At 38.3% G+C, this 52,078-nt stretch overlaps 1 protein-coding gene and 1 long non-coding RNA gene across 3 annotated transcripts; one reads left to right on the forward strand and one right to left on the reverse strand.

Annotated features, from left to right (window-relative positions):
* Positions 1-1,330: 1,330 nt before the first annotated feature.
* On the forward strand, positions 1,331-41,756 carry NUDT9 (nudix hydrolase 9). 2 transcript variants are annotated; one of them, XM_069594685.1, is made up of 8 exons: positions 1,331-1,716; positions 13,272-13,511; positions 21,644-21,739; positions 26,255-26,341; positions 30,130-30,241; positions 31,979-32,125; positions 33,806-33,890; positions 38,844-41,756. In XM_069594685.1, exons 1-8 carry the CDS (start codon positions 1,610-1,612, stop codon positions 39,017-39,019), a joined length of 1,050 nt encoding a protein of 349 aa, XP_069450786.1. In that variant the 5' UTR covers positions 1,331-1,609; the 3' UTR covers positions 39,020-41,756. The 2 variants fall into 2 exon arrangements, with proteins under 2 accessions (XP_069450786.1, XP_069450787.1); XM_069594686.1 differs by lacking the exon at positions 21,644-21,739 and having other exon boundaries at positions 1,332-1,716.
* On the reverse strand, positions 3,826-48,921 carry LOC138442724 (uncharacterized). The gene is made up of 6 exons (XR_011257861.1): positions 48,841-48,921; positions 46,314-46,358; positions 45,468-45,494; positions 43,579-43,608; positions 42,132-42,167; positions 3,826-3,891 (listed from the first exon to the last, which is right to left on the reverse strand). It is a non-coding gene; the product is annotated as an uncharacterized lncRNA (long non-coding RNA).
* Positions 48,922-52,078: the final 3,157 nt, after the last annotated feature.

Below are 52,078 nucleotides of genomic sequence, written 5' to 3' on the forward strand. Positions count from 1 at the left end.
GTGGAATCTAAAAGAATGACACATAGGAATCTATGAAACAGAAGCAGAGCCATAGACAACAGATCTGTGGTGACCGAGGGGTAGGGGAGGAAAAAGAGACTTGCTCCTGGAAGCTTGCGGTTGGTAGATAGAAATTATCACATTTAGAATAAAGAAAAAAACAAGGCCTTAATGTACAGCATACGGAACTACAGTCAACATCCTGTGATAAACTATACTGAAAAAGAATATTAAAAATATATTAAAAAATATATTTAACTACTGTGTCTTAGTATGGTTTTTCCAGTTGTCATGTATGGATGTGAGGGTTGGACTGTGAAGAAAGCTGAGCGCGGAAGAATTGATGCTTTTGAACTGTGGTGTTGGAGGAGACTCTTGAGAGTCCCTTGGACTGCAAGGAGATGCAACCAGTCCATTCTGAAGGAGGTCAGCCCTGGGTGTTCTTTGGAAGGAATGATGCTAAAGCTGAAACTCCAGTACTTTGGCCACCTCATGCGAAGAGCTGACTCATTGGAAAAGACTCTGATGCTGGGAGGGATTGGGGGCAGGAGGAGAAGGGGACGACCGAGGATGAGATGGCTGGATGGCATCACCAACTCGATGGACGTTGAGTTTGAGTGGACTCCAGGAGTTGGTGATGGACAGGGAGGCCTAGCGTGCTGCAATTCATGGGGTTGCAAAGAGTCGGACACGACTGAGCGACTGAACTGAACTGAACTGCGTCTTATCATTTCAGACCTAAAAAAAGATAATGACAAACCAAGTGTCAAACAAAAATCGCATTACACACTGTTCTGAACAATGTTGACTTACAATTTCCGGTTCGGCTAATCGCTGCCTCTGGAGTTATAAATCAGATGTTGCCCTTGTCCCTCCTCCACGCTGTGTGCTTATCACAGCTGGTTTTACTCCTCCGCAGGTTTGCTAAGGCCACACACGTCAAAGCCTCGTGAAATTTACCCATGATGTGAACATCTTGGTAAAAAAGGAATTGAAAAGCCTCAGATATGGGAATTCCAAGTCTGTCACCTACCTCCTTTCCCTGTAACCACTTGTAATCAGATATGACTTGGATTGTAACCCCTTCCTCCCCGGGGAAAAAAATAAAAAAAAAGGAGGGCACACTTTTCTTAATCCCCTTCCTTTTTCTTCTCCTTTCCAACTTCTCGGTTTCTTTCATCCTCCCTTTTCCCTACCGCTTTCTCGATGGTACCCCGAGACCCCTGTCCAACCGCCCTCATCATCACCGGATCCACATGAATGAGAAGCCGAAGAAAGTCGGCGCTACGAAGCCCGCACCTCCTCGCTTTGCGGCGCTGTCGTAAAGTGCCGTCACGCAGCCGGGCATTACGGCCGCGGCGGCTGTTTTCCAGGCAACTGGAGCTGGTACCTTGCGCGTCACTTGGGGGTTTGAAGTGGGCTGTTACTTTGGGAGGGTGTCTAGTCGCTGTGTGTTAATGAGATTGACGTAGCTACTTCTTCTCCGGAACCGGAAGGCTGCCCGGTCCCAGTACCCGCTGGACACTCGGGGCTCGGGGCTGTGGGGCAGGTGGAGGCTGCGGCTCAAGCTAAGAGCTACCTCGCTCCGCGAATCTTCCGCGGGCCGCTGATGGCCGGAGGCTTCCTGGGGAAGACTTTAGCCGCCGTGTCCCTCTCTGTCGCCCTGGCCTCTGTGACTGTCAAGTCCTTGGGCGGTTGCAGCGTCGCGGCGTGCAGGTATTCCCGCTTCTAGTGCTGACTCCTTCTCCCGAGTCTTTCCGATGCGGCTGGGATCCAGCTTCTGGTCGGGTGGTTTGAGGAGGCTCCGCTTGGGCCCCAGCTTTTTACAGACATACGCACGTTTTTTAAAAAAGACTCTAAAATTTTTTACCTGCCTTTTGAGAAAAGCAAGTGGTGGCACGCTTTCTTACGATACTTGAAATTTGTCGTCTTCCGTGAGTCACTAACATTGTTTGTCCCCAGAGAGTTTAAATAGCGAACCGTTTAAATGGTGTAAAATGGAAAGTGCAAGTCGTCATTTCTCTACTTCTCCATTTCAGTATATATTTATTCTTTACCTCTTTAAAAAAAATTGCCTTGGATAAATTTAGGGATTTGTGGTATCTCATACTGTCTCCTCTTATTCTTTTCTCCTGGTTTCTGAACACATGTCCTAGGTACCATGCCCATGCTAGGCACTGAGTAATAAACAAGTGTTGTGAGGCTGCCTCTAGGAGTGTGTGTGTTTTTAATTACTTTTGTCACCTCATTAGACACAAGGAAATTTTCTTCTATTTCTTCCATTTTTTTCTTCTATCTCCCCCCCCCCCCCCCCGCCCCCACCCCCTGCAACTCCAGTGATAGCCCTCTGGACTGGAAGGTTTCGGTTGAGGGTGTGTGAGCAAGTTGCAGCAGGTGGACAGGCTGGAAACGTCCCCTTCCTCTTCTGGTCCAGACTTTACACTTGTGGAACAATTTCCCTGCTGACTGTAGCTGCCTCAACTTTATTTCCTCAGTGTGAACTGTACAGATATTAAGCCGAAGTTTCTGCTGTGTTCTTTAATACCTAATTGACCACAGAGGTTCTAGCCCTTTTCTTTACATTTTGGTTTTGTCCTGGGGATCAGCAAGTACTGCAGACTTTGTTTGTAGGATGGGGAGAGAGAGAGGGCTGATTTCTGTGGTTACTGTCCCACTGCTCATGTAGGATGTTTCGGCCCCCTTATTTCAAAGGTATTAACTTCCCTCGTGGCTCAGACAGTAAAGCGTTTGCTTGCAATGTGGGAGACCTGGGTTTGATCCCTGGGTTGGGAACATCCCTGGAGAAGGAAATGGCAACCCATTCCAGTACTCTTGTCTGGAAAATCCCATGGATGGAGGAGCCTGGTAGACTACAGTCCATGGGGTCCAAAGTCGGATACGACTGAGCGACTTCACTTTATTTCAGATGTAACTCTCGTGGGGCATGTTGGTGGTGGTGTTGGGGCTCTTTGTGTTTGTGGTGAGGAAGCTGGGGTTATATGGGAGCTCTGTTATTTTCTGCACAATTTTGCTGTGACGCTGAAACTTTTGTTTTTTTGTTAAAAAAAAAAAAGTATTAAAAAAGCAGATAGAATCCTTTGTTACTTTCCTCAAAGCACAGAGGGACTGGTATGTGGAAAATAAAAGACATAATGCTCTTGTGTTTTTTTTTTTTTTTTTAAAGTTGACAAAACCAATGAAAGCATAATGTTTCAAGCAAGAATGGTTTGAGTATCAAAGGAGTAAAGGAGATCTTGGGGAAATTTTGATAAAGGCTTCTAATACTTTTACTAGAATTGATTTGACTCTGATTTGACTTCAGTTCAGTCGCACAGTTGTGTCTGACTCTTTGCAACCCTATGAACCACAGCATGCCAGGCCTCCCTGTCCATCACCAACTCCTGGAGTCTACCCAAACCCATGTCCATTGAGTCGGTGATCCCATCCAACCATCTCATCCTCTGTCGGCCCCTTCTCCTCCTGCCCTCAATCTTTCCCAGCATCAGGGTCTTTTCAATGAAATTAGTCAGCTCTTCGCATGAGGTGGCCAAAGTACTGAGTTTCAGCTTCAACGTCAGTCTTTCCAATGAACACCCAGGACTGATCTCCTTAAGGCTGGACTGGTTGGATCTCCTTGCAGTCCAAGGGACTCTCAAGAGTCTTCTCCTTGACTATGAAGGTATAAAAGTAAAGTTTGTTGTATAATGCAGTTATGTATAAAATGTAACAAACAGAATAAAAACAAAAATTCAATTGTTTGTTTGAAGACTTAGTATATAGATTTGGTTTTAATCTACTTACCTGTAATATAAAATTTATTTTCCCTCCAGTTTTATTGAGATAAAATTGATATACAGCACTGTATAAGATTAATGTGTATATCATAGTGATCTGAAACACAAACATCATGAAATGACTGTCACAATAAATTTAGTGAACATCTGTCATCTCCTATAGACACAACATTAAAGAAGTAGAATAAAAAATTTTCGTTGTGAAGAGAACTCTTAGGATTTACTTTATATATAATATAGAGCAGTATTTGTTGTATATATCAAGTTGTACATGTTGTACATTATATCTCGAGTACTTATTTATCTTATAACCAGAAAGTCATATGTACCTTTTGACCACCTTTACTCAGTGCCCCCCTCCCCTCCACAACCTTTATGAGTTAGTTTGTTTGTTGAAGTATAATTGACCTGTATAACACTATGTTAGTTCCCTGTTATACAATGTAGTGATTTGATATTTCCATACATCTTAACAAGATCTCCAGGGTGTTTAGTTACCATATGTTGCCATACAGGGATAACAGTTATTCTCCACATCTTACATTTCATACACATGATTCATTTATTTTGTACTTAGAAGTTTGTACCTCTTAATCTTATCCCTTTACTACTTCTTTCCACCCCCTACTATCCTCTCTTTTGGCGACTACCTGTTTGTTCTGTGTATCTATGACTGTGTTTCTGTTTTGGTACGTTTATTTGTTTTGTTTTTTAGATTCTGCATATTAGTAGAATCATACAGTAGTTGTCTTTCTCTCTTTTCTGACATTTCACTTAGCATAATACCCTCTAGGTCCAACCATGTCATCACAAATGGAAGTATTTCTTTTTTAAAAAAAATAGCTGAGTAATATTCCATTATGTGTGTGTGTACATGATATCTTTATCCATTCACTTATTGATGGGCAGTTAGGCTACTTCCTACTGGTGATAAAAGCAAGGTCCGATGCTGTAAAGAGCAATATTGCATAGAACCTGGAATGTCAGGTCCACGAATCAAGGCCAACTGGACATGGTCAAACAGGAGGTGTCAAGAGTGAATGTTGACATTCTAGGAATCAGTGAATTAAAATGGACTGGAATGGGTGAATTTAACTCAGGTGATCATTATATCTACTACTGTGGACAGGAATCCCTTAGAAGAAATGGAGTAGCCATCATGATCAACAAAAGAGTCCAAAATGCAGTACTTGGATGCAATCTCAGAAATGACAGAATGATCTCTGTTCGTTTCCAAGGCAAACCATTCAGTATCACGGTAATCCAAGCCTATGCCCCAACCAGTAACGCTTAAGAAGCTGAAGTGGAACGTTCTGTGAAGACCTACAAGACCTTTTAAACTAACACCCAAAAAAGATGTCCTTTTCATTATAGGGGACTGGAATACAAAAGTAGGAAGTCAAGAAACACCTGGAGTAACAGGCAAATTTGGCCTTGGAGTGCAGGATGAAGCAGGGCAAAGGCTAATAGAGTTTTGCCAAGAAAATGCACTGGTCATAGCAAACACCCTCTTCCAACAACACAAGAGAAGACTCTACACATGGACATCACCAGATGGTCAACTCCGAAATCAGATTGATTATATTCTTTGCAGCCAAAGATGGAGAAGCTCTATACAGTCAGCAAAAACAAGACTGGGAGCTGACTGTGGCTCAGATCATGAACTCCTTATTGCCAAATTCAGACTTAAATTGAAGAAAGTGGGGAAAACCACTAGACCATTCAGGTATGACCTAAATCAAATCCCTTATGATTATACAGTGGAAGTGAGAAATAGATGTAAGGGACTAGATCTGATAGACAGAGTGCCTGATAAACTATGGAATGAGGTTCGTGACATTGTACAGGAGACAGGGATCAAGACCATCCCCATGGAAAATAAGTGCAAAGAAGCAAAATGGCTCTCTGAGGAGGCCTTACAAATAGCTGTGAAAAGAAGAGAAGCGAAAAGCAAAGGAGAAAGGGAAAGATATAAGCATCTGAATGCAGAGTTCCAAAGAAGAGCAAGGAGAGATAAGAAAGCCTTCCTCAGCAATCAATGCAAAGAAATAGTGAAAACAAGAGAATGGGAAAGACTAGAGATCTCTTCAAGAAAATTAGAGATACCAAAGGGACATTTCATGCAAAGATGGGCGCGATAAAGAACAGAAATGGCATGGACCTAAAAGAAGCAGAAGATATTAAGAAGAGGTAACAATAGTACACAGAAGAACTGTACAAAAAAGATCTTCACAACCCAGATAATCACGATGGTGTGATCACTCACCTACAGCCAGACATCCTGGAATGAGAAGTCAAGTGGGCCTTAGAAAGCATCACTACGAACAAAGCTAGTGGAGCTGATGGAATTCCAGTTGAGCTATTTCAAATCCTGAAAGATGATGCTGTGAAAGTGCTGCACTCAATATGCCAGCAAATTTGGAAAACTCAGCAGTGGCCACAGAACTGGAAAAGGTCAGTTTTCATTCTCATCCCAAAGAAAGGCAATGCCAAAGAATGCCCAAACTACTGCACAATTGCATTCATCTCACATGCTAGTAAACTAATGCTCAAAATTCTCCAAGCCAGGCTTCAGCGATATGTGAACCATGAACTCCCTGATGTTCAAGCTGGTTTTAGAAAAGGCAGAGGAACCAGAGATCAAATTGCCAACATCTGCTGGATCATGGAAAAAGCAAGAGAGTTCCAGAAAAACATCTATTTCTGCTTTATTGACTATGCCAAAGCCTTTGACTGTGTGGATCACAACCAACTGTGAAAAATTCTGAAAGAGATGGGAATACCAGACCACCTAACCTGCCTGTTGAGAAACCTGTATGCAGGTCAGGAGGCAACAGTTAGAACTGGGCATGGAACAACAGACTGGTTCCAAATAGGAAAAGGAGGATGTCAAGGCTGTATATTGTCACCCTGCTTATTTAACTTATATGCAGAGTATATCATGAGAAACACTGGGCTGGAAGAAGCACAAGCTGGAATTAAGATTGCCAGGAGAAATATCAACCTGAGATATGCAGATGACACCACCGTTATGGCAGAAAGTGAAGAGGAACTAAAAAGCCTCTTGATGAAAGTGAAAGAGGAGAGTGAGAAAGTTGGCTTAAAGCTCAACATTTAGAAAGCTAATAAGATCATGGCATCTGGTCCCATCACTTCATGGGAAATAGATGGGGAAACAGTGTCAGACTTTATGTTTTGGGGATCCAAAATCACTGCAGATGGTGATTGCAGCCATGAAATTAAAGACGCTTACTCCTTGGAAGGAAAGTTATGACCAACCTAGACAGCATATAGAAAAGCAGAGATATTTCTTTGCCAACAAAGGTCCATCTAGTCAAGGCTCTGGTTTTTCCTTTGGTCATGTATGGATGTGAGAGTTGGAATGTGAAGAAAGCTGAGTGCCGAAGAATTGATGATTGATTTTGAACTGTGGTGTTGGGGAAGACTCTTGAGAGTCCGTTGGACTTCAAGGAGATCCAACAGTCTGTCCTAAAGGAGATCAGCACTGATTGTTCACTGGAAGGACTGATGCTGAAGGTGAAACTCCAATACTTTGGCCACCTCATGCAAAGAGCTGACTCATTGGAAAAGACTCTGATGGTGGGAGGGATTGAGGGCAGGAGGAGAAGGGAACAGCAGAGGATGAGATGGCTGGATTGCATCACTGACTTGATGGACATGAGTTTGAGTGAACTCTGGGTGTTGGCGATGGACAGGGAGGCCTGGCATGCTGCGATTCATGGGGTCACAAAGAGTCGGACACGACTGAGCGACTGAACTGAACTGATGGTTGGTGATGTTGCTGCTGCTGCTGCTGCTGCTAGGTCACTTCAGTCATGTGCGACTGTGCGACCCCATAGACGGCAGCCCCCCAGGCTCCACCATCCCTGGGATTCTCCAGGCAAGAACACTGGAATGGGTTGCCATTTCCGTCTCCAATGCATGAAAGTGAAAAGTGATGTTGAGCGTATTTTAATGTTCCTGTTGGCCATCTCTATGTCCTCTTTCAAAAACATATGTATTTGGAGCTTCCACCCACCCATTTCTTAAGTTGAGTTCTTTGTTTTTTTCTAGTGTTGTATTATGTAAGTTCTTTGTATGTTTTAGATATTAACCAATTATCTGATATATTGTTTGCAAGTATATTCTCCCATTCAGTAGGCAGCCTTTTTGTTTTGTTGGTAGTTTCCTTTGCTGCTCAAAAGCTTTTTAGTTTAATGCAGTCCCATGTATTTATTTTTGCTTTTGTTTCCCTTGCCAGAGGAGACATACCCAAAAAAATCTTGCTAAGACCAGTGTCAAAGAATGTACTGATTATGTCTTCTTCTAGAGGTTTTATTGTTTCAGGTCTTGCATTTAAGTCTTTAATTCATTTTGAAATTATTTTTGTGCATGGTGTCCGAGAGTAGTCTGGTTTGTTTCTTTTGCATCTGTTGAAAAGGCTACCTTCCCTATTGTGTATTTTTGCCTCCTCTGTTGTAGATGAATTGCCCATATAAGTGTGGGTTCATTTCTGGGCTTTCTTTTCTGTTCCATTCATCTGTTGGTTTTTAGTCTCTGTTTCTTTTATTTTTGTTCTGGTCTTTATGATTTCTTTGCTTCTACTAGTTTTGGGTTTTGTTTGTCCTTCATTTTCTAGCTCCTTTAGGTGTAAGGGTTGGTTGGTTGGTTGGTTGAGATTTTTGTTTTATGAGAAACAAGAGACCTTGTTTCACAAAATAGGCTTGTAATACTATGAACTTGGGGTCGTAAAGAGTCGGACATGACTAACTTTTATTTTCCTTCTTAGAACTGCAGGTCCTTTAATTGTTCTGAAGTTGATTGAAAATAAAATTGTTTAGAAAATAAACCATGCTAAGAAATAATAAAACAGAAGTAAAAAGTAGATTTACATTGGGATTGGTGGTGCTGAGCTCTGTTAGATCAGCTTCTGATCTCTCTGTGACATCTGAATGAAAGCCTTGGGGCTACATGAAAGTCTTGCAGCCCTGTGTATATGTTGGTTTTAGCCCAGTAAGACTTTTGTCTGACTTCTGACCTGGAGATAAAGATAATAAAGTAATAAATTTGTATAGTTTTAAGCTGCTGAATTTGTGAAAATTTGTTATGGCAGCAGTGAAAAAATGAATACATTATGTACATACTCTTAAATATATGTTCTTTATTTTTTCTACCATTTCTGTGTAAGAGGGGATCATATTATACACAGTACACAGTTTCTTGCATCTTGCTTTTCATTTTCAACAATATCATAAAATACTGTCACTTGATGTCATTATTTTTAATAGCTACTTAATAGTCATCCCATGGTGTAGCTGTTCTAATATTTATTAAGCCATTCTTACATTATTGGGCATTTCCTTTAATTCTCATTAAACATTGCTGAAATAAACACTTTTTGTATGTATAATTGGTTATTTCATTTTTACGGGGTAGATTAGTGGAATGAAATTACTTGAGTTGCAGGATGTAAGTATATTCATCTTTATTGCCAATTTACTTAATAGAAATTCTGTAGCAGTTCACATCTCTACCAGCAATGTATGGGAGATGGTGTTACCTTTTTAAAGGTTTGTCAGTCTAGATGGAAAAATGAATTTAAGGTTACTTAAATTTTCATTTCTTTAATTGCTAGTGGTTATAGCTGTCTTTTATGTTTATTAGCCAGTTGGATCTGCTTTTTTTGATTGTTTGGTCATAATCTGCCCAATTTCCTATTCCAGTTCAGCCTTTGTCAGTTTATACAAACTCAGTATATTATAGTTATAACCCTTTGAATGTCATCTACAGTATAGTCTGTGATTTGCTTTTTTCACTCCATTGATTGTGTCCTTTGATACACAGAAGTTTTAGTGTTGATACAGTCTGATTTAACGATTTTCTTCTGTCGCTTGTGCTTTCAGTCATATCTGAGAAATCATTGCCAAATTCAATGTCATGAAATTTCCCTCTGTTTTCTTTTCAGAGTTTTATAGTTTAAGGTCTTAATGTTTGGGTCTTTGATCTATTTCAAGTTAATGTTTGTGTATATGTAAGGTATGGGTCCATCTTCATCTGTTTGCATGTGGATATCTAACCTTCCCAGCACCATTTGTTGGAAAGACTGTCCTTGCCCTTTTGAGAGTTGACACCCTTTTTTGAAAATCATCTGACTATATATGTAAGGCTTTTTTTTTTTAGCTCCTAACAGTCTTTTTTTTTTTTAAATATTTATTTACTTATTTATTTTTTAAATTTTACTTTATTTTACTTTACAATACTGTATTGGTTTTGCCATATATCAACATGAGTCTGCCACGGGTGTACATGAGTTCCCAATCCTGAACCCCCCTCACACCTCCCTCCCCCTCCCATATGTAAGGGTTTGTGTCTGGACTCTCTATTCTATCCTATCGGCCTGTATACACACACACACACACACATATATATCTTTTTTCTTATTCCTTTTCCATTATGGTTTATTGCAGGATATTGAGTATAGTTCCCTGTGCTATACAGTGGGACCTGGTTGTTTGTCCATGTTATATATACCAGTTTGCATCTGCTAATCCCAAGCTCTATTCCTTCCCTCTCCCCCTCCTTCTGCCCGTTGGCAACCACAAGTCTGTTCTCCAAGACTGAGTGTGTTTCTGTTTAGTAGATATGTTTGTTTGTGTCATATTTTAGGTTTCACACGTGTAAGTGATATCATACAGCATTTGTCTGACAGAGACATTTTTGGGCATCAGTTGAGAGTATCACATGCTTTTTTCCTTCATTCTTTTAATGTGATATGTTATATTGGTTCATGTTTGTATGTTGAACTGTTCTTGAATTTCAGGAATAAATCCCACTTGATGATGATGTATAATCCTTTTAATGTGTTGCTGAAATCCTTTCACTACTGTCTTTTTTAAAAAATTATTTATTCATTAATTTTTGGTTGTGCCAGGTCTTTGTTGCTGTGCGTGGGCTTTCTCTAGTTGTGGTGAGTGGGGGCACCCTTGTTGTGGTGCACGGGCTTCAGTAGTTGTAGCCTGTGGGTTCAGTAGTTGTGGCTCGTGGGCTTTCGTTGCTCCTTGGCATGCAAAATCTCACAGGATCAGACCTGTGTCCCCTGCATTGGCAAGTGGATTCTTATCCACTGCACCACCAAGGAAGTCATGTTCACTGCTATGTTGTAGAGGATTTTTTCATTGATATTTTCCAGGGATATTGGTCTGTAGTTTCTGGTAATATCATTGTTTAGCTTTGGTATCAGGGTAATAATGCTGATCTCATAGAATTTGGAAGTATTCACTCCACTTCAGTTTTTTTGGGAAGCATTTGAGGAGCGTTAGTGTTAATTCTTGCGGAGAAGGCAATGGCAACCCACTCTAGTACTCTTGCCTGGAAAATCCCGTGGGTGGAGGAGCCTGGTAGGCTGCAGTCCATGGGGTCGCTAAGAGTCAGGCATGACTGAGGGATTTCACTTTCACTTTTCACTTTCATGCATTGGAGAAGGAAATGGCAACCCACTCCAGTGTTCTTGCCTGGAGAATCCCAGGGACAGAAAGAGCCTAGTGGGCTGCCATCTATGGGGTCGTACAGAGTCAGACACGACTGAAGCGACTTAGCAGCAGCAGCAGCAGCAGTGTTAATTCTTCCTTAAATGTTTAATAAAATTTATCAGTGAAGCCATCTGTTCCTAAGCTTTTCCTTGTTGCATGTAAATAAGTTTTTTAAAAAAATTATTTATCCTACCCCATTCACATTTCAATACTTGTCCTTTTTTTTTTTTTTTTAAATGATTCATGAGATAACCCAGGATCATTGATTGCACTTAGTTTTCATGCTCTCTATCTGGATGAGTTCCTTCAACTTTTATCTTTCACGACCATAGCGATTTAAAAAGTATGGACCTTTATTATGTAAGATATCCCTTATTGTGAATGTGTCCTGTGTTTCCTTATATCTAGACTCTGATCGTATATTCTTATAAGGAATCCTCAGGAATCATTGCTGTATACTTCTCAGTGTATGTATGATATCACATGAATTTGACTTATTTCAACACCCCATCAAGTTAGTGTTTTTCCCATTGGCCATTGATTTCAAGTAGGGCTAATTGTTATTGTGAGAACAGAAGGGACCTGTTCAAGCATCCCCTCTGTCATACTAGAGACCCTAACTTAGGGCCATTAGGGATTTTGATCTTTAAGAATAATGAGAAGGCATTTAAATTTTTAGTCAGGAGGAGAAATGAAAGATTTTTGTGTATGTTATGGTGTAAAGGTTAAGTTTCAGTTTTTTGTTTGCCTTTTTATGTATATACTATCTAATTATTTTAGCTCTACACTTACTTTACTGTAAAGTGCTTTTTTAAAAAGTTTATTTTATTTACGTTTATTTTTGGCTGTACTGGGTCTGTGTTGCTGCATGCAGGTGTTCTCTAGTTGCAGCAAGCAGGGTCCTGTCTAGTTGTGGTCCCTGGGCTTCTCATCATGGCGGCTTCTCTGGTTGCAGAGCACAGGCTCTGGAGTGCGTGGGCTTCACTAGTTGAGGCACATGGGCCCAGTAGCTGTGGTTTGTGAGCATGTGTGCTTCAGTAGTTGCAGAGCATGGGCTTAGTTGCCCCATGGCATATGGAATCTTCCTGGACCAGAGATTGAACCCATGTCCCCTGCATTGACAGGTGGTTTCTTAACTACTGGATCATCAGGAAGCCCTACTCTAAAGTTTATAAAATGTACATCTTTCAGAGTCTGGCTTCAAGTGCTATTACATTATTTTGAGTACAGTGTAGGAACCTAATAACAGTACATCTCCATTTCCTTTTCTTCTTTTGTGCTATTTCTGTCATCCATTTTTTACATATGTATGTTAGACCAGAGATCCCCAACCCCTGGGCCCCATTGGAAACTGGGTCACACAGCAGGTGAGTGGTGGGCGAGCAAGTCAAGCTTCACTTGCTGTTCCCCATTGCTTGTATTACCACCTGAACTGTTCCCACCTCAGTCACTCCCATTACCACTGGGCCTGAATTATCCATCCCTGCCCCCTCACCCTGATCGGTGTAAAAATTGTCTTCCACGAAACCAGTTCCTTGTGCCAAAAAGCTTGGGGATTGCTGTGTTAGATCATTAGATTATTATTATTTTTTAAAATGGATTCTTTCATGTAGGCTTTAATAGTCTTTCTTTACATTTGTTTTTATGGTTGAATTTTTATTATAAAATTATCTTCTCCAACATTTGTGCTAACAAAAGTAAACTTCTGTCCCTTTTTCTCAGCTAAAATAAACTCTGTGAGTAAGTTTCAGTTAGTAAGATTTAGCAATATTTTTATGTTTATAAACAGTTTCACAGATATTGGACCTTTATTCTAGTATGCATCAAATTAGGATTTTCTGATTTTGAAATTGGAAAGTTGTATTTTGGAGACTGTGAATTAGGTTTTTAAGTTAATTTAAGTATTTTGTACTTACATAAAACATTTTTATTTTTTTTCCCCTCTCAGAAACTCACTTTCATCCTGCAGATTTCATGTTAATTCCAACATGATGTCTGGTTTTAATGGTGCCATAGAGAATTCCCACAACAAGGCTCGGACATCGCCTTACCCAGGTTCAAAAGTTCAGCGCAGCCAGGTTCCCAATGATAAAGTGGGCTGGCTTGTTGAGTGGCATGACTATAATCCTGTGGAATACACTGCAGTTTCTGTCTTGGCTGGACCTCAGTGGGCAGATCCTCAGATCAAGTGAGTAAATTAGCTGGTGTTAGCTGGGTAGGAGATTTTGGAGAAGATAATGGTTGTATTTGTAAATTGTCATTTGATAGCAGAAAAATAATTTTTATCTAGTGCTTGACTTTAACTGTTTCCACATGTACTTGAAATTTGCCAAAGCTATTCAGTTCATGTTTATTTATTCTTTTGGGGGTTTTATGATGATCTTTCCAAACAGGTAAATCTATTTTATCGTGGAGTTTTTTATTTTATGAAATGACAAGTGGTAGTTTCTGTTTTCATTTCTTCTGTTTGGGTTATCAATAACATCTTTTGTGGTTATTTTCCAACATAGCTAGACTGTGTTTGAATAGTGAAAATGTTTTTCAGAAACTTTTTATGGATTACTAACAACAAGATGATGATAAGATTTGACCAGTGTGTGAAGATAGAAAAGGGATATAAAGGAGAGAGGAAAGAGGAAAACAAAAAACTCAAGCAGAAATGTTTTGATTAGAAGTAGAATGGCTGAATGAATACAAAAATAAGACCTGTATATATGCTATCTACAGGAGACCCACTTCAGACCCAGAGACACAGACTGAAAATGAGAGGTTGCAAAAAGATATTCCATGCAAATGGAAGTAAAAAAAAAAAAAAAAGCTGGAGTAGCAATATTCTTATCAGATAAACAAGACTTTTAAAGACTTACAAGAAACAAGAATGCTACATAATAATCAAGGGATCAATCCAAGAAGGAGATATAACAATTATAAATATTTCTGTACCCAGTATAGGAGCACCTCAATACATAAGGCAAATGCTAGCAGCCCTAAAAGGGGAAGATGGCAGCAACACAATAATAGTGGAAGACTTTAATACCCCACTTCCCCAATGAACAGATTATCCAGACAGAAAATAAATAAGAAAACACAAGCTTTAATGACACAATAGATCAGATAGAATTAATTGATATTTACATGACATTCCATCTGAAAGCAGCAGAATATACTTTCATCTCAAGCGCACATGGAATATTCTCCAGGATAGATCATATCTTGGGTCACAAATCAAGCCTTGGTGAATTTAAGTGTATCAAGCATGTTCTCTGACTTCAACACCGTGAGATTAGAAATCAATTACAGGAAAAAAGAAACTGTAAAAACACGAACACTTAGAGGCTAAATAATAGGCTACTGAATAATGAAGAGATCAATGAAGAAATCAAAGAGGAAATAAAAAAATGTGTAGAAACAAATGACAGTGAAATCAGGATGACTCAAAACCGTGGGATGCAGTAAAAGTAATCCTAAGAGGGAAGCTAATAGTAATTCAGTTCTTCCTCAAGAAATGAGAAAAATCTCCAGTAAACAACCTAACATTATACCTAAAGCAGCTAGACCAAGAAGAACAAACAAAACCCAAAGTTAGTAGAAGGAAATAAATCATAGGCAGAGCAGAAGTAAATAAAATAGAAATGAAGAAAACAACAGCAAAAATCAATGAAACTAAAAGCTGGTTTTTTGAGAAGAGAAACAAAATCAATAGACTTTTAGCCGGACTCATTAAAAAAAAAAAGTATTCAAATCAATAAAGTTAGAAATGAAAAAAGAGAAATTATGACTGACACCCCAGAAATACAAAGAATCATTAAAGACTACTATAAGCAACTCTATGCCAATAAAATGGACAACCTGGAATACATGGACAAATTCCTAGAAAGGTGCAGTCTCCCAGGACTGAAGCAGGAAGAAATAGAAAATATAGACAGACCAATCACAAGTAATGAAATTGAAACTGCAGTTAAAAATTGTCCAACAAACAAGTCCAGGACCAGATGGCTTCATAGGTGAAATCTATCAAGCATTTAGAGAAGAGCTAACATCTATCATTCTCAGACTCTTCCAAAAAATTATAGAACACTCCCAAGCTCATTCTGTGAGGCCATCGTCTCCCTGATACCAAAACCAAAGATACCACGAAAAAAGAAAATTGCAGACCAATATCACTGATAAACATAGTTGCTAGAATCTTCAGCAAAATACTAGCAACGTGTTAAAAGAATCATACACCCTTGATCAAGTGAAATTTTCCAAGGGATGCAGGGGTTCTTCAATATATGTAAGTCAATCAGTGTGATACACCATGTTAACAAGTTAAATTAAAAAAAAAAGGATCGTCCCAATAAATGCAGTAAAGCTTTTGACAAAATTCAACACCCATTTATGATAAAAACTCTCCAGAAAGTGGGCATAGAGGGAACCCACCTCACCATGATGAAGTCCATACATGACAAACACACAGCAAACGTCAGTGGTGAAGAACTGAAAGCATTTCCTTTAAGATCAGGAACAGGACAAGGATGTCCACTCTTGCTGTTATTCAGTATGGTTTTGGAAGTCCTAACTGTGGCAGTCAGAAAGGAAAAAGAACTAAAAGGAATACAAATTGAAAAGAAGAAGTAAAACTGTCACTGTGTGTGGATGATATGAGTATATATAGAAAATCCTGAAGATGCCACCGGAAAATTAGAGCTAATCAATGAATTTGGTAAAATTGCAGGATACAAAATTAATGCACAGAAATCTCCTACATTCCTATATACTAACAATGAAAGATCAGAAAGAGAAATTAAAGAAATAATCCCAGTTACTATTGCAACAGAAAGAATAAAATACCTAGGAATGAACCTAAATGAGGAGGTAAAAGGCTTCCCTGGTGGCTCAGACAGTAAAAGAATCTGCCTGTAATGCAGGAGACCTGGGTTCGATTCCTGAGTGGGGAAGATCCCCAGAGAAGGGAATGGCAACCCACTCCAGTATTCTTGCCTGGAGAACTCCATGGACAAAGGAGCCTGGCAGGCTGTAGTCCATAGGGTCACAAAGAGTTGGACACGGCTGAGTGACTAACACTTTTACTTTCAAGGAGGTACTTGAAAAAGTCCTGTATTCAGAAAACTATAAGGCATTTATGAAAGAAATCAAAGATGACACAAACAGATGGAGAGATAGATATACCATGTTCTTGGGTTGGAAGAATCAATATTGTGAAAACAACTATACTACCTAAAGCAGTAGTTTTGATGAAAGTTTTACCTTCATTTTTGTTTTGAAGGATTTATTAACCAAAGAAACCACACATCACACAAACAATTTCAGTATTTAATAGAAGGTTATTTGACTTAATTTCTGTATTCAGTCAGTAAAAGAAGAGAAATAGAAACAAAGAGAAAAGTAATAGTATGTACATCACCAAATTTGGGTCAACCAACCTCCAGACCTAGACAGTGCTGGTAAGTCCCTCATTAACAGCAATCTGGAGTCCTAATTGGAAAAAAGTCCTAGGTGGTGTGTCTACCCTGTGGGTGAGACTTCAGATTGTAGTTTTGGGGGCTCCCACTTACAATCCCAAGCAGCAATTGATATCATCATCAATTTGTCTACAAAAATGCAGCTGTGGTTTTACTTTAACTTTTTGCTGTTTGTTTCACCTTGTGAGTCTTAAAGGGTAGGGAAGTCTCAGGCAGTAAAGAATCCACCTGCAATGCAGGAGACCTGGGTTCAATCCCTGGGTGGGGAGATCCCCTGGAGAAGGGAATGGCTACCCACTCTAGTATTCTTGCTTGGAGATTCCATGGACAGAGGAGCCAGCTTCTTAGACCTTGGAGGTGGGAGGTGGGGTTGGGGGAATTGGCCAGACCCATTAACCCTCAGGGGCTTAAGAGAATCTAAGACCCATTCCCTATCTTATCTAAAGTGCCACCTGACTTGCTTTCCTTGCAGGCAGGCACAGAATCTTTGCAGTATCCAGGGAGATCAGAGGCTGGCTCTCCTCCTTTTGATGTCTGCACAAGACTTCCTCCATTTTAATTTCCTTAATATAAGTCTATAGATTCAGTACACTCCCTATCAAATTACCAATGGACTTTTTCACAGAATTAGAACAAAAAACTTTTTACAGTTTTTGTGGATCAATAAAAGATCCCAGATACCAAAGCAGTCTTGAGAAAGAAAAACGGAACTGGAGTAATTGGGCTTCCTGACTTCAGACTATACTACAAAACTATAGTCATCAGTACAGTATGGTACTGGCACAAAAACAGAAATATAGATCAATGGGACAGGATTGAAAGCCCAAAGATAAACCCACATACCTGTGGTCACCTAATCTATGACAAAGAAGGCAAGAATATTCGATGGAGAAAAGACAGTCTTTTAACAAGTAGTACTGGGAAAACTGGACAGCTACATGTAAAAGAATGAAAGAGAACACTCCCTAACATTATATATAAAAATAAAACAACATGGAATAAAGATCTAAGTGTAAGACCAGGCACCTATACAACTCTTAGAGGAAAACATAAGAAGAACATTCTTTGACATAAACCACAGCAGAATCTTTTTTGACCCACTTCCTAGAATAAGGAAAATAAAAACAAAATAAACAAATGGGACCTAGTTAAACTTAAGAGCTTTTGTACAGAAAAGAAAACTATAAATGAGATGAAAAAACAACCTTAGAATGGGAGAAAATATTTGCAAATGAAAGCCACCGAGAAAGGACTACCATATGACCATAATTCCAGAAGACACATGCACCCCAGTGTTTATTGCAGCACTATTTATATTAGCCAGGACATGAAAGCAACTAGATGTGCAACTACAGATGAATGGATAAAGAAGATGTGGTACGTATTTGCAGGGGAATATTACTCAGCCATAAAAATGAACAAAATTGGGTAACATTTGTGGAGACGTGGATGGACCTCGAGTCTGTCATAGAGTGAAGTCAGTCAGAAAGAAAAAAAGTATCATATATTAATACATGTATGTGGAATATAGGAAAATGGTATAGGTGATCTTATTTTACAAAGCAGAAATAGAGACACAAATGTAGAGAAGGGGCATGTGGGCACGGACTGGTGGAGAAGGGGGAGTGGGGTGAATTGAGAGGTTGGGATTGGCCTGTATACACTACCACGTGTAGAATAGACAGCCAGTGGGAAGCTGCTGTATAGCACAGGGGACTCAGCTCAGAGCTCTGCGGTGACCTAGATGGGTGGGATGGGAGGGGGTGGGAGAGAGGCCCAAGAGGGAGTGGGTATATGTATACATATGGCTGATTTATTTTGTTGTACAACATTGTAAAGCAGGTATACCTCGATTAAAATAAATACTTTGACTAAATTCAGAGAAGTGCTGTGTTGATTCACATTTTATATTTATGTTTCTTTTGATAAATATAATGATAGAGTTGTAAAATGTACTGACTACAAGCTAGGCACTGTATACTAAATGTTTTATAAGCACTGTTTTATTATAACTATTCTGGAAGGCAGACAGGGTTGTTATTTCCTCTTTATAGGGAAAAAAAAACACACAAAAATGGAAGGACAGAAAGTTTGTCCTTTACATATGGTCATGGAGCTGGTAGATGGGATAGCTTGGCCTTTTACTCAGTATGACTTTAGAATTTATGCCCTTAACTACTCTGCTGCTAAATGGCCATTCTAGTTTTGGAATATTTTATAAGTTTGATTTAATTGGTAAATTTATTGTAAATGACAGTCCTCTTAAGGCATTATTTAGTCAGTTAAATAAACATTTTTGCTAGTTGGGTTGATCTAGTATTAGTTCATTAGGTTGTTAAACTTTACCAGTCACATATTGCTGTGACTTAATTTTGATCCACAGTTTCCTTATTTAATCCAAAGATGTGTTTGTGATAGTATTTGGGTTGTTAATTAATCATGAAGCCAACTTGTGGAGAAATTATTACCTGTAAATGAGTTCCATTTCCCTCGTTTTAGAGGATGTATTAATATATATTTACATGTACATTATACATGTGAGTGTGTGTTAGTCGCTCAGTCGTGCCTGACTCTGTGTGACCCCATGGACTGCAGTCCATCAGGCTCCTCTGCCCATGAGATTTTCCAGGCAAGGATACTGGAGTGGGTTGCCATTTCCTTCTCCAGGGGATCTTCCCAACCCAGGGATCGAACCCGGGTCTCCTGCACTGCAGGCAAATTCTTTACTGACTGAGCTACAAGCATGCACAATTAGAATTAGTGACATTACAAGGGGTGCTATACAGTATAAATAGAGGAAGACTGAATGAGTCTTCCTCTGTTTCATTCAATTTAGTTTTTATAAGTTAAATTTGTATCACTGTCTAAATCAAGCCTTACTAATGTTAATGTTTAAATTATAACTAGATTCATGCTTCCCCCTCCGCAGAAAATGGCTCTCTTTATCTAAATTTTATTCTGAAACGTTTCCTACATATAAGAAATTTGAAATAACTTTACAGGGGACACTCATAACTCACCACTTTAATTTTCTTATTACCATTTTATTATACTTATTTCATCACATATATATCCATCTATCCCTCCTTCATCCATCTTGATTTTTGATATGTTAGTACATTTTTGCCTGTATACTTCAACAGGTATTTCATTAACTAGCATTCAATATTTATTTAGCTTCTTTTATTTTAAAAAATTTTAAAAGAGTATTGTTGATTTACAGTATTGTGTTAGTTATCAGTTTAGTTCAGTTGCTCAGTCTTGTCCAACTCTCTGTGACCCCATGGACTGCAGCACACTAGGCCTCCATGTCTATCACCAACTCCCAGAGCTTGCTCAAACTCATGTCCACTGAGTCGGTGATGCCATCCAACTATCTCATCCTCTTTCGTCCCCTTCTCCTGCCCTCAATCTTTCCCAGCATCAGGGTCTTTTCCAGTGAGTCAGTTCTCCTCATCAGGTGGCCAAAGTATTGGAGCTGGAGCTTCAGCTTCAGCATCAGTCCTTCCAATGAATATTCAGGACTGATTTCCTTTAGGATTGACTGGTTTGAATCAGTTATATATATACGTATGTTCACTCTTTTTTAGATTCTATTCCCATATGGGTCATTACAGAGTACTGAATAAAGTTACCTGTGCTGTATTAGTGAGTTCTTATTAGTTATCTGTTTTATACATAGTAGTGTGTATATGTCAATCCCAATCTCCCAATTTATCCCCCCTACCCCACCCTGGTAGCCATAAGTTTATTTTCTACATCTGTGACTCTATTTCTGTTTTGTAAATAAGTTCATTTGTACCATTTTTTTCTTTTAAGATTCCACATTTAATGGTGAAATTCTAGAGTCCCAAGAACATTATAACTCTGGCTTTGTAATTTCATGATTTTTACCATTTAATTTTATAGGTATGTTAGAAGTCTTGGGAAAATGACTGGATCATTCAAGTTGGAAACTATTTCCAAAACAGAGCACAAATATCTCTATGCTCTTGCTTACTGGAATTAAAGCAAGAAAGGAAGTGAAACTTGTGTCAGAACTGCCCATGAACTGTCCAATGCTATATAACTCTTTTTTCACTGTCAGTGCAGTTATGTCAGCAGTTTCATAATGGTGAGGAAAGTAGTTTGTTTATAGCTTTTAAAAAATATTTTTATTGAGTGTGACATAAATGCAATTAACTATACATTTCTTAGGTGTGCAGGTGTAGCTCAGTTAGATTTTATATTTATCTAACTCTGTAATCCAGATCTGTGTCCAGATCAAGATCTGGAGTAGTTCCAGCTTATAGCTGTTTTAATCTACATCATGGTTATTATTTCCAGTTTATTATATCTATTTTAATCTGCATCATGGTTATTATGAAGTTTGTGGGGTGTTTTCATGTTTTGTGGGTTTTACTTCGATACAGATATTAATCAGTGTGCATTAGAAGACATTAAAATTACTTTGAGACAGTAGAAGCAGCAAAATATCAGAAGGAATCTTATTTTTAGAAGTGTTTGTTAATAGGAACCAGTAATTGCCATATTGTGCCAATTGGCACAAATCTGCTTTACTGATAGTAAGTTATTTTCTGTAGTATGTAGGAGCAGCTCCAGTTTGCCTGCCATTAGTCCTTCCCCACAGGGGTTACAACATACCTTCTTGTCTTATAAGGTCTTTTGATTAAACAAAAAATTTTTGCCAGAAAGTGTTTTGAAGGAGTTGATGAGTTTGTAAATGAAAACTAAGTTTGTAACTAAAAATTTAGTTTCAAGGATACTGGTTGTTATAAATAACTGGCTGGCATTATTAAGCTGTTGGTAGTATTGGATCATTATTTCTTATTTTGCGTTGGTATTCTCATTACAGTGAAAGCAACTTCTCTCCCAAATTTAATGAAAAGGATGGGCAGGTTGAGAGAAAGAGCCAGAATGGCCTGTATGAGGTTGAAAATGGAAGACCTAGGTAGGTACTGGGGTGGGGCATCTTATAATAATGGGTCTTTAAAAGATAGAAAATAATTGTCAACGAAAATTCACTTAGCAATCAAGGTAAGAAGAAAAAAGCAGATTTTATGTAAACCAAACTGAGTTACAACTTGGAAGACAGACTCTCAAGAAGCTCTGAGAAGTGTTCCACTTGTTAGAAGATACTGTTGTTTAGTCGCTAGGTTGTGGTGAACTCTTTTGTGATCCCATAGCCCGCCAGGCTCCTCTTTCCTTAGGATTTCCCAGGCAAGAAGGGGGATCCTCCTGACCCAGGTATCGAACCCATATCTCCTGCATTAGCAGGTGGCTTCTTTACCACTGAGCCACCAGGGAATCCCTGTTAGAAGGTGTAGTCATACACATTTTCTAGACAAAGGATTGTACATCAAAATGGGATAAAATACTGATATTTTACATAAGGTTCCCCACAGATACATAGTACAGGTGAGCATGTGCAAAGCAAGCAGTGAGTCACCATGTCGCCTTGCAGAGTTGGGAGAGCATGCTGTTTTTTTAAGAAGTTACATTGCTAGTGTCAGAAGAAAGGGAAAATAATAATCTTTATGGTCAAGAAAGCACTCTCATCTTTGAGGAGGTTTGGTTAATGTGCAGATACACTGCACATTAGGGATGCTAGGAGAGGCCCAGATGGACACAGAAAATTTTAGGTCTAAGTTTTTTTGTCCTGCCTTAAAATACACATTTTATTTTATCAATGTAATTAACATTTATTGAGGGCTTGCATATGCCAGGCCTTGTCTGAAAGAAATTATATATGTGATCTAATTAAATCATAGTAATAACCCTGTGGGTGGATATTTTTAGTTCCATTTACAGATAAGTAGAGAGAATGTGAGTAGTTTGCATATGGTGAGTAAGTGCTGGAAGGAATTGAATGCATCTTCTGATAACTTTACCTTGAAATAGAAATAATAACAGTTGACTCTTGAACAAAATGGGGCTTAAACTACACAGACCCACTTATACATGGATTCTTTTTCAGTAGTAAATATTACAGCACTACTCCATCTGAGTTTTGTTGAATACCTGAATGTGGAGCCACAGATACAGGGGAACTGTGTATAGACAGTGGACTATAAGTTTATATGGAAGCATTGTTCAAGGGTCAACTGTAATTGAATAAATTAACAGAAGAAAAGGATTAAGAATTGTATTTCATGCAAATCAAAACCACAATGAGGTACCACTTCACACCAGTCAGAATGGCTGCGATCCAAAAATCTGCAAGCAATAAATGCTGGAGAGGGTGTGGAGAAAAGGGAACCCTCCTACACTGTTGGTGGGAATGCAAACTAGTACAGCCACTATGGAGAACAGTGTGGAGATTCCTTAAAAAATTGCAAATAGAACTCCCTTATGACCCAGCAATCCCACTTCTGGGCATACACACCGAGGAAACCAGAATTGAAAGAGACACATGTACCCCAATGTTCATCACAGCACTGTTTATAATAGTCAGGACATGGAAACAACCTAGATGTCCATCAGCAGATGAATGGATAAGAAAGCTGTGGTACATATACACAATGGAGTATTACTCAGCCGTTAAAAAGAATTCATTTGAATCAGTTCTGATGAGATGGATGAAACTGGAGCCAATTATACAGAGTGAAGTAAGCCAGAAAGAAAAACACCAATACAGTATACTAACACATATATATGGAATTTAGGAAGATGGCAATGACGACCCTGTATGCAAGTCAGGAAAAAAGACACAGATGGGTATAATGGACTTTTGGTCTCAGAGGGAGAGGGAGAGGGTGGGATGATTTGGGAGAATGGGAATTCTAACATGTATACTATCATGTAAGAAGTGAATCGCCAGTCCATGTCTGACGTAGGGTGCAGCATGCTTGGGGCTGGTACATGGGGATGACCCAGAGAGATGTTGTGGGGAGGGAGGTGGGAGGGGGGGTCATGTTTGGGAACGCATGTAAGAATTAAAGATTTTAAAATTAAAAAAAAAAAAAAAGAATTGTATTTCAGTGATTATTTATAAAATGAGATAATACTTTTAGGAATTTATCCAAATATGTAAAAGTAAAAATAAAAACAACCCAAAAATGTAACATCTTTTTTTTCTTTTGGCCATGTCGTGTGGCAAGTGGGTGGGATGTGGGGATCTTAGTTCACCAGCGAGGGATCAAACCTGTGCCCAGTGGAAGCATGGAGTCTTAACCACTGGACCACCAGGAAATCTCTCTTTTTGTACTTTTAAAAGTGATTTTTCTACACAACTCAAAAATTTTCAGTTTTTCTCAAGTCATCATAAAAGGAAGAAATGTAAAAATTAGCATGCCTCCAATAAAAAAATAGAAAAATCACAGATTTGGTAATCATACGTATCACCTTGTAAAATGTTGCAAAAGCTAAAAATATTTTTAGTTCTTCTAAAGCAAGGACGTAGTAGTGCTCCTCTCATGCCAACCTGCTCTTTACTAAATTCTTTCTTTGGTCATAGCTTACTCACTTTTCTGTGTTACTGAGTCTTTTCAAGTCAAAGTTGCCTTGCATTTGACTTACTCCTTAAGTTCTCTTCTGGACAAAATATATTAGAAGATATGTACACATATAAAAGGACAGAAAAGGCAAAGGAAAGATAGCCTGTTGTTTTAGTCAAGACTCTCCTGACTAACGGAAACCAACTCTAGCTTGCCTGAGTGAAAAAGTGAACTTTACTCCACGACTGTAGACTCATCTCAGGAATCCAAAGCAGAAATGCAGCTAACTTTAGGAAAGGGTAGAGTTTGGAAATCCATTAGAACTGTCTCTGCCTTATGTCTGCTTTCCTTTATATGTTGCCTTTGTTTTGCTTTTTCTGCAAATAGCTTTCTCTGTTGCTCAGGCAGTACAGTAATCTATATGTCTTTTCTACAGCTTTTAGTTTATCAGTTACAGGCTTGGTCTTTCTCTCTCTTAATATTGGCTTTGATCATTTGTATTCAAGGGTGTATGGTTACATGGAATAAAACATAGTTACTGACCACTCTGCCCCTCCTCCTGGATTTGAAAAATAGAATAATTGCATCCTGGCCAAGTGTCTTGCCTTTCTGTTTTTATTTCTAAGTCTTGCTGAAATATTTCTGAGTCCAGTATAAAACAATATAAAGATTGACTCAATTTTAATAACAGTTGCAAGGAAGAGCAAAATAAAATAGAGTGGCTGGAACTTCCCTGGGGGTGTAGCGGTTGAGAATCCACCTGCCAGTACAGGGAACATGAGTTCGATCCCTGGTCCAGGAAGATCCCAAATGCTGTGGAGCAACTAAACCTGTGACTCACAACTTCTGAGCCCAGGTGCTGCAGCCACTGGAGCTCCTGTACCTAGAGCCCATGCTCCGCCACAAGAGAAGCCACTGAAATGAGAAGCCTGAGCACTGCCGAGGAGAGTGGCCCATGCTTGCAGCAACTGGAGAAAGCCCCTGCAGCAACAAAGACCCAGTGCAACCATAAATAAGAAATAGTTAAAAAGATAGCTGAAAGGGAAAACTTGACAAGTTGTCTATTTACTTTCACATACTGGGAGGACCAAAGATATTAAATAGACAAGATTGCAGATTAGGGCATTTTATTTTATATAATGAAAGTTAAACATTTAAGGAATATTGACTGGAAGGAAATTACTCAGGCGTGAGTGTGCCCTGTTTATCTGACAGACTTTTATACATTGGGTTGTGGCATTAGGTTAAATAGTTGTTGGCATTTATATAAAATTGTTTTTAAAAATTGAATTTGGTATATATGAAATCTTAAAATATTAAGTATTTCTACTTCATTATATGCTGTGTGCTGTGGGCTAAGTTGCTTTAGTCGTGTCCAACTCTGCAGCCTTTATGGACTCTAGCCTGCTAAGCTCCTCTGTACATGGGATTCTCCAGGCAAGGATACTAGAGTGGGTTGCTATGCCCTTCTCCAGGGCATGTTCCCGACCCAGGGATGGAACCTGTGTCTCTTATGTCTGCCTTCATTGGCAGGCAGGTTCTTCACCACTAGCACCTCCTGGGAAGCCCTCATTATATGCCACACAATATCTATTCCTGATAATAAAAATCTAGAACCCACTATGAAAAAAATGGACTTTAAAATGTAATCAAAACTATATGAGTGAGTCAGGTTGTAAGAGAATGAAGTATGAAAAGAGGATGATGAGAAAGGGAAGAGAGGTGTGGATATACTGGATAAAGCATTGCTGTTGCAGAGTTAGACTGTGATTAGGTGCAGAGCATTTCAGCCTTCCAGATTTCAAACAACTTTGGAAATGAGATCCTTCTCCTGGATCAAGCCCAGGCATGAAAGAAAAGTTAAATAACACTGTAAAGAAATACATACTTTGAATGTCAAATATGTAGTAGTGCTACTGGATTTGTGTGGAGATCTTATTTCCCTCTTAGTACCTTGTTTTGGGCCATATCAAGTTTGGTTCAAAAAGATGAGTACCTTCAGTTGGTTTTATGGTTTTTTGTTTTTCCAGAAATCCTGCAGGGCGGACTGGACTGGTTGGCCGGGGACTTTTGGGGCGATGGGGCCCCAATCATGCTGCAGATCCCATCATAACCAGGTAAGAGCTGAAAACACATTTCAGTAACAAAGAGACAAGTAATTGGAAAAATACAGACACTAACCATGTTTCTACATGTCCATCATATACATATACATATGCAAATGTATGTCTGCATATGTATGTGTTTATATATATAGTTATCCCTTGATATTTTAGGGGATTGGCTCTCGAAGAGGCCCCTGTGCCTCAAGCAGGTAGCAAAATCTGTGGATGTTCAGGTCGCTTACATAAAATGGAAAAGTACGGTTGATGCGTCTTATCCATGGGTTCTGCATTTGTGGATAGAGAGAGCTGACTGCATGTGTGTGTGTTTGTGTTGGTATATACACAGACATATATATATATGTATGTATGCAGCCTTGAAATTAAAAGGCGCTTGCTCCTTGGAAGAAAAGCTATGACAAACTTGGACAGCATATTAAAAAGCAGAGACCTTACTTTGCCAAAAAAGGTCCATCTAGTCAAAGCTGTGGTTTTTCCAGTGGTCATATATGGATGTGACAGTTGGACTATAAAGAAAGCTGAGTGCCGAAGAATTGATGCTTTTGAACTGTGGTGTTGGAGAAGACACTTGAGAGTCCCTTGGACTGCAAGGAGATCCAACCAGTCCATCCTAAAGGAGATCAGTCCTGAGTTTTCATTGGAAGGGCTGATGCTAAAGCTGAAACTCCAATACTTTGGCCACCTCATGCGAAGAGCTGACTCATTGGAAAAGACTCTGATGCTGGGAGGGATTGGAGGCAGGAGAAGGGGACAACAGAGGATGAGATGGTTGGATGGCATCACCGACTCAATGGACATGAGTTTGAGTGAACTCCAGGAGTTGGTGATGGACAGGGAGGCCTGGCGTGCTGGGGTTCATGGGGTCACAAAGAGTCGGACACAATTGAGCAACTGAACTGAACTGAGCTGGCTTTTCTTGCTTTCAGTCTTGATCACCTCCAAACCAACTTCCAAACTTTTGTCAAAATGAGTGAGTTTTCTGAAATACAAATTGCCAACAGCTTTTAACCTGCTTTAAAACATTTTCTGGCTCTCTAAGCAGATTAATTTGATGAATTCTTTGCCTACTTCAACCTCATAATCTATCTTTCCCTCACTGATGTTCATACTCCCGTGTATGCTTTCAGTTTCTTGAATACATTATTTTATTTTTATAACTTTGTTTCCTCCCTCTGCATTCTTAAAATCAGATTTGTCTTATACTAGCTGTTCCTTCATTTCTAGCTATCTGTACTCATCAAGCTATCTGTCTTGCAGTTTATTCACCTACATATCTAGCTCCACGGCTAGGCTGTGAACTCTTTTAGGGGGAATTACGGATGGGGCTTCCCTGATAGCGCAGTTGGTGAAGAATCCACCTGCAATGCAGGAGAACCCAGTTCGATTCCTGGGTCGGAAAGATCAGCTGGAGAAGGGCTAGGCTATCCACTCCAGTACTCTTGGGCTTCCCTTGTGACTTAGCTGGTAAAGAATCCGCCTGCAATGCAAGAGACCTGGGTTCGATTCCTGGGTCTGGAAGATCTGCTGGAGAAGGGATACACTCCAGTATTCTGGCCTGGAAAATTCCATGGAGTGTGTAGTCCATTGGGGCGCAAAGAGTAGGACATGACTGAGTGACTTTCACTTTCATGGGTTAGATGTGGTGTTCAGCCACATTATAAAGACTTGGACACTCATATCTAAGCTGGTGTATTTTAATCTCATGCAGAGTGAAAATTAGATTGTAGGCTTTCTGTTTTGGTTTTGTACTGCAAGTTCAAAATTTTTATCTTTGCCTAAGGGACTATTAGAACTATTCTTAACATTTGACAGGGGGAGGTAGATGTGGTGTAGGGAAGGGAAAAGGGAGATTTATCAACATCTTTGGGAAGGAGGCTCTGATTACAAAATGCACATTTTGAAATTAACATTGCCTTGATGCTTTAAAAATATTCAATTAAATTTGAAATATAGAACTAAAGGATAGAGTGAGATTTCTTTTATCAAAAAAGGGGATAAAGATTCAGAAGCATTTTTTTTTTTTTTTGAGACCAACTGGACATGGAACAACAGACTGGTTCCAAATAGGAAAAGAAGTATGACAAGGCTATATATTGTCACCCTGCTTATTTAACTTCTATGCAGAGTACATCATGAGAAACGCTGGGCTGGAAGAAGCACAAGCTGGAATCAAGATTGCCGGGAGAAATATCAATAACCTCAGATATGCAGATGACACCACCCTTATGGCAGAAAGCAAAGAAGAACTAAAGAGCCTCTTGATGAAAGTGAAAGAGGAGAGTGAAAAAGTTGGCTTAAAGCTCAACATTCAGAAAACGAAGATCATGGCATCTGGTCCCATCACTTCATGGGAAATAGATGGGGAAACAGTGGAAACAGTGTCAGACTTTATTTTGGGGGGCTCCCAAATCACTGCAGATGGTGATTGCAGCCATGAAATTAAAAGACACTTACTCCTTGGAAGGAAAGTTATGACCAACCTAGATAGTATATTTGGAGAAGGCAATGGCACCCTGCTCCAGTACTCTTGCCTGGAAAATCCCATGGGTGGAAGAGCCTGGTAGGCTGCAGTCCATGGGGTTGGGAAGAGTCGACATGACTGAGCGACTTCACTTTTACTTTTCACTTTCATGCATTGGAGAAGGAAATGGCAACCCACTCCAGTGTTCTTGCCTGGAGAATCCCAGGGACAGAGGAGCCTAGTGGGCTGCCGTCTATGGGGTCGCACAGAGTCAGACATGACTAAAATGATTTAGCAGCAGCAGCAGCAGCAGCAGCAGCAGCAGCAGCAACAGCAGATAGTATATTAAAAAGCAGAGACATTACTTTGCCAACAATGGTCTGTCTAGTCAAGGCTATGGTTTTTCCAGTGGTCATGTATGGATGTGAGAGTTGGAGTATGAAAACAGCTGAGCGCCGAAGAATTGATGCTTTTGAACTGTGGTGTTGGAGAAGACTCTTGAGAGGCCCTTGGACTGCAAGAAGGTTCAACCAGTCCATCCTAAAGGCAATCAACCCTGGGATTTCTTTGGAAGGAATGATGCTAAAGCTGAAACTCTAGTACTTTGGCCACCTCATGTGAAGAGTTGACTCATTGGAAAAGACTCTGATGCTGGGAGGGATTAGGGGCAGGAGGAGAAGGGGATGACAGAGGATGAGATGGCTGGGATGACAGAGGATGAGATGGCTGGATGGCATCACTGAATCAATGGACATGAGTTTGAGTGGACTCCGGGTGTTGGTGATGGACAGGGAGGCCTGGCGTGCTGCGATTCATGGGGTCGCAAAGAGTCAGACATGACTGAGCAACTGAACTGAACTGAACTAAACTGAACCTGTATCACATCATCTTTTCCGAAAACAGGGTGAACTGTTAAAAGCAATTATTACAGATCTTTTTCACTAATTATATTAATAAGTCTTAAAAAGATTCCTTGGATGAAAAAGAAAAGAAACTCTTAATGACCTTCCTTTAAATTCTGTTCTGCTTTAAAATCCTTTTGATAAATTTTACTTTAGTAAAAAGTATATCTTGAATTTTTATTCTGGAAACTATAATATCCTTTATTGAAAGTAGACATTTGCCTTGGTTTGTAACAGTGCTAAATAAAGAGTATTTTTTAATGCAAAACAATATTTCTTTATAAAAGTAGGTGATTTGAGGTAAATGTATATACACTCTATTATAAAGAAAAATACATCTTTATATTTTTGTCTTAAGCTTGATTTAGGACCTTGATCTTTGTTCTGAATTACTTATGATCTTACATTACTGTTTATAGGTGGAAAAGGGATAGAAGTGGAAATAAAATCACCCATCCCATTTCTGGGAAAAACATCTTGCAGTTTGTTGCAATAAAAAGGAAAGACTGTGGAGAATGGGCAATCCCAGGGGTAAGCATTAAAATAAAGTCAAATCAATGTTTTCAGTTCTTTTTAGTTGCTTTACTTATATAATGCAAGGTTATTGCATATGGATCTTTTCTACTCCCTTAAGTCTCTCTCCTCCCTACTTCAGTTAATAATTCCTTTGCAGTGAAGTATCATTGTTAATGACAAATGTAGAATAATACAACAAAGCTGTTAAAATCTGAGTCTTAATTCTAAAATCCTTGAGAAAGAACATGGACTTTGATGTTAGACCTGGGCTTGTGTTTAGCCTTTCCACTTGGAGCTGAGTGCTGTGGAGTTCAGACCTTTGTTCTGAAAATAATCATATTTATTTCACAGGATTATTAGAGAGAGCATTTAAAGCACCTGGTATTGTAGATACTCACTAATGCTGAGTCTTGACTTAGAACCCATCCCCTACTCTAAGACCAAAGTAACATTTTCAGTATTTTAAAAGTAACACATTACTTACTGTTCCTTACAGTTTTTAAAGTTTCTATAATATCGTCAGGAAGAGTATACTTTTATTGAGTTCACGTCAGTGGTATTTCAAGTGGCTTTAAAAAAATGTGTATGTGTTCAAGAGCGGGTTTTATATTTTATGCCATATTGTTAAACGGAGATAGTTTGATAAGAAGATGACTCATCATATACACATTCTGCTATCTGCAAGAATGGTTTCTTTCTTTGTAGGGTAAAATGGAATGAAAATGAAGATTATAGCTGACTGTACAAGCCAAATAAACTTCACACATGCTGAATGCAAAATACAATGATATCATCATCATGGGATTTTCTGTTTTTATTGTCATTTGAAATTCTGATCAGTCAGGGAACTGTTGTCATTAAATATAATTTTGAGAGTCGTTCATCTCAGTGTAGTTTGAGCATCCGAGCACCCGGGCATATGGCAGGGCTACATGAACAAGCATCCCTGTCTTCTTGGTGCTCACCTTCTGATGAGGGAGACCATACAAGATAAATAAATTATTGTATGTTAGGTGATAAGTATTAAGGAAACTAAAGCAAGGAAGGGGACTAGGAAGTGTTGGGAGAGCTTGCAATTTTAGATAGAGGGTGGTTATAGAAGGTCTCCTGAGAGAAGGTGGCATCTAAGTGAAGATCTGAAGGAGGTGAACAAGTTACCCATGTAGATATCTGGGGAAAGTGCCTTTAGGTAGAAGCAATACAGTTGCAAAGGCCTTAAGGTTGGCATATGTCTGGCCCATCCTAGGAACATTGAGGAGGTCACTGTGACTAGAATGGAATGACCGGTTGGCAAAGTATCAGTTTGTTGTATTCTTGCCTCCAGCCCTTCCTTCTGTGGCTTGACTTTGGAAAATACCAGGAAAGGAGTCTGACAGGCTCAATTATCATAGTCTAACCTTGGACCATTTACTGTGGTTGAGTATATATATGGTTGATAACCCTGCTAAGCTATCTCTACTAGAAACAAATGATTTTGAAAAGAACATATTACAGAAGATTATGGGCAGATAGAGCAACATATCCCTGGAGAAGGAAATGGCAACCCACTCTGGTATTCTTGCCTGGGAAATCCCATGGACAGAGGAGCCTGGTGGCCTACAAAACATGGGGTTGTAAGAGTCAGACACGACTGAGTGCCTAAACCAACACCCACCACAAAGCAATATATGTCCACTGTGTCAGTCAGTAAATATTTATTGATTGAATTAAAGCTTTTTCCTTTTTCTTTTTAAACAAAAATGTGACTTGCAGGGGATGGTGGATCCAGGAGAGAAGATTAGCGCCACACTGAAAAGAGAGTTTGGTGAGGAAGCTCTCAACTCCTTACAGAAGTCCAGTGCTGAAAAGAGAGAATTACAGGAAAAGCTGCACAAGCTCTTCAGCCAGGAACATCTAGTGGTAAGAAATGATTTCTAAGAAGGATTTAGTCCTGGGGATTAATGAAAATTACTTACAATTCACCTGAAAATCTGGTAGTTTATTCTCTGAATAAAGTGAAATACCTGTATATTTGAAATACATCTTAATAAAACAAATTAAATTGTAGCTCTTCTCTGAATAGATTCCTACTTAAATTTTTATAGCCCAACTTTGCACCATTTATTATATACATTTTTTCCTCATAGTTTTCCTTTAGACTCAGTGTGAGCTAATGTGATACTGAGTTCACCCATCTAACAGTAAATCTTTTCTGTTTTTAAAATATTTGCAAGAATTCAGCTGTTTTGAGAGGACATTTACATTTTAACTTAGGTTGTTCAGAGCTTTTCTCATTCGTAACAGTTTAAGTCTCATGTCTGTTTTGCTTATGTATCTTTTGTGATTTAAAAAAATCACTATCAGGTATACATGCGCTAGTAATAAGGAGAAGAATGGATTTTCTTTTTTGTTGCTGTTGGCTTTTGTTTGACGTGTTTTGTTTTCTTCCTAGAATTAGGATTTCTTAATTGTTTATATTCCTTCCCTGGTGGCTCAGAGGTTAAAGCATCTGCCTCCAATGCGGGAGACCTGGGTTTGATCCCTGGGTCGGGAAGATCCCTGGAGAAGGAAATGGCAGTCCACTCCAGTATTCTTGCCTGGAGAATCCCATGGACAGAGAAGCCTAGTAGGTTACAGTCCACGGGGTCGCAAAGAGTCGGACACGACTGAGCGACTTCACCTTCAATTGTTTATATTGTCTGGGTTTTGGGTCACATTTGTGTTAGATGGCTGGATCCAAGTCTTTTCATGTATTAAGAGCTTAAATATTAGTCTTTACTAACCTTGTTTATAGATCTTTGTTTAACTAGAAGAATCTTTCTTTGTATGTCTAAAACTGTAATCATGGAAATTAGTTTTAAATTGGTGTATAATTGCTTTAGAGAGTTGTGTTAGTTTCTGCTGTACAGTGGCATGAATCAGCTATATGTATACATATATCCCTTCCTTGAGTCTCCGTCTCACACCCCCTGCAGAAATTATTAAAACAGAAAAATATTTACATGAAGAGTCAAAAAATCATATGGCCCAAATATGATTATTCTCACATTCTGAAATTAGAATCTGAGGTGTTGAGGGCTTTGTGAATGTTAGAGCTACCTCAGAATGTTCTTGAGACTATTGTTTCCTGGGAAATTTATTTATTTAAAAAAATATTTTGTTTATTTGATGCTATTATAGATGGAATCACTTTACTTTCTTAATTTTACTTTCACATTGACTTTTTTTGGCCACTTTTTCATTTTGAGGAATCTTAGTTCCCCGACTAGGGGTTGAACCTGGGCCCTGGTGAAGGCACCAAGTCCTAACCACTGGGCAACCAGGGAATTCCCTCCCTGGGACATTTAGAACAAGCATATGGAAGGTTACATTAAAGGTTCTGTAATATTTACATTTCTTTTGTGTGTGTGTGTAATAAAAAGCACATAGCATATAATATGCCCACTTAACCATTTTTTAAGTGTACAATTAATTAATGTTAATTAAATGTGGATTGTTTTGCAACGGATATTTCTGATTCTGAAGAAGGCAGTGTGCTCTGCTCTACCCATTCCTTTTCACCCTATACTTTTTCTTCATCTGTCTCCTTTTAAAAAATAGATATATAGAGGTTATGTCGATGATCCTCGAAACACTGATAATGCATGGATTGAGACAGAAGCTGTGAATTACCATGATGAAACAGGTAATTTTACTAATGTTTATTAAACTAACTGAATTAGTGGATCAGTTTAAGTCCAGCAGCCTGCTGCTGCTGCTAAGTTGCTTCAGTTGTGTCCAACTCTGTGCGACCCCATAGATGGCAGCCCACCAGGCTCCACCGTCCCTGGGATTCTCCAGGCAAGAACACTGGAGTGGGTTGCCATTTCTTTCTCCAATGCATGAAAGTAAAAAGCAAAAGTGAAGTCACTCAGTCCTTAGCAACCCCATGGACTGCAGCCTACCAGGCTCCTCTGTCCATGGGATTTGCCAGGCAAGAGTACTGGAGTGGGTTGCCATTGCCTTCTCCAGCAGCCTACTAGGACACAATTAAATTTGGACTATTTCAGTATTTTAAGTCAATCATCTAGTGATTATAGAAGTATATTTGTATGAAATCAGATTGTTGATATTAAAATAATATGTTTTAAAAAAAGAAAGAATATGTAGAAGAAAGCTTTAAAAGTGTTACCAGTAACGAATCTATTTTAATCCACTGGTAGCATATAAAATTAAGGTTAAAATTATAAACTATGTGCCTTAAAGTTGTCAAATTGTTTGAGTCCATTTGTAAAAAAACAAAAGCAAAAGCAACTGGAGATTTGGGTAGGAAGTATAGGTATAATAAAGGAAATGGGATTTATGTCCGTCTTAATGTTTGAAATAATTTTATAATAAGCATGTATTCTTAAAGTGCAAAATAATACCAAAAAAATTCCAACTGTTGAACAAACTTCAGATGGATGATTTTTTTCTGGTCAATGGATTTAAAAAATTTAGCAGGTGGGTGGAAATCTGTTAGTATAAAAAGAAAGGGGGAATCTGCTATTTAGAAAATTAATTGCAATTTTAATATATGTTGAGTGGCTTCTCTTGAAACATTTTATTGCTAAATTGGATGACCTTTTAGATACTTTGTTTTCATCTGTAGCAAAATGAAGTGGTACCATATCAGGGAACTAATTGTTGCATTCATGGTTCCTTTCTGAGCTGAACTGTTGCTGGAAACATGGGGGGAGAGAGACTGGTGTGTCTGAGGTCTCAGGTGAGTCCTTGGGATGGACTTCCAAATGAGAGTCCTTGGCTTTGTGCAGGAAGGAATTCAAGAGTGAGCTGAAGTAGAGTGAGCACAGATTTATTCAGGGAGGTACACACTCCATAGACAGAGTGCAGGCTGTCTCAGAAAACAAGAGACTCTGAAATATGGGGTGTTTGGTTTTTATGGGCTGGGTAATTTCATAGGCTAATGAGTGGGAGAATTATTCCATCTGTTTTGGAAAAGGGGAAGGGGATATCCAGGGATTGGATCACACTCACTTTTTGACCTTTTATGGTTAGCCTCAGAACTGTCCTGACTCCTGTGGGTGTGTCATTTAGCATATGCTGTTGTATTATAATGAACATATAATGAGGCTCAAGATCTAGTCTGCCATCTTGGACCTAGTTGGGTTTAACCAGTTTATCTTGTGTCCTCAATGGCTGTGTCATTTTCTTAAAGGTTATGCCTTGCCCCTTTCCTGTCTCGGTATAACCCTGTGCAAATCGCGTGTTCTCTTGAACTCAAGTTTTTCCTTATAAAATGGGCTGCAACTAGAAGATTTGTCGCTTTTACATTCTTGCTGAACTTGGGGAAACTCCCAGCACAAATTTCATTACTTCTGTACAACAGCTGTAACCAAAGTATTAGAACAATTCATTTTGGTATTAAGAACTTAAATATTTCAGAAGGAAAAATAATGCATATGTAGTTTAGAAGCAGGTCGCTGCAACGTAAGTACTAATACATTTGTTAGCTATTTATTTTTGAAGTTAAAAAACAATGACTGATCCTCTAGTGGTTGGTTATATAGTGTCTGCATTGTTCAAATCACTGTTTTCACTGTTTCATTCTTTCTCTAAATGTAAAAAAAAATTTGCAGTCTGATAATTTCAAATCTCTGCCGTATCTGAGTTTGATTCTGATCCTTTGTCTCCCTTTAGCATGCCTTCTAGTTTTTTTGGAAGGTGAACATGATGTATCTAGTAAAAGGGACGGAGGCAAATAGACCTCTAGTGTGAGGCTTTATGTTTGTCCAGACATAGCTAGGAGTTAGGCTATATTTATTATTTGCTATAATTGTAGGTGTCAGAGACCAAAATTTCCTCCCAGTGTTTTTTTTTTTTTTTCACCTCCTTTCATCTTTTGATTTCCCTAGAGACTACTTAAATAAGGTCTGAGCCACGCAGTTCTTTCAGTTAATGCTCCCTTGTTATTTTATGGAATCTCTGTTGCTGTGGGTGGTAAGTTGGGAGCGACACTAAAAGTTGAGCTTCTCTGAGCTAGTGCCAGATCGAATCTCGGAGAGAGTTTTGGGTGACGTTGAAAAGCATAGCTTTATTGGTTTGCCAGGCAAAGGAGGACATAGCAGGCTCCTGTGCATATTCAAGAAGAGTTGTTGATTTTCAGTTTGTTTGTATTTTTTTGGTGTGAAGATGGGAGTGATGACTCGCAGGCTCTTTAAATGTCAGACGTATAAACTTTACTAACTTTTTAAAATTTCGCTTTGTGTTGTTTATTGGTTGACCAGAGGGCAGTATACTTTTCAGATGTTATTGGATCTGATAAAGAGCGTGTTGGAGAATATTGTTATTTAGATTATCATATTTTATTTTAACTTTTAGATTCAGGTTTACTTCTTAATTGTGGTTCTCCATTGGTTATCGTTTATTGTATTTGCTATGAAGGTACACAAAGAGCTGTCATTTTAGCACTGGGATTTAGAAGCCTTTGTGCTGAAATGGGCTTCCCTGGTGTCTTAGATGGTAAAGAATTCTGCAGTGTGGGAAACCTGGATTTGATCCCTAGGTTGGGAAGATCCCTTGGAGAAGGAAATGGCAATCCACTCCAGTATTCTTGCCTGGGAAATCCCATGGACAGAGGAGCCTGGTGGGCTATAGTCCTTGCGGTCACAAAGAGTTGGACACGACTGAGTGACTAACACTTTCTCTTTCATGTCCTAAACTATTCGATTGATTCTTTCAAGAAGCAGCGTTATTATTTTATTATTACAAATGTAATCATTATAAAGGATATATGTGTTTATAATGAGTTATTTAGAAAATAGGTGACATAAAGTGAAAAGAATTTTAAAGCTGCAGTTATTTCATTTCCCAAAGATAATGACTGTTAACATTTTGATTTATTTTCTTCCAGATTTGTACAGCTGTTTTTAAAATAAAAATGGGCTAACACTCTACATTCTATTTTGTTACTTACAATTTCACTTAATATATTAATACATAATGGACATATTTCCATGTCAGTATGTGGAGAGCTTCTTTGCTTTTAATGATTATATGGGAGTCCAATGGACTCTTATCATTTATTTAATCTGTGCCCTCTCAATGGAAAGTTTGGTCATGTCCTCTTTTTCCTCTTTGTTTATAAATAGTGTTGTCTTGAATACTTCAATAAGCTTGTCTTTTTACTTCCTTAGGGTAAATCCTTTGAAGAGAAATTATTTGGTTGTTTATGGTCTCCCTAGAGCCTCTTACAGAGTCTGGTGCATAAGAGGCAATCTGATATTTGTTGCATGAATGCTTATCAAAGAGCACTTTCTTTTTAAAAGCTCTTGATAAATACTGCCAAACTGTCCTACAGAAATATGCCATTTAGATTGTGAATTGTGATTGAAAACATTTATTTTTAACTTTTGATAATTATAAATATTTTAATAAATATTTATAAGTATATGGTTTCTGATTTGGTGTAATACTTGGAAAAGTGTACTTATGACTCTAAAGTGAATCATTTATAATTGTTTTCTTTCTTTTTTTAAATGTTTAAATCTAATCCCTCTGGAATTTTGATGTGAGGTTTCATGTTTATTTAATGTTAAGTTTTTTTTGTTTAAGTGTAATATTTTTACTTTTTAAAGAGAAAAGCTGGACTTCCCTGGTGGTCCATGGTTAAGAATCTGCCTGTCAATACAGGGGACCTGGGTTCAGTCCCTGGTCTGGGAAGATCCCACATGCAGCGGAGCAGCTAAGCCCACATGCCCATGCTCAGTGACAAAGAGTATCCCCTGCTTGTCGCAACTAGAGAAAGCTGGAGCAGAGCAATGAAGACCTAAATGCAGCCATAAATTGTTGTTGTTCAGCCGCTCAGTCGTGTCTGACTCCTTGCGACCCCATGGACTACAGCCATAAATACGTAAATAAATAGATAGAGTGGTGTTGAAGAAGACTCTTGAGAAGCCCTTGGACAGCAAGGGGATTCAACAAGTCAATCCTAAAGGAAATCAGTCCTGAATATTCACTGAAAGGACTGATGTTGAAGCTGAAGCTCCAGTGCTTTGGCCACTTGATGCAAAGAACTGACTCACTGAAAAAGACCCTGATGCTGGGAAAGATTGAAGGCAGGAGCAGAAGGCAACGACAGAGGATGAAATGGTTGGATGGAGTCGCTGATTCAATGGACATGAGTTTGAGCAAGCTCTGGGAGATGGTGAATGACAGGGAAGCCTGGCATGCTGCATTCCCTGGGGTCGTAAAGAGTTGAACAGGACTGAGTGATTGAGTTGAACTGAGAAAGAGCAAGAGAGAGAAAAGCTTTTTTTTTTTTTTTGCTGCACCCTGTGTCATGTGGGATTGTAGTTGCCTGACCAGGGGACTGAGCACACACCCTCTGCATTGGAAGTGCAGATTCTTCACCACTGAACCTCTAGGCAAGTCTGAGAAAAGCTTTCTTATTGGTACCTTTACTTGAAATTTAGAAACTTGGTTAAAATTTGAGCATTTGGGAAATTTGAAATATTCTTGTTTTTAATTCAGTCTGCCACTTAATATGATGATTTAAAATTATTTTGAGTAAGAATACTTGAAGGTACAGGATTATGCAGAAACAGAAGTGATTAAATAAATTACATTTTCTTGATGATGTTTTTTCTTTGGTAACCAGGTGAAATAATGGATAACCTTGCCTTAGAAGCTGGAGATGATGCTGGAAAGGTGAAATGGATGGATATCAGCGATAAACTCAAGCTTTATGCTAGTCATGTTCAGTTCATCAAACGTGTGGCAGAGAAACGAGATGCACACTGGAGTGAGGACTCTGAGACTGGCTGCCCTGGGTAACAGCTCACAGTCTCCACGTAAGCCAAAAGCCAGGAACGGAGCATGTATGGAGAAGAAGACAGTATCACAGAACTCATATATAAAAAGGGCAGGGCAGGTCACTTGGAAATGACTTTATTCATTAATTGACAGGCAGTTAGGTTTTGCATCAGAATAAAATTAGTAGGTGTGGTGAGACAACACAGAATTTTCTGCTCTTCTGTCAAAAGCGCTGTAAACAATCATTTTGTATGTATTCTATTTAAGCATGGCTTAAACCAAATTGAAAGAACTGATGCTCTTTGAAGAATCAGAATTTGAACAAAGATAAATTTAGATAAATTTCTGTTCAGCCATAATTTCTGCTTTCTCTGTAATTCTTGTGTGTCGGTTTTGTTTTTCTCCACTGACTTTTGAGGTATGAAGGATATTCCTACCATATCAAGCGTCTCTCAGTGGAGTGCCGATCACCATTGCCTAATCTTGATTTATCTTTAAATTATTTGGTTCACACTTTGCTTTATTTGATCTTGTTGAAGCTGGTTTCAAAAACGGAAACCTTTTGTATTCTTGACTTTAGAGTTGTAAGTTATATGAGGAAATTTCAGTCACTCTTTTAGTCAAAAAAGATCAAGATCGATGAACAAGAAATCATGTCCTCATTTCCAAAAATTCTGAATTACACAAATGTGTCCAGAAAACCAGTAATTTAAATTTATATATGCATTCCACTCTACTCTAACTGTGGGAAAGGCTACCCACTCTAGTATTCTGACTTAGAGAATTCCATGGACTGTATAGTCCATAGGGTCGCAAAAGAGTTGGACACGACTGAGCGACTTTTACTTTCACTACTGTAACTGTATGTACTGTAAGGGAATTAAAAATGATGTTCAGAAAATAAATGAAATGAGACAGAGACAGAGGAGGTCTTTTGGAGTTCAAGTGTCCTTTGTTAGGAAGGGATTGTTAAGGACTGACTGAAGTTTTTGAGACTCACTGTTAACATTGTCATTCCTTGAGGAAAAGTGTTCTAGGTGTTCTTAGAAGCAGGGAAGAGGAAGGAAAATAAGACTGCCTTGTCTCAGTGGTCATTTATATCACTTTCTGGCCTATATATCCATTGGAAAAGTCCCATAGTACTAACACCTATTGACCTGAGGTAGGGACTGTCATAATTCCATCCTCATTCCGGTTGGGCTATAGGTGGGTCATTTGAAGAAAAGGTGGTTTAGGGAATAGAGGCATGATTGTTTTCTTCAGATATTTGATAAAGGTATTAGGCTAGAGAACAAAATGAGGGCTAAGATAAATTAACAAAAAAAGATTTTGCTTTTTTTCCCCCTTATTTAGTGTCAAAGCTCTTGGTGGTAAACTTTAACTGAGCTGACAGGAGGCTTTTTTCCCCTCTGTTTTGCTGAGAAACATTAGAATGTTTGATTTCAGGTTGTTGCCTCAAACCCCTCTGAAAGAGTTATAAGGTTTATGTTCAGTATTAGTTTTCTAAAATCCATAAAATCCTGGTCTTTGGGTGTGTAATACGGGACTTGTGCTTGTCAAGGATGTGCTTCACTGACTGAAGGGTAGAACGACCTTGATCCAGGGTGAAAGAGTTTGATTCTACTTTCATTGTTTGGCAGGAAGAGATTGCTTCTTACTGACACTGAGTAGGATTTTCTAAAACAAGCTGCTCACAAAAGCTCTCGAGAAAGCTTGAGTACTTGCCTGAAGAATGACGTTTATTTATGTTTTAATAGTTTCGATGCATCTAAACTGACATTAGGAAAGATTTTAGGTTGTATTAAAAATTGTCTTTAAGGAATAACTAAAGCACATGATCCACATGTTGCATTTTATAGTTTTCATTGGAACATTTCCAAAGTATGCAGAACGATAGAACTACTATACACTGTAGATAGGGTAGAGATAGATAATCTTCTCACTGTAAGTATCCAGCACCATCTATAATAGAGAAAAAACTGATCAAAATTTTAGTTTAAGACATTTCTGGAGGAATATCTGCTCCTATAATAGGTGATATTGCCTTCACATTTGCCTTTCTTATATTTTAGATATAAGGAACATTTTTGTGTTTTAGAGACATTTAGTAAAATAAATAGTGTGGATACCATTTCTTGAATATCTGTGTTATAGCTCTCAATCCTCACAAGAATCCTATGAAGTTAGGTGGTATTATTCCCACTTCACAGATGAAAATGAAAATTAGAAACATTGCCCCAAGGTTTATTCAGTAAGCAACAGCTGGGTTTTGCAAGGTCCCAGAAACAATTCTGTCTTTTGTATTCCTTACTAAGGTTATGAAGCTTTTATTATTTCTTACTTTAAGTTTGTAGTTTGGTAGATTCTTTATCACTTAAGCAATACTCATGTTATCCATAGTACATTTATGGCTTGTTACTTGAAATTTAAGAGCCATGTCTGATTTGGCTAGTGTTACTGAACTTGTTGGCATAATCATGGCCCAGAGGCAATTTATTGATGGGATCTTAGCCTATGGATGAGTGGTTGCACCCAGTGTTTGTCTTGGTAGCAGCAGGTCGTTCTTAAGACCTTAAAGCATTTCCGTCGCAAATAGAAGCAAGATACTAAACCTGCTAAAGAGGGCGCCTAAAATTTCTAACCACTTTCAGAGGCTAAATGCTACTTTGTCTTACAGTATAAGAACTTATGGTGGTTGCTGTTATTTTCTAAAATATTTGTGAAGTTTTAATAAAGATATTGATTTTAAAGTACATCATTTGAAGAAGCACTTGTAATTTATTTGGTCTTGTTTACATCTACTTTAATCATATTGTTAACATCAGTATGGGCATAATCTGAGGCTATTAAACTCTTCGGATAAAAGTATTTAAAATGTATAGTAATGCTTGAGGGACTTCCTTGGTGGCCCAGTGGCTAAAACTCCATGCTCACAGCACAGGGGGCCTGGGTTTGATCCCTGATTAGGAAACTAGATTCCTCTTGCTGCAACTAAGAGTTCACATGCTGCAACTGAAAAAGCACCCTGCAAGCCACAAAGAAGATTAAAGTTTCCAAGTGCCACAACTAAGCCCTGATGCAGCCAAATAATTAAATCAATTAAAAAAAAAAGATATTTGGAGATTTTACTCACCATGTAACTTCTGACATAGTAGTAAGAGAATTATTTCTGCCAAAATAAACAATACAGATTACAGTTACTAGGTAGTTTTGCCATCATTTTTTTCTTGCCTCCTCCCATGTCTCCTATATTATGTTTATTTAACATTGATGGATTAGTATTGGCACAGTCATGTGTGTTGGGAGAAGGAAAATAATGTGGTTCTTTTATACCTAAATGCTGATAAATTGAACCATTAAGTGTCTTTTTTGCAACACAGAGCTTAATTCCTCTTACTTCACCCTTAGTGGCCTGATAAGATCATTTGAAGTGGTAAGAAACACAGAGTAAGTACTTTGGGGCAATGAAACTTTGTCAGAAGGAAAACTTGGGTGAAATCCAGTTTCTTTCTCAAAATTCAGATTGAAAATATTTTGATTCATCAGTTTTTCTTGAGATACATACATAAAATAAATACATACTGTATATAATCTTCAGTTAGTTCAGTTGCTCAGTTGTGTCCGACTCTGCGACCCCATGGACTGCAGCACACCAGGCCTCCCTGTCCATCACCAACTCCCGAAGTTTACTCAAACTCATGTCCATTGAGTTGGTGATGGCATCCAACCATCTCATCCTCTGTTGTTCCCTTCTTCCTCCTTCAATCTTACCCAGCATCAGAGTCTTTTCTAATGAGTCAGTTCTTTGCATCAGGTGGCCAAAGTATTGGAGTTTCAGCTTCAGCATCAGTCCTTCTAATGAATATTCAGGACTGATCTCCTTTAGGATGGATTGGTTGGATCTCCTTGCTGTCCAAGAGACTCTGAAGAGTCTTCTCCAATAGCACAGTTCAAAAGCATCAATTTTAATTTTACTTGACATGAATTCAGATATTTAAAAGGAATATACCCTTTTGGTCTCTTTCTCTCTTTTATATATATTTTAAATGAAAGCAAACTTGGGTGGTAATCATTGTAGAAGTCTCAAGGTTTGTAGAGTTTCCATCAAGAGTGCTGACGCTTTTGTGTTAAGGAGATTTGTTGCCTTGCCTGGAGATGAGAGCATTTCTAGATTTGGTAGTTTCAGAGTGGGCAAAAATAAGCTTGAGGTAAAATGTACTGTTTGAAATTTCTTAACCTAATTTCTGTAAGCTGAAATTTTGTCAAATGCTATGGGCATTATGAAAAGAATACCTTTTTAGACCTGCTGAAATTCTGATCTAAAGATCTTGGAGGAAAATGAGTTTATAACTCATGAGTTTTACCTTAGGTTGATTGCTTTGGTTCCATTCTGCCATAAATTTTTATGGTTCAGAAGAATTATTCTTACCTTTTCTGAGATTAAATATCAATTGCTTTTATCAGTATAACCATAGCAAAAAAGTCTTACCCAAAGAAGCCCTAAAAAAAAAAATTATTGTGAGAGCTTCAGCCCATTAAGTAGATTTGTAGTTTATAGTAGCTAGAAAATGAATACTTACCCCAAGTTGGTTCAAGATAGAAATGATTAACTGGGGAAGAAAAAAATATCAAAGATCAGTGAATACAATGGGTTTAACTTTTAGCTTATTTTAACTTTGTATATAAGCTAAAATATTTTCTATATGAAAATCTTTGTTTTTGCTAAAAAATTAATTCCATTTTGCTGCTTGTGTTTTATTTATGTGATGTAGATTTTAAAATGAATATACAATATTTAGATTTGAACGCCCTTAATTCATAGAAGTGTTTTTTTGTAACTGCCTTGTAATGGTATTCACTATATCTGAAATACAGAAAATTGATGTGAATGGTTGAGAGACTGGCTGTATACACTCACATACAAGTGCTATCTTTCTTAAATTATGTGTGAATTCCCTGTGTGAACAATACTTGAACCAGAATTTTAGGACAGCTATGATTTTGCTTGAAGGATTTGCTTGTACAGGCAGTTTCACTGGTTAAGTATTGCCTTGTAGCTTTCATGTGGCCCTGTTTTAAGAGACTGGCAGCTTGCTTGAGGAATTGACCCATGTCAAAAAGGCAAATGCCTCTATTTATAGTGCTGTCCATCCCAACATATATGCAAGAATGTGTAAGCTAAACACTGATCTGCTTATTCTTAGGCAAGAACAATACCCTTAAATAAAGTTCAGAAAAATAAAGTATAGGTATTATGAAATCAGATTTGGTAACCCTTGAATAAGTCGTATGTGGAAGAGACTTTGGAGGTAAATCAATACATCTACCCAAGGTCACACAGCTAATTTAAAGATGAGCTTAGAATCTGGACTTACCCACCACAGGCCAGCGCTCTTTTAGCCATTTGATGTGAAGGTGAACTTGCCGATTTTGGAATCATTAATAATTAACTATTGACAGTAGTTTCCCCAGACATTTTCAGAATATGTATTCATATATATATGTATGTATATATAAAAATTCTAACATGATTAGGAGTATGCTAGAACTTTTATGATTTACATTTGGAAATGGGCTATCATAATGCTTAGAGTGGCTTGTAGAAAGAGCACTAATTAAAACTTGGCTTGTGCTCTTATTTAGTTTGACCTTAAAGTTTTTGGAACACTTAAATATTCCTCAAGATGATTGCCTTTAAATAATCTGTATAGACAAATCCTGAAAAGTTTTACCCCAGGCACACAATGATTTAGGCCTGACTTTCTGCCATTTTTATGAAATACTGCAGGTCTCTAATAAGATGCCATCAGCTATAAAGTATACCATTTAGTTAATGATGCATCTTAAGGAAAAAGATATCCCAGGTTAAATACATCCGCTGTGAGATATATCTAGATTTCAGAAAATGTTTGTGTGCAAAGTATGTGGGAAATGAAATTTTTTAGTTTTCTGTTTTTTAACTCCCAAGTGTTTCACCTGTGTTTTCATAAACTGAGATTCAATATAACTATATCAATATAGGGCCTCATTAAAAAGTTGAACTTTGTGCAGTTCAGTAAAAAATTATCTATTGGGATTTAAGTTTGATTATAATATATTATGCATTTATGCACATGCTTCATTAGTGAAGAAATAGTCAAGTCTATTTCATCTCTCCTAAAGTAGTTTCTTCTATAACTCTTAAATCTTTTGACTCTTCACCTTCATCCTCATCAATGATAGAACAGGTTGTTTTGTCAGTTTATAGTTTGGAGAAGATGAATAAGTGCATGTAGAGCTGCTTGCATGCATTAAGGTAGTTTTCTGGCTTTGAACTTAACAACTGTGCTTTATTTCATTTCCAAATGAACTGGATTAATAAATACAGTAATTTGTAGGATGAACTGGCTCATCTTAAATGTAATGTGTTGTTGTAGGTGTTGAATGTAGTATTTTTATAAACTTTATAGATTAACAGGGCAGTATTTACCGCTATGGGATCACTGAGTGTCAGGACCTAGAATAAAGAAGATACAATCAAATAATCAAGAAGTTATAATTCAGCATTTTATCTTTTGTATGTTATATATTTTATAATAACTTGATTAATGAAAACATGCTTTTTGGAATTCTTAGCATATATAAAATTACATCAGTAAGATTGACATTCACTGATATTTTAAGGCTTCCACTCCCCACCACACCATGGTACCCACCTAGCCTTCACACCTGCTATCTCTGGAAACATATAGTCCAAATTTTTTATTCTGTTGTTGTTGTTGACTGCAAATGTAGCTGGGATTTCTTGGAAAGGCGATGAAACTTACGCTTATGAATTGGAAAAAAGAATCTTTTTTTTTTCTTTTTTTTGGGAAAGACTCACAGGTTGCAGAATCTCAGTTCCTTGACCAGGAATGGAACCTAGGCCCATCAGTGAAAGTGCCAAGTCCTAACCACTGGACACCAGGAAATTCCCAACAGCTTCACAACTTTAATACTATAATTTTCTATAATTGTAATAGAGGTATCGTTAAAAATTTGGAATTAATATGCTGTTTTATACACTATTTTTTGGTTTGTGACTTTGTCATTCTGTGTAATTTTTCCTCATCCAGTAAAGTCTTGTCAAAAGTAAAATTTACATAATCCTTTTATACCATAACCATAACCTTCCTAGTTCAAAGGCTTCACTAATGGTTTCCACTAATGGTCCCCAAAGGATAAAGATAACCATTATTTTTGGTATCAACTTCTTTTCCAAATGAATCTCAAGAGTTTTCAAGGTTTTTGTTTTTGTACCCATTTAAATACTTTCTTAAAGGAAAACTTTAATTACCTGATTTGGATTATTAGGAAATGGAAAGGGAAGAGGAATTGGAATCTACAAAAAAAAGGGGGGGAGGGGAAGTGAGTTGTGAATAAAACAAAGTAGAACATTTTGTTTTAGTTTTTTTCCTCATGTGTTCATTGATTACTTATCCATCCATCCACCCACCCAAGTATTTATTGAGCAATTATATGCTCTCATGGAGCCCACCTTCTAATTGGTGGAAATTAGACTCTAGAGTGAACTTCAAGTCATATTTTTCTTTTAAAAAGTATACTTGTTTTGCTTAGTTAGTCAAACATAACAAAGCCCAGAAACCTGCCTTAATCATTGATATAGTTATGGTAGGCCATCTTTGCCTGAGTTTTAATACTGTTCTGCCATCTGATGGAAGGAAGAGCATCTGTTTCAAATACTAGTAATTCTTTTTATTGCCACATGTGTGTGCTAAGTCGCTTCTGTCATGTCCAACTCTTTGCGATCCAATATACTGTAGCCCATCAGGCTCCATCTGTGCATGGAATTCTCTGGGCAAGAATTACACATAGACTTACATAATTTTAGGCATATGATTTTAGTAGCAATTAATAAATTCAAATTATAAACCAAGACTCCAGGGTTTTGCATCAATTTAAAACAAATCTTACTGGATTTCAGCAAAAAAAAAAAAAAAAAAAAACCGAAAACAAAACCAAAAAAGGAACCAGTGTACCTGACTGGAAACAAAATAAATAGCAGTTAGTTATAAATGCAAAACTTAGAAATTTAGTGTCTTAAGAGTCCATTGCATGCAGGCTAAGTCCTTATGCTTCAGTTGTGTCTCTTTACGACCCTATGGACTGTAGCCTACCAGGTTCCTTTGTCCATGGAATTCTCCAAGCAAGAATATGGGAGTGGGTTGCCATCCTCCAGGGGATCTTCCTGACCCAGGGGTTGAACCTGTGTCTCTTAGGTCTCCTGCATTGGGAGGCAGGTTCTTTACCACGAGTGGCACTTGGGAAGCCTAAGAGTCCATTCAGTTCAGTTCAGTTCAGTCGCTCAGTCGTGTCCGACTCTTTGTGACCCCATTAGGTCATGTGAAAACATTAAAGGGAAAGAATGTTCCACTGAGGACAGTCAATTTAGTGACAGCTTACAAAAGCCTATTTAAAGCGGAGACACAGTTTGAAATTAAATATAAGCAAAGGGAAGGTGTTTTGTTACATTTAAACATGAAAAAAACTTATGCAAAGATGTGTTTCTACTTTAAAAGTATTTAGATGATAGACAAGAAGTTAAACAAGATGCTGTTTTTGGCATCCCACTCCAGTACTCTTGACTGGAAAATCCCATGGACGGAGCAGCCTGGTGAGCTGCAGTCCATGGGGTCACTAAGAGTTGGACGTGACTGAGCGACTTCACTTTCACTTTTCACTTTCATGCACTGGAGAAGGAAATGGCAACCCACCCCAGTGTTTTTGCCTGGAGAATCCCAGGGATGGGGGAGCCTGGTGGGCTGCCGTCTATGGGGTCTCACAGAGTCAGACACGACTGAAGCGACTTAGCATAGCATAAACTTTTCAAAACCACATTGCCTAACTATTGTTTATGTTACATGTCCCAGCCTATGTTGTAGCCTCATTGCACTGGTTGTTCCCTGAGTTGCCACATCCTCAGCACTGACTGTTCCCTGTGCCTGGAGTGCCTCACTCACTTCTCAAAACCTGGCTTGGCTGCCTCTCCTCTGTGAATGAACTCTGACACACAGCCTAAGTCAGTTGGTTTTGTATTTGCATCTAGAAGCACTTAGCAAATTATTGGGTTGGCCAAAAAGTTCATTGGAGTTTTTCCATTAAGATGTTACAAAAAAACCTGAGCAAAATTTTTTGGCCAGCCCAATGCATTTACTTTTTTTTTTTTCATTTATGAATCTCTTTTCTTTATCAGATTGCAAGCTTACTCATATTTTTTGTTTTTCTAGCGATTATTATAGACCATTTTATCTGGCAGACAGTAAATATTAGCCAAATGAATCCTGTCTGTCCCAATAAAGGTGTCTCTGTTATGTAGTTAGCATTGTTCTGGCCTTTATTAAACAAGATGTTGTAAGAATTCAGATATTAGAGATTGAAGAGGGTACAAGAAGAGCAAAATAATTATATTGTTTGACCTGTGAGAAGATGTTAGGGCTGGGGGGAGAAACTTTAGAGAAGGCAACAAGGTGATTTAAAAGGAGAAAAAGAACAGGTAATATAGACAAAAGTTAGCATTCCCTTCCTGAAAGTAACTAAGCTCATCATAGTCGAGGTAATTCAGTATAACCACTTCTTTGATTGCAAGTGTAAGGAGAAGTTGGAAGAAGTCACTGAAGCCCTGGAGGGGTACTTGCTTCCCTGGTCACACTCTGCAAGCTGTGCAGGGAGGGAAGTCTGAATAGCTGCTGCCTGATGGTTTCTTAATGCCTTTTATGTCTGTGTCCAAATCTGCAAAGTGTTATAACCATCATCCGACTAATAACCACTTTTCATAACTTGAGATTCCCCAAACCCATGCTTACCAGGGGCAGTTGTACAGGTGGGGGAAATGGGATCTGTGGGAAAAATGGTGCTCCTTGGGGTGGGTAAAAGTTAAATCTCTGTAACAAGAGACATGATGTCAGTCATTTCAAACATTTAAAAACTTAAAATGATGAACGTATCATTTGAAAATACAACCAGAAGTTTACCTGAGCACTGGAACTTCCTCCAGATTGTTCAAGCTTGTGAAACAACAACACATCAAGGTAAAACATGTGGCAATGCATTATTCGTTACAAAGAGATTTGATTCTAAATAAGAATGGACCTCAAGTCACTATCAAGCATTATACTCAGCAGCGATGTACCTTTCCCTCTGGAATAAAAAAGCAGTTGAGTCTAATGTACAAACTGTTATATTTAAAATGGATAACCAACAAGGGTCTATTGTGTTGCACAGGGGACGGTGCTCAATGTCATGTCATGTCATGCCTGGATGGGAGGGGAGTTTGGGTAGAATGGATATATGTCTGTATGTATGACTAAATCGCTTTGCTGTCTACCTGAAACTATCAGAACATGGTTAATTATCTATACTCCAATATAAAATAAAAAGTCTAAAGAAAAAAAAGCAGTTGAGTCTAATAAAGAAAGATTGAATTAATTTTGTCCAGTAATTTAGACATTGTACTTTTTACCTTTAAACTTATTTCCAAAGAATATTCTTCTGTACCTTCCATACGACTAGTTACATATTGCATATCTCTTTATCTGCAAATCAACAATGTTCTCAGTTTAATTCTCAGCACTTAGAACTTCAAAGTAGAGAGAGTATGGAAATGTAAACTTAAATTTGGTATCCCAAATAAAACTTTGAAAGCTGCCTCACTTCTCTGAGAGCTCCTTTGTTACAAAATGTGCAGGGAGCAGGTGTTCCTGCCTACTATTAATAGCTGTGCTCAGTCAGCTCAGTCCTGTCTGACTCTTTGTGGGCCCCATAGACTGTAACCCACTAGGCTTCTCTGTGCAGGAGCTCCTCCAGGCAAAAATACTGGAGTGGGTTGCCATTTCCTATTCCAGGTGATCTTCCCAACCCAGGGTTCGAACCTATGTCTCTTGTGTCTCCTGCATTGGCAGGCAGGTTCTTTACCACTAGTGCCACCTGGAAAATCCTCCTGCTTCCTTGGTGCCCTACATATTCAGATCATAATAAGCACAGCTTAAACTCACAGATCTCATTTGTATAGATGAGGAAGCATATCTATAGTCAACATGAGACAAGTTGGGGTGAGGATACTGTAAATGAAACAATTTAAACTGCCTAATTAAGACTTAGGTCAGTGTGGAATACTTGCTCTATATTTCAAAGTTTATTTGAGAGCTTCCTATATCCCAATTAGGACTCTTAAGCACATTCATGCACTTTTATGATCCTTGCACAGATCTGAGGTAGTTCTTATAACTCATGACACAGGCTAGGAAGCCGTGGGTTATTTCCTCGCTCAAGGTCATACACTCGCAGGACTTCCCTGGTGGTCTGGTGGCTAAGACTTTGTGCCCCTAATGTGGGGGACCCAGGTTCGATTCCTGGTCTGGGAACTAGATCCCATATCTTGCAACTAAGGGTTCGCATGCTGCAACTGAAATATTCCACATGCCACAATGCAATCAAAGATCCTGTGTGCCACAACTAAGACCAACTCAACCAAATATATATATGTATATATACACATGCGTATATCTTTTAAAAAGGTCATGCAGCTTGCAGATGTCACACAGAGCTGGGATTTGTACCGGGAAGACCCTTGGATTGAAGAAGAGTGGTAAATTCCTGGTTCTACAATTTTCCTGGGGTCCACTTTCCTCTTCCATGAAATGAAAAGATACAGGAAAAGACGCAGACCGAGGTACTGTCTCTAGGACAGAAATGGAATGGAAAATTGAGGGCAGTACTCACAGGGACGGGCAAAGCAGTGGCCATAATCAAAAGGCCAGCCAGGAGAAGACATTTCATTCTGAAGGAGGAGTCTGGAATTGAAGGGTTAGGAGATCATTTTTTAAGTTTTTTTCTAGGTCCTATTCCTGTTATTAATAGACTGTTTAGTCAGAGTGTTGAAATAGTGATGAGACCACATTCTGCCCCTAGATCCGGGTTTTGTAAGCCTACATCAGTGCTTTAAAAATGGTGTTTAGACAAGACATACATTCTCTGGTTCATAACGTTACTTACTCTTACCACTCTTGTAATCTCACGGTTCAACCTGTACTGCTTGTTCTCTGAAGTTATTCAAATTTGTGATCTCTACCCACAAATCAAACATCAATGTCATAGCATGCTTATTATTGGAGATATAGTACCACTGGCTCAAGTGAGATTTCATACGTATACAAATAAATCCACCTTGAGCTTCTACTCCCATGAGATTTACCAGGTCTTCACATGGTATGGATGCTATTACTGACAATTATAATTTCTCAAGAAGAAAATGACACGGGAAAAGTCTTAAAAGGCATTTTGGATTGGTAGAGAAAGTGCACATTATGAATAAACTAAACAAAGCAAGTCCATGTGGTCTTTACTGGCCAGTAGTTTCTGAAAGTAAACCTTTTTATGATCTCAAATCACATTTAATTCAGATTAACTTACCTTAGGAGTTTCAGACCAAATCACTGTACTCTAGAATTGAATTTTGGAAGAAAGATCAATTTCATCATATTCCTATTAAGACTTGTCCCCAGCATCTGCAGCAAGTTATATCTCTTGATACGCAAGTCACTCTTCAACTATTTTACCACATATGTACTTGAAACAACTCAGATTTATCTTTGTGCTATTTCAGTTTGCCCGAGTTTAGGCAGCTCATCTCCCTTTCCCCTTTTCATGTTTCTTCTTTGTATTTTTCTTCCTTCTGCATTCAAACCCTCAACTTTTTTTCTTCCTTTGAAAAGTGGACCTATTCATTAAATTATCCAACACAATAAATTTTACCAAGTGCAATAGAATCAGTCCAAAGTATACTGTGTCTTTTCAATTACCTTCACTTCAAATGGTCCTTGGGCAACAAATTCAAAGAGTTGTGTGATCTAGAATCTCCATGCCCATCTCATATTTAAGCCATATTGCTGATGCCTTTGTGGTCATGGGTAATGTGAGTCACAGAATTTGAAGCTAAATTGAATAATTGGTTCTACACTAGGAACACCAATGTCTAAAGAATTTAAATTACACAGAGACAGGCTTAAAGACTGATTACTGAGAAAAAACTTAATCTCCTTGGCT

This window comes from Ovis canadensis, chromosome 6, assembly GCF_042477335.2.
Source record: "Ovis canadensis isolate MfBH-ARS-UI-01 breed Bighorn chromosome 6, ARS-UI_OviCan_v2, whole genome shotgun sequence".
Taxonomy (NCBI): domain Eukaryota; kingdom Metazoa; phylum Chordata; class Mammalia; order Artiodactyla; family Bovidae; genus Ovis; species Ovis canadensis.

What these genes read in the sequence shown, in the direction of transcription:
- NUDT9 (XM_069594685.1), top strand. Translation starts at nt 1,610, where the DNA reads ATGGCCGGAGGCTTCCTGGGGAAGACTTTAGCCGCCGTGTCCCTCTCT. An exon ending in TGCAGCGTCGCGGCGTGCAG is followed by an intron (nt 1,717 to 13,271) that starts GTATTCCCGCTT and finishes TTCCCCTCTCAG; the next exon opens with AAACTCACTTTCATCCTGCA. An exon ending in GAATTACCATGATGAAACAG is followed by an intron (nt 33,891 to 38,843) that starts GTAATTTTACTA and finishes TTTGGTAACCAG; the next exon opens with GTGAAATAATGGATAACCTT.